The sequence below is a fragment of the Lissotriton helveticus genome, chromosome 5_1 (genome assembly GCF_964261635.1).
Source record: "Lissotriton helveticus chromosome 5_1, aLisHel1.1, whole genome shotgun sequence".
NCBI lineage: Eukaryota > Metazoa > Chordata > Amphibia > Caudata > Salamandridae > Lissotriton > Lissotriton helveticus.
The window spans coordinates 452,174,548-452,246,636 of NC_136065.1; positions in this window are offsets into that span (position 1 = coordinate 452,174,548).

The following is a 72,089-nucleotide window of genomic DNA, read 5'->3' on the forward strand; positions in this document are numbered from 1 at the left end:
AACCCACTGAGGCAGAGATCTTGCAAAGGTACAGGCTATACCCCCAAACCATCCTGGACTTGATTCGGGACCTGCACCCACTTTGGAGCACCCAACCCCAAGTGCGCACGCCATCCCACCCCATGTGCAGGTGCTCTGTAGCCTACTCCTGCTTGCATCTGGGAGTTACCAGGGGGTGATTGCTGCGGTAGGTGGGGTGTCCCAGAGCTGCCTGTCCTGTTTTTTCTGGAAGTTCCTACAGGCCATGATGCAGAGAATGCATCACTACACCTGCTTCCCTAACACACACGCGGAACTGCTAAAGACCAAGACTGATTTCTATCAACTGGCACACTTTCAACACGTCATCGGCTGCATTGATGGCACCCACATCCCAATCTGCCCACCTGCTGCCACAGAGTACATTTACAGAAACAGAAAGTCCACCCACTCAATAAATGTGCAGGTGATCTGTGACGCTGGCAACATAATTACTGACATTGTGGCCAAATTTCAAGGGAGCACCCACGACTCCTACATATTCCAGAACAGTGGGATCTACACACGCTTGTCTGCTGGAGAATTTGGGGAAGGATACCTGCTATGTAAATCACTGTGAAACACCCTGATGTATGATGTACATTCCCATGCAGGATTTCTGGGTTTGTGAATAGCCACTATTGTCACCGTGCATTGGTCCCTAGGGAGTTCTCCTGCTTCCAGGCTGGCTACATACATGTTTAATAGGTGTGGCGTAATAGTATTTGCTGTTCTTTTGTAGAGTTCAATGGGTATGCCATTAGGCCCCATCGCTTTTCCTGATTGTATGACACCTAACAGTAGTTCGTCTGCTGTGAGATCTGCCTCAAGTGTCAGGCCATTGTCCGGTGTTAGTGTGGGCGTTCGTATGTCTTTTAGGAATGCTTGTGCCTCCTCAACCGATGTCGAGGAGGTCGTTATGTAGACATTTCTGTAGTGCTTCGCTAGTGCATTCACTATTCTTTGTGGGTCATTTATGGTTTCTCCATCTTCCATTCAAAATTACGCCACCCAACGGCTAGCCCGCTTTTCTAACCAGGCCAACAGTTTCCCAGTTTTATCCCCTACCTCATAGATTTTGTGTTGCGTAGCTAAGAGCCTGGTTTTTGCGTCCTCCCATACGTACTCCCTATAGCCCTGTTTTTCAAGTTGAGTTCACGGGCAGTGGCTAAAGTAGGATTTAGAGCATGCAGCGTCTCCGCGTGGGTCACTGCCTATTCTAGAGCTTCTTTTGTTTCCTTTTTTCTCTTTTATGGCCCGAAATTAATGAGATGGCCTGGCCTCGAAGAACTGCATTGTAAGCCTCCCAAAGAATTACTGGAGAGGCAATCGAGTGTTCATTTTCTTGTAAATATTGTTGGGTTGTATTAGTTATGCCTTTCAAGATCTTGGGGTTTCGTAGAAGTCCCAGATATATTGGGAAGGTTCATCGCTGAGCTGCAGAGCGATGCATGTATTTCATCATAACCGGGGAGTGATCGGAGATATCTCTAGGTAGATGAACCGCTTCTATTATCTTTCCCAAACTATTCGCCAGCGTGAATATGTAGTCTATTCTAGAGAGGCTATTATGTACCCCTGAATGGAAGGTGTATTGTCGTTCGAAAGGGTAGCGAAACGCCAAGTATCCACAAGACCGAGAGCCTCAAGGAGCTCCGCAAATCATGAGGGAGTATTGCGTTGGGCTCTAGAGGGTTGGCGGTCGAGTGAATCATCAATGGTGGCATTGAAATCCCAGCCTCTTAGGAGTTCCCCTTCTGGGAGAGTGAGTTAGAGTGTGCTAAGAGCTGGGAGTGCCACCTAGTGAAGTGCTGTGGGGATGTATACTGAAACTATATTATATGCTCACTACTCCCATTGGCTTGAGATGGCCGCGAAGTGATGCACACTTTTAAAATGCAAAATGGGCAAAGTGAAACAATCGTATACTGTGCAGTGTCCACTTAGTGTCCTGTTTTCGTATTATCATCTTGAGCGAGGCGTTTGCTTAAGCGCCTCTCTGGCTATGCCGCGAGGGGACGTCCCCTCCTTGTAGAACTGCATTCACCTTGTCTATCTGGTTGCATGCTATTCACTAAACCTCGTACCAGCTCCAGAAGCTACTGTCTTTCACCTCTCACTCCCCTCTGCTGGTTTGTGATGCACTTCCCAGTGCTCTTGTCTCTTCAGATTCTTCTGATGCCCTGTTCTGCGAGCGTTGTCTGTAGTCTCTATTAGATAGTCTGGAGCCCGGGGCCCAAAACCCTTGCCGGAATAACATTGAGTATTTGAGTTTTCGATTCCGGAACTCTTTTTGACCTCCAGAAATCCGCAGTGCTGCTTTGTCACTGCCGCCGTGTAGTATGGAAACATTGTTATCGTGCTGTGCTGAAAACACATCGAATGAGCGACACGTGCTGTCTGCAGAATCACATTGTGATCTCGAAAGTTGAAGATGTGAGCTAATATGGGTCTGGGGGGGGCCTGGTTTGTGTCTCCCCCCTGGGACACGGTGAGCTCTCTCTACGGAAAAGAAGTCGGAGAGACCTTGTGGCTGTAGTTGGTTCTTGATAAGGTCTTCAACTAGTAGGTCAAGTGCTGTCCCTCCAGGTTGCTCCGGTACCCCAATAATTCTGATAATATTACGTCTCGAGTGTCCTTCTTGAAACAGCCAGAGCCCTATGCAGCAGGAGTAGCGCCAGCAACAGATGGGAGACTGAGACGGGCAGCGATCACGCGCAGCTATTTTTAAGTAAGTAAGGAGACACAGCCAGGCATTGAATGTGAATGACGTAGTTTAAAGGGCACTACGGCAAATGACAAATGGCACACCATGGTAGTCCAAATTGAGACAACCTAACTAGGTGTTCACGGGTTACTTCACCCTAACATGTTTTCTGGAGTGTGGGCAGCATTAATGTCTGTGCCCACGCACAACAGTGCGGGATTCCGGAGGATGGGTTTCAACACTGGCTGTTGAGCCAGGGCCTGCAGATTGGTGCCTGCTGCTCCTCCGTATTTTCCTGTATGGGTGTGCTACTGCTGCTCCTGCTGGTGGTGTCTTCAGTGTCCCCCACATCTAGCTCGCCAGCGTTGGCTGACTGGTTGGTCAGCAGCAGTTCCATAGCAGATGTCACCCTCCCCATCCCCCTGGAGATATCTGTGCAGCAGTGAACAAGCCCCTCTTGCATCACCACAGAGCGCCTACATGGCAGGAAAGTGGCATTTGCCAAACGGTTCACCGCCTTGGTGTGAGGCTGCATACAATGCCTCTGTCGGCGCCTTTGTGTGCGGTCCTTCTCAAGTTTATGGCAGAGGGCCATCATGGATTGGGACATGTCCCGCATTCCCTCTGCCATTTCCCTCATGCTCTCCGCCATGGAGCTGATGCCCTGGTTCATATTGCCCATTTGGTTGTTTAATTGGCGCAACTGTCTCTGCACTGATAGTGTACCTTTTGCCTGCAGGCGCTGCACTTTCACCATTGTGGCCTCCAGCCCGCAGATGACGCCGTCACCACGCCCAGTCTTGCACGTGTGTGCACACCTTCAGACCCGGACTGCAGCCCAGCATTGTTTGTCTCCAGTGGAGCAGTTTGGGTGTCACCCTCCCTTTCCTCCTCAAAGGACATTGCCATGAGTTGGAGAGGGGGTACATGATGCCCCATGGACCTTACCACTTCAGATGACTCTGAAGCTCGTGAGGGAGACTGTGCTGGTAGGTCCTGCTGTGGTGAATCATACAGCAGAGGCGATGATGGCTGTGCTGTTGTACCTGCCTCTGGTGTGGTAGCTGCCTGTGCTGTGGCTGCGGGTGGTGTATTAGTGCTTTGCCCTGCACTCCTGCTTGCATCCTCATTCCTTTCCTTCTGGGGTGCCCTTTTCTCCCTCTCCTGCGCTGTCCTGCGCGATGACTCTCCTGTGGGCAGATATAGACATTGGCTTAGTGGTGCTTGAACCCTGTATTTCAATATTAAATTACAATCCTGTGACACAATATCAATGTCCTCAACTGCTTCTGAATGTAGTGTGTGGCATGCCTTGCTGTTTTGTGTGGTGACTGTACTGATGTATGTTTGAATGACTACCTCTCCCATGATGCATTGCTGGTGTATTCCAAAACCTGTACTGGAGTGTGAAACACACAGCCACATTGGGGAAGGGGGACAGGGAAGGGGGGGAGGATTGCTGGACATGCTCCTTACCTTGTTTTGTTGCAGCGCGGGCTGAGCTGTCAGCATCCCCGATCCCAAAAACACTCTTGGGCTCCAGGGTGGACTTGACCAACTGCTCTAGGTCTTTAAGGGCAGGTACCCTGCTCCTTCCTCCCCCTGTGACACTGGCCTCCTTCTTCTGTGCTGCCAGCTTCTTCTTTGTTATGATCCTGAGATCATACCAGCGTTTTTTGAGGTCATCTACTTCTCGTGTGGTCACCCCTATGACTTGTACCTTCGCCTGGATTCCCAGCCAGGTGTTCCTTTTCACAGCCTCTGCTACCTGCAGAGACTGTTTTCCAAATAGCTGGGTGTGGTGTTTCACCACCTCCTCCACCAACACCTGCAGTTCACATGTGCTGAACTTTTTCTTTTGCGGTCTGCTACTTCCCTCTGTGAGTCCTGCAAATCCATCCTGCACTTCTGCTCTGCTCAGTACAGCCAGTAGCTCACTGCCTCACAGCTCTGCAAATTGTTCAGTTAGTCTGCACCTGCATGGGTGTGGCCACTGCCTGGTTGTGGGGTGGGGTGGATGCACGGGATTGGTTGGTTCCTCTGTTGCTTGGTTGTGGGGTGGAGTCGATGCACATGATTGGTTGAATCCTCAATTGCTTGTATTTTGTATCTCCGATTCAGTATTTACCGATTCGGTATTTACCGTTTCGGTAAATACCAAATCGGTAAATACCGAATCAGAGATTCCGAATTTTACCGATTCGTTAAATTTTAACGAATCATTTGCTACATCACATGTACCGATTCTATAATACCGAATCGGTAAAATTCTGTATTTTAGAATCGGCAAAATAGAATTACCTACATCTGGCCCTAAATATGTTAACCTTTTAATTTTCTCCATATGTACCTTTGCTCTTAAAAAGGTATAACATAATTTTACGATCTTTTCTTGTCTTTTAGGGTACTTGTGTGTTTCCTTTTCTGCAACCAGGAAGGCTTAAGAACTCTGCTCAAGAAATTCGGGTAAGAACTAGAGTTTTCTCTCTCTCTATATTTTTCTGAGAAACAACGTTAACCACGCAACAGACACAACGATGTACTTTACAACACGGTTGTTACACCAACTGCGTTGTTACCACACATGTCATTACAACGCAAGTCATTTCAACAACTTGCTCTAGGGGGAGTCCAACACCAGGGAACATGTTGGATTTTCAAATCCAAAACCTTACCTGCTGTTGCGCAAAATGGAGTAGGAATAGTAATTATTGCTATTCCTAAGTCCAGCGCGCACCCTAGAGCAAGTCGTTTAAAACGACTTGCGATGTAATGACACGCGCGGCAACAACACAGTCATTGTAACAACCGTGTTGTAAAGTACCGTGTTGTAATAGCACGCGTTGTAACGTGCTATATTCTATTTTTCCTTACACTTGTACTTGACTTTCTTAATTCGATAATAGTTCATGTTTTCTCTAGGCAATATCGCTCTTTTCAGCCAGCATGAATATCCTGCTCATGGTGGTGCTTCCAATGGGAGCAGAGAGGAGATCAAACAGAAAATCTTTAGCTCCACAAACTGCTCCTTTTCAAGACTCTAAGGAGAATTTGTCAGATTCCGAAAAGAGACACTACACAAACTGACACTTCCTCCTACGTTTCTACCACAACTGAACTAAATGACGATAATGCTAGTCGACTCTACCCTGACTAAACATTCGCTGCAGAAATAAATACGCTGTTGCTCGCTGGATTACCTCAGGTGAAGGGCGCTAACATTAATTGAGTGTTTTTCAATTTGTAACACTAGAACGCAGACTGGAGGGCCAAATCTGATACTATTTGTCTGCTTATTAAGTTGTCGTCCAACCCTGTAGGTTATTGTATTTAGGAATTGATCTCCAGGGAGACTAGCATTCTGTCGAGTTCTGCCACTTCCCCACCTGGTGTGCCTCAGAGGTGTTTGACCGCTGGTGTGAGCAAGGTTGTAAATGGGTGGGTTCCTTCTTCGATCCTTCAGGGATTATCCCCTTTGAACAGCTTCAACAGGATTATTCTCTACCCGGATCAGACGCGTTCCATTATTTGCAATTGAGGCACTGAGTGACCTCCCCGGGTTATAAGATGGCGGCCTTCTGCCTCCTTACCGTGTTTGAGAAATGGCTGGTCTGCAAATAGCGTGAAAAGCACCTTATCTCCAAGCTCTATACTCTGCTTTCCGAGGTGGGCACAATGTGTAAAACCAAAGGACAGTTAAACTGGGAATATTGAATGGGATGCTCTCTCGCTTCCAAGGAATGGGCTGACATGTTTTATAGAACACAGCACACAACATGGCCGGTACAGAGGCAGCTTACAAAATAGCCTCTTACTGGTACTTTACACCAGCCCTTATACACAGGTGGAACAAGGGGCACTCCGAGAAATGCTAGAGGGGTTGCGGGCAGATGGGTTCTCTTCTTCATCCTCTGTGGCACTTCTCCAAGCTGTCCAGATCTTGGGAGCAGAAATTTTGGGATTCAGCTTTGCTCGCTGTGGGATCGGCAGATGGCCCTAGCATTAAATGCTGCAGTCCAAGTGTTCTGCGGTTCCGAGAGCATCCAAGACCACATCTCCTGGCTTCACAAACTCTGGTTTCCATTGGCAATGGAACAACAGTCTTTCACAGTGGAGAATAGAACAGCTGCGTACCCTGATCTGTGGGCCCCCTTTATTCGCATTCTCTTGGCAGAATTTAGGGGGGTGACGTGCCCCGAATACTTCCAGATTTTATGCTGGATACCAATGCGAAAAGCTGAACTAGCAGAGTCTCTCCAAATAGGCCAAGACTCCTTCCATGGTCCTGAGGGGACTTAATCCTGCCTGTGAACCAACGAGTACACAATTCTGGGGCAGAGGAGAGGGTGGGAGGCAGAATTTTTGTCACTGGATTTTTTATTTTTTTTATTTTTTTCTTGTTGAAATTAGAGGTGGGCGGAAGTCGCGGAAGGGACTATCGTGGAGAGGCACGGAGATTGAACCAATCTCCGTGCCTCTCTGCAATATTTCCGTTACGCGAGCCCGCCCGCCCGCCGCTCGCTTCCCCCCGCCTCCTGCCAGCCTTATTAAATTATATTTAAAGGCTAAAATGAAACTTAAATAAAACGTAACTTATTGCGCCGCAAACTTTCCCATCGCGGCTTCATCTTGGAAACCGCGCATGCGCGGGAGCCTGCGCATGCGCATTCCTCACCAGGACTGCGCATGCGCAGGCTCCCACGCATGTGCAGTTTCCAAGATTAAGCCGCGATGGGGAAGTTTGCAGTGCAATAAAGTAAGTTTCATTTAAGTTTCATTTTAGCCTTTAAATATAATTGAATAAGGCGGGCGGGAAGCGGGAGGCGGGCGGAAGGCGGGCGGGCGGCCAACTTCTGTTCCACCCCTGAATGTGCGGAAATTTGCCCCGTTTTTCCCACTTCTTTGTGGAAGGCGGAAGGTGCAAATTTCCGCACATTCCGTGGGCGGAACAGAAATGTCCGCCCACCCTTAGTTGAAATGGTCCCTGCATCACTGACAGGCTTTGGGTTGTGGGCACACAACTGTGTAATGCTAGCTCTCATGACATAAGCTGCCGGCCACTGGTTGCAGGCAAATGTTGTGTTATTCACACTGTAGAACTCTATCAATAAACAGAATTATTCCATAAAATGTATTGGCCATGATTGGCATAATTGATTTACTAATAAGTCCCTAGAACAGTGCACTACATGTGGCCAGGGGCCTGTAAAACAAATTGCTGCTAGTGGGCCTGACGCACTTCTTGTGCCACTCACATGGGTAGCCATTCAAAACTGTCACAGGGCTGCCACTGCAGAGCCTGTGTGTGCAGTTTTTAACCGCCACGTCGACCTGGCAAGTTCACCTACTTGCCAGGCCCAAACCATCCCTTTTATTACACATAAGTCACCCCTAAGGTAGGCCCAATGTAGCCCCGTGGGCAGGGCGCAGTGTATTTAAAAGGTATGACATGTTTTTAAGTTTTACATGCCCTGGTACTGGAAAACTGCTAAATTAGTTCTTCGCTACAGCAAGGCCTATCTCTCCAATAGGTTAGCATTGGAGTTGCCTTGTAACACTTTATAAGTGTAGCTTCCACTTGGGAGCAGATAGAAAATTGGAGTTTGGTGTCTCTGGACTCACAGTTTAAAAACACATCTTTTAGTGAATTTGTTTTTTAAATTGTAAGTCTGAAAATGCCACTTTTAGAAAGTTGTGTAACAAAGCAACAATGTCTCATCCGGTAATCATTTAGTTAGACAAATTCATGAAGAAAACATGTCAATTACATATACATTGGTCTGTATTCAAGTAAAAGTAGTTGTATCAGCACTACATTACATTGAATGCAAGTGTAACCCAAATGTTTGTGTGCACATACGTGCATATGGAGAAGGTGAACGGCGCAGGTAACACATGGCAAAAGTGAAGTAACAGTGAAAATGGCGCAAGAAACAATTTAAGGAATGGTTGCGAAACAATCAATAGATAATTCATATAAAAGTTTCAACTGTTTTGAGAAACCAAGATAACATTTCAACTTGTAAAATTTCAGGTTCGGGTTACTGAAATTCGGTCAGTGCTGTATAGAAGTGTAAAGGGAGAAAAGGGAAGGAATGAAAATTGGGAACAGTATATACGTGGGGGGGAAAGGAGGCTTAAGTGGGAGAATTAATGCTACCTGTAGTAGTGGTAGGGGGGAATCCGAGTGAATCAGTCAAGGAATATTGAGCATGGGCATCCGTGATAGGTCTGTGGAGGAAAGGATGAAATTACTCCAGTGAACAAAAACTTGAACAGCCAAAGTCCAGAGGACGTCAGGGAGTACAAACAGCAATGATTGTATGGGGACACAAGGCATTTGTGTTCACAGTAGCGCATGCGATAGCCAGTAGAAACTTCCGGGTGTTCCAGGTAGCAATACCAGCACAGATATGTTAATTCTCAGAAGCGCGAAAGAGGAATGAGGCTGGTCCGTGGATGAAATGGACAGGAGGGGAAGGGGGTTAGGTAGGTTTGACCGTCAATGACCAATGGGGAATCGAAGGAAGGGGGTGGGTTAATACCTGCTGACGAGCGCGTCATTAGTATGTACGGAAATTCAAGAGTAAATGAGGATCTTATCAGTAATAAAGCCAAGTATCGGATTTCCAGCCTGGGTCTGGAACCGGAGGGCGAATGACTCAAGCCTGCGCCATGTTCACGGTCACAACGTGGACACAAGAAGCAACGTGCTCAAGAAGTAGTCACTTGCGGGGATCAAGGATAGAAAAAAGAAAAAAGACTAGACCAAGGACAGTGAATAGTTACGGCACTAGTCGGTGCTCCTGGGGAAGAATATGAGAAAGGGGAGACAGGAAAAGTGTAGTGGTAAAGGCAATATATAAGACAACTTTTGATATGTATATACTATTGATGTAAAACGTTTCGAGTGTTATGTAAAAACATGGAAAATTAATTTTGCTCAGAGTAAAAAAATTATAAACTTTTTTAGCAAAGAAGACTTGGTCTACAATATATTATATACAAGTGAGAGAATTGCTTTGGAAATACAGAAGACAAAATTGTATTGTGAGCAAGGGAATGGAAACAAGATTAACAAATATAGATGTTACATTGTTGACAACATGTTAATGTGGCCAAATAATAGATAACCATGGGTGTCTAATCATAATGTTCCGTAGATGTGAGAAAGTGGCTCTATTTATACTGGACCAGAATAAGGTACAGTGTGTATAGAGTCCCCCAGAGGCATAACAGAGGTTAAAGCCAGGTGTGACATTATTCTCTAAAGTGGTAGCTTGGTCGAGCAGTAAGGCAGTACCAGAGGTCAGTGTAAAGCATTTGTTGTACAGACTCAGTCAGCAAAAGGTTTCACACACCCAAAGACTGAACTCCAGGCCAATTGATTTTATATAAAAAGACATCGTTGTTTTATTTCTAGAACCAACAGGTATCAAAAATATACTGTTCTCAATATGAGAGGTCTCAGGTGAGTACTTTGCAGAAAGGCAATAAACTTTGTAAAGACAATAGGTACAGGGGTTGCAGTAGGCAACACAGTTCTACACACAATATAGCATTGAGCTCAGTGGATTTCCTTGTATAAACACAGTTGATTACTTTGTAGATTACTTCCGTAATTCCAAGACTGGCTCCTAGGTTCAGTCCTGGGTCTAAGCTGAAAACTGTTTAGCAAAAACGTTTTAGGTATTGTAGTGATTTTTCAGGAATAAAAAGCTATTTTAAAAGTTCACAGTTAGAAACTTTTCAACAGAAATCTGGGAATGTTATCCAATGGGAGAAAATTCAGGTTGCAGGTAAAGTACGATCTTGTTACTTTTGTAATCCAGTACTGGTCTCCTTCGGCCAGCACTGGGGTCTCAACTCAAAACAGGAAAGTAATTATGTTTCAGTATTTCGTATGATTTTTAAAGCATATTTCTAGTATTCAAAAGTAGACAGAAGAAATGTCATAGAAAAGCAAACAATGGATTCTTATGGAGAAAATACAAGGTACTAGTAAACCCGCTAGGGATTACTTTCGCAGTTCAGTACTGGGCTATAGGGAACAGTACTGGCTCCTCTCCTGATCACAGGTGAGTATTTCGGAATTCGGATGATTTTATATGAATATTTTACGTTTTCAAAAGTAGACAGAAGATTTTTCGAGTCAAACCAGTCAATGTTATTCAATGGCAGGTAAGTGAGTTACCGGTTTCCTGGTGAGTACTCGACTGGTGAAGTTGTGGTTCTGGGCAAAGACTCGGGGGTCCCCCAGGGTCAGGTAGGTACAGTTGGTTCACCCTCAGCGGCGCAGGGGCGGCCGGGGACAGAGGTAGTTAGGCCCAATGCTATCCAATGGGGGACAGGGGGCCTCCGGTTGGTGGTAGCAGACCACGTGGCTGTGGGAGCTGGGCTCCTGGTCACTTGCTTAGGACAAAGGGGGAAGCAGGATAGGACAGAGGTGGCACAGCCAGCGGTACTCGGGCGGCTGGGTGCAGGGTGCTTTTGAGCCGTCGGGCGCTCAATGTTATCCAATAGAAAAGGAAAAAAGGGAACAAATGTTGCAGGCTCGGGGGAGAGACTCTCCAGGGGCGACCAGCATGTCGAGAGGTAAGTTGGGATCTTGGAGCACAGGTAGGTACCCCAAAGGGAGGCACAGGGTGCTGTATGGCGCCGGGTGCAGGGGTGCCTTTGGGTGTCGGAAAAGCTTACCCTCAGCTGGTCGCGGTTGGGGGGGGCCCTGGTTCTGAGTCTGCAGGCGTCGTCTCGTTCATCAAGGAGGGTCTTTGGGCACTGGACTTCGGGTCCCAGTAGGCTGGTCCGGAGCTTCATGGCTGGCACCAGGGGGGGTTGTTGCAGCAGAGCCTCTGCTGATGGGAGTCCCAGTCTTTAAGTGGGTCAAGGCAGGCAGGTCCTCTGGAAGTCCCAAGGTTGCTGTCCGCAGGCGTTGCCGGGCTTGAGGCAGGAGCAGGTTCCAGGATCGACGGTCCGGTAGGGCTGGGGCTAAGTCAGTTGTTGTCGTCCTGTAGTTAGCAGCTGCACGGCGAGTCTTCCTCTTCTTGATCTTCTTTCTTCTTTTAGTATCGGGACCTGAGGAAGGAAGATTCAGGGAGCCCCTAAATACTGATTTTAGGGGTGTACAGGTATGGCAAGGGCAGGGACCAATAGGTTCCTGTCCCGGGGTGGGTACACCCCCTAGCCTGCTCCTCTCCTGTGGGAGGGGGCAGGAGTCTAGCTGTGATTGGGCAGGGCTCCCCATCTTCAAGATGGCCGGAGCCCGGTGTCGTGCTTCACCTCGTCTCCCCCACCTGAGGGGTGGGGTTGGCATAGGCTGGCACCCCCCCCTTCCTGAAGTAGTTTTTCCCACCAGTCTTCCCGCCAGAGTGGGGGTCAGAACTGGTGGGGGCAGTTGCTGGGTACAGCAAATGGTCTGGAGAAGCTCACAGAGGTGACATGCCTTTGAAGCTTCCCCCTGCCCATCCTGGGGGAGGAGAACTAGCACCTCGCCCAGGATGCGCATTGTTGCAGGCCCAGGAGAGAGGGGGGCTCTCCACCCAGTGGTTCAGCAACATGTCTGCTGTGTGGCAGCCTCTGCAGCCACTCAGCCCAGACGTGGATTGTAGGTTAGGTTTTCAGGGGGCATCTCTAAGATGCCCTCTGGTGCATTTTACATTAAATCCCACACTGGCATCAGTGCGGGTTTAATGTGCTGAGAAGTTTGGTACCAAACTTGTCAGTCTTCAGTGTAGCCATTATGGTGCCATGGAGTTCGTAATGACAACCTCCCAGCACCATATAGTCTTAATGGCATCACTGCACTTACAGTGCCCAGGAATGGCCATGGGTACTGTAGGGGCACAGGGCTCATGCACCTGTGCCCACACCTCTGGCATAGGGCACCCAACTAGAGGGGTGACTGAAGTATGCCAGGGCAGTGGGTTCTGTGGGCATCGCACACAGGGATGTGTGCCATGTCGACTCTTGGTTTAGTTCTGTACTTAGGCACTCAGCCTGCAAAGGCAGTGTCTGGGTGTCAGGGTACAGGGCCCCTGAGGGTGGAACAATAAGTGCTGCAGTCCTCAGGGGTCTTCTCTGGTCACCATGCCCTGGGTACCTAGGGTACCATTTACTAGGGGCTGATAGGTGGCCAGAGATGCCAATTAGGTTTTAGTTTCAACACAGTTTTAGGGAAGGAACACAGGCCCTGGGTACCTGGTTGGCAGGAACCCAGGGCACACTCAGTCAAAGCACATTAGCAGTTCAGAAAAAAGTGGGGGCATATCAAGGCAAGAAAGATGGCACATTTTCACAGTAGATATCAATTTGAACAGACAATACAATCATTGCAGTATTTACTCTATTCGTATATATATCGTAGAGCAGAGAAAAGGCAAGGAAGTATCAAATAATACTTTTCTGTACATATCAATTTAAGCAAAAATCACAGCCAACTTGGCATGAATAACTCCAGTCATGTATAAAGCTTAGTCCTAGCATATTGGGACTGAACAAAAATCAGATTCAAAAGTAGGGCAAACAATGCAGAAGCATGATATTATCTATGGTCTCATCAATGATAGACTGGGGGAATGTCTGAAGGGGCCCTGAGGAGATGGATGCTGAAGTTGTGGAAATGGCTTAATGGAAGTCAATGGAAGCATTCCATTCATCCAGTGTATTTAATCCATAATTGATAGAGTTGCAACGTGCGATCCACCTACATTTGCATTTGTTCAGAAGTAGTTGCAAAATACCACCACGCAACGGCAAGGTGGGTTGGTCAATGACCTGCCAAATCAAGTCAGTTTCAAGGTGTTTTATCTCCATGAAGTATGAGACTAGGAGGGCAGTCTCAAGTTTACATCTAATGCAACTTTTATGTTGTATGACCATTGCTTGATCATTTGGGTAGGTTGACAAATGTATATGAAGTTGCATGGGCAATGGATGGGTAAATGACATTCGTGGTGTGACATTTAGAGAAAAGTTTTAGTTGCTACATGCGATCTCTGTCCGTGAATTCTTTTGTTCTAATAGTCAGGGGCAGGCTATGCAATTTTGGCACCTATAGTGTCCAAGTGTAGGTGGTAGAACCCATATCGAGGTAATGCAAGTGATGTTTTAAAGGGCCCGATTCACAGAATGAACTTAAGACTAAATCCTAAACTTACTACTATTTGGTATTCACAGAATGCACTTACTACTTTCGGGATTCACAGAGTGAACTTACTACTTTCGGGATTCACAGAATAAACTTACTACTTTCGGTATTCACAGAATAGATTTAAGACTACTAACTCTAAGTCCGAAATCGGGGAGTAAATTCCGGCCCGGAGGCGGAGCTTCCGGCTTGGGGGCGGAGCTTACGGGCCGGAGGCGGAGCTTCCGGATCGGAGGTGGGGATTTTTGCCATGCTGAAATCTCCAACTCTGGGCCGCAAGCTCCGACTCTGGGCCGGAAGCTCCGCCTCCGGGCTGTAAGCTCCGCCCCCAAGCCGGAAGCTCCGCCTCCGGGCCGGAATTTACTCCCCGATTTCGGACTTAGAGTTAGTAGTCTTAAATCTATTCTGTGAATACCGAAAGTAGTAAGTTTATTCTGTGAATCCCGAAAGTAGTAAGTTCACTCTGTGAATCCCGAAAGTAGTAAGGGCATTCTGTGAATACCAAATAGTAGTAAGTTTAGGATTTAGTCTTAAGTTCATTCTGTGAATCGGGCCCTTAGTTTCTATCAGGCCAAGTGATGGCACATACCAGTTGGTCAGATATGTTGGTGCCCCTCCTATAGGAGAACAAGGGGTGTTGTTGGAATATGGTATGTGTTTGAAGGACATTCCAGTTCCTTTTTATGATTTCATTGATTTTATTGATTGAGGGGCTGTAGGAGGAGAGAAAAGGGATGTGTGTGTTGACCCATTTTCTGCTAGGTGATAAGAGAACATCTCTATGGCAATACCAAGCACGTTTACAGACCCGGGAAATCAGGCGTTTTGGATAGCCTCAGGTAGAGAGTATTTCAGATAATATTACCGCCTCTCAAAAAGAATCCTTTTTCCATTTGCAGTTTCTTCGTATACAAAGAAACTGACTGTATGGGAGACCATTCAAAGGTCCACGTGGATGGTAACTTGAATATAGTAAAAGTGTGTTGCGTTTAGTGGGCTTGCGGAACAGTGATGTACCAATTGTACCTTCCTCAGCATGAAGGGTGAGGTCCAAGAATAGAAGATCATTAGACCTAGATTCTGATGTAAATTTGAGATGGGACTGGCAGTTATTGAGCCACACGATAAAGAATGGTAGATTGTCGGCCGTGTCATGCCAAAGTAACCGAACATCATCAATATATCCCTGCCAAAAAACTATTTGATTGAGGAAAGGGTTCGCTGGAGTCAGGATATGTGTTGTTTCCAAATTATGTACATAGAGGATTCGCCGCTACTACTATCATAGTTAGTGGTAGCGGGGAATCCTCGCCCCCCCCCCCCCCCCACGTACGTAACTTTCTCAATTTTCATTCCTTCCGTTTTCTCCCTTTACTCTTATGTACAACACTGACCAAATTTCAGTAACCCGGTCCTGATAATTACCTGAAATTTTACAGGTTGAGACACAGTCGACCATTCAGCACATCTCTGGGTGTTATCTTGGTTTCTCAAAACAGTTGAAACTTTTTTATGAATTATTTATTGACTGTTTCGCAACCATTCCTTAAATTGTTTCTTGCGCATTTTTTCGCTGTTACTTCACTTTTGTCAAGTATCACCTGCGCCGTTCACATTCTACACAAGCACGTATGTGCACACAAGCATTTGGGTTACCCTTACATACAAGGTAATGTATTGCTGATATAATTACTTGTACTTAAATACAGACCAATTTATATGTTTCCTCTTAATTATTGTGGTCTCCCTTACTTTCCTTTGTATGTAATTGACATGTTTTCTTCATGAATTCATCTAACTAAATGATTCATTTTTGAGAAATTGTTCCTTTTAATACACATATTTACCCAGGTCTCAACTGGGTCAAAGGGTTTTCTCCTGTTTTTTGTTTTCGCTTTTAGAAAGTTGTCATTTTCTTACTTTAACCATTTTGTGCCTGTCCCTAGAATACACGACGGAGTCAGGGTGACACCTGGGCTTTGTGAATTCATTCTAGACAATCACATACAAAAGGAGCTGAGGTGTGCCGTGCATATTCTGATAGCCCATCACCAGGCCAATGGGTCTTCCTGAGCAAGAAAGTTGGGAGGAGCCGAATCTTGCACCTGAATATGGCTGTGCCTGTCCCCATACACAGGGCTGCATAATCTGTAATGTGTCTGGAGCTAGGGCCAGGAAGGGCAAGGTCTTGCACACTACAAAGGCCTTTCTTTGAAGCCTCCCTACTTCAAAGGCTAAAATGGGTATAAGTACTGAACCTCTGACACCATATACTCAGAACACTTCTGGACTGTGAACATTCTGCCAGGAAGAAGAGCTGTTGTGCTGCCAGAAGGGACTGCCACTTTGTTGTGTTGGCCTGATGCCTGCTGCTTCTTTCCTGGAATTCAGAGGACTGGACTTCATTCTTTGCATCCTGCTTTCTAAGGTTCTCCAAGGGCTTGACTGAGCTTGCCTCTTGTTGCTGAAGTCTCAGAGACATTAGACTTCCCCTGCATCTTTCTACTAGCACCTGGGCTCCGATGTTGTAAATCCTGCCCTGCCTAGTGGTGCAAAATCCAGTCCTAAGCCTCTGGAGGTGAATTTGGTGCTGTTATTAAGAAACTGATGTATTAACTCCAAAGTATCAGTTTGGACCTGGCACATCTCTGCGAAATTGATGCATCGCTGCTGCCTGCACTGAAGCCGTGTACACCGCTTGCCGAGTGTGTGACACAACAACTTCAACTTTCAACGCAGCCCTGACTTTGCCACAGTGCATCCAAAGAACCTCCACAGTGTGAGTCTCGAGCACCACTTTACCAAAGTCTGTGACGCACAGCTCCAACTCTGACACAGCCCCAGCCCTGCATGGATTTTGACCGACGCATCGCCATCAGCCCAGTGGTTCAACTTCGATGCCGTAGAATCAACGCATAGCACTGTGGGCGTCAACACATCCTCGACACTGTGTCCTTTAGGAACTGAGGCCTCACACCCGCAACCAACGCATCCCCTCCACTGCGCAATGCATCATCCTGGAGCTGCAAAGCTACAATACCCCTTCATCACTTAAGGAGCCGATGCATCACTTGCATGTGCGACTCCTCACCTCCTCTGTGCCACGCATCGTATTTGATTTCTGATGCATCCATGGTACCGTACGAGGATGCATCAGATTCCTGCATCCAGCCCGCGCCCCATCGTGGTCGGGCTGAACTTTTAGGTTTGCCCTGGTGAAGCGCAACCAAATATCCCCAGGTGGAGATATAGACTTCTAAGCACTGCATTTTGATTTAATCTTTGAACATACATATCTTAACTTGTGTATGTTGGATATTTGTTATTTTAATCTTGTTTTACTCAGATAACTATTGACAATTGTTCTAAACTGGTGTGGAGTAGTTTTGGGGTGTTTTCACTCAGTTACTGTGTGTGTGTGTGTATGTGTGTGTGCACACAAATAATTTACACATTGCCTCTATAATTTAGCCTGACAGCTCTGTGCCAAGCTACCAGAGGGTGAGCACAGGTAAATTTTAAGTGCATACTATACGTACCCAAAATAGGAGTTACTACTTGGACAGGGTGAATTCCTCTGCCAACTAGAGACTCCGGGCCTTATTTATGATGCCTTTGCCACAGTTTTGCGCTGCTGTTGCTTCACTTTTTGTGATGCATCGGTGGAGCAAAACATGCCCCCACATTGGGCCATATATACAAAGTGACATATCTAAGCAGATGCGTCACTTTGTAAACCCCTGGCCTACATTATACCTGCATCAGGTATAATGTATGCAGGGTGGGCGTTCCCCCCTTCAAAGCCTCATAGAAGTGATGAAGTGAAATCTATGAGATTTCACTGCGCCACTTCTACGACGCAAATGCGTCAAAACCTTACACCTGCCTCATGGCAGGTGTAAGGGTGAAGCAGTGCTACATCCATAGCCCTTTCCCCTGCATTGCTGGAGTTGCGTCATGCTTCGGACACAACTCGAGCAATGTGTCATTTTTGTGTCGATAGATATGTCAGTAAAACTGACATATCTGTCATTCCTTGCGACATGATGTGAGTTGGACTTGGCCCTTTTTGCAGGGTCACCCCTGAACTTTTTGCCTTCCTCCTGTATTTTGTCTGACCTGTTTTTGTTGGTTTTATGACCCTGGGCACTTTACCACTGCTGATCAGTGCTAAAGTGCATATGCGCTCCCTATGGTAAATTGAGGTATGGATTAGTGACTCCATGATTGGCCTGTTTGGTTTACTTGTCAGACCCTAGTACAGTGCACTGAGTGTGCCCAGGGCTTGTAAACCAAATACTGTTAGTGGGCTTACAGCACTGGTTGTGCCACCCAAAGAGGCAGCCTGTAAAAATGTGTCTCAGGTCTGCCATTGCAGAGCCTGTGTGCAGTCTGGTACTGTCATGTTGACTGGGCAAGTGCACCCACTTGCCAGTCCCTAAACCTTCCCTTTTCTGCATAATAGTCACCCTTATAGTAGGCCCAAGGGCAGGGTGCATTGTAGGTATAAGGTAGGACCTGCTCTGATGTGTTTGACATGTCCTAATAGTGAATTACAGCCATTTTCGTTTTTCACTATTGCAAGGCTCTCTGTTCCCCATAGGCCAGAATGGGCAGTTTGATTATAACATCTTATAATCAATCAATCAATCAATCAATCAGTCAATTTGTAAAGCGCGCTACTCACCCGTGAGGGTCTCAAGGCGCTGTCCTGACTGACTTAGGGAACTAGGTAGAAATTTTAGTTTAGTATGCCTGAACTCAGAATGATAATATACATATTTTAGTAAAGTTGGTTTTAACATTCTGTGTTTGAAAATACCACTTTTAGAAAGTAGGTATTTTCTTGCCCGACTATCCAAGCCTGCCTCTGCTATGTTGTGTATTTCTTGTCTGGAGTTTGAGTGACAGGGGCTGATGGATTCCAGGAGACAGGGTGAGTCAGCACAGGGCTGAATAGAGAGATGTGCATGTAGATGGGTGGGAGCATTTGAACCTGGGACCTGAATAGGGCTGTGCCTTCCCTCTACAATGCTGGCTCCACCTCCTGTGGTGCGTCTGATGGCTCTGGCCTACACTGTGAAAAAAAAGAAGAAGGAGTCTTGTCAACAAGGTGCTCCAGGACTGACCAGAACCGGTTTGGACTGCCAAAGGCCTCTCTGCCATCAGAGACCAAAGAGAAACTGAGGATAAACGGGGGGACCCTGAACCCAGAACTTTAGATCACTTTTGGGAAACAAGAAGAAACCTTTGCTGAGGAGAGGAACCAGAGAGACTGAGGAGAGACTATCCCTAAGCGTGAGGGATTGGGTTTGCAGTGGTTGCCTGACTGCCAAAGAGAGGAGAAAGGACTTTGGTGCTTCTTTATTCAACGTGTGAAGGATCTCCAAGGGCTTGAGACAGAGCTTGCCTCCTGCCGAAGTCTCAGGGAAAACAGACTTCAACCCCCAGCTCCCCAAGAGTTCTTTGGAAGTGCCTACAGATGTGTTGGGCTTTCCGAGGGAATGCGTGTCGCAAGGAGGTGGAAGCGTGACTCACGAAGAAGAAGTGTGTCGCCGCCGCAGCCCGCTGTCGTCGCATCGCCGGAGAAGAGGATCGACGTCGCATCAGATGCCGCTGCATCAACGGAGAAGCGTGTCACCACCACTGCAGCTGTCCCATCGCATTGCCGAAGCACCTCGCATCGCCAGAGAAGCGGATCGACGTCGCATCAGACGCCGTCACAGGGCCTGTCGCAGCTCAGAAGAATCGTTGAATCGCCGCACAGCCGTCGGGCGAGCATGCATCGTGTTGCATCCAGAAGAAGACGCCATCTTTGTTTCATTGCACCAGATCTTAATCGCATCACGGCGCTGCTGGTCACATCGCCATGGAAGCACAGTAAGAAACTGACGTATCACCTCTCCACGCTGAGAAGACCAGACGCATCCCCTGCGCATCAGTAGGGACCCGACGCATCACCGTTCTTGCAACACTTTCATTGTATAGCGTTACGCATCCAAAGGTACATTGAACTCAAAGTGTCGAATTTACCATCTAAAGAGAACTAAGCTAATTCTATCATTTTTAAGTACAGTATTATGGATTTTTGTCGTTTGTGGTCTTGTTTTAAGTCTATATAAAAATACTTATTTTTATACAACAACTTGTGTGGTGTCCATCTTTAGTGTTGTCACTGGGTTACTGTATGTGTTCACAAATGCTTTACACACTGCCTCTGAGATAAGCCTGTCTGCTCGTGCCAAGCTTCCAAGGGGGTGAGCAGGGTTTATTTTAGGAGTGTACCCCCTTACCCTGACTAGACGCAAGGGTCCCTATTTGGTAAAAGGTACCTAGCTCTGCCAACTAGAGACCAAATCTAACAATGTGTCATACAGTAAATATGACGCATCCATCATGTCGCTAGGAGGGCTCAATGAAAAGTGACGCATCGCTGTTTTCACGAAGCGATGCATCACTTTTCATAAATGAGGCCCCCCAATTCTAACACTGATGAACTATGACAACATCAATCACACCCTGATGGAACTCCATTGGCTCCACTTGCCAGTTTGTACTATCTTCAAAACCAGCTGCAACAACCACAAAGCCATCATGTCTGGCACCCTCATCACCTCTGTTGGCTCTAAAGTAGCGAGGACACTATCAGATTGGAGACATGAAATTGCAAAAAATTAAACGCAAGATAACAGACCTTCTCCATTATGCACCCAGGAACTAGAACAACAACCCAGTATCAATTAAGACCGCCACAACCCTGATGCAACTTCACAAATAGAATGAGAAACACCTCCTTAATTAAACCACATTACAACAAAGCAACAGTTCACCTTTTCTCCTTAACCTTTTTTCCCTCCAATCGCATATTGACTGCAATTTCCCTTTAAGCCTGCACAATGCTCCTTTGCCTTTTGTCTATGTTCTTACTATGCAAATATCAGGTCCATACATATATAGACATGGTGGCCCCACAGACAGATGCCACAAGATAGTGGATATTGTCCTCACTCAGAAACACCTCGTCAAATAAATTAATATTGCTGCTACACATGCACAAGGCAGCTCTCAAACAATGAAGAGCTGCGCCCTGGCATATGAGGTTTCGTTCCGTGTATGTCTCCATTCAGACTACAAAGGAGACATGTTTAGACTGACGAGGGGACATGAATGTACACATCTACGTCCCACAGATCTGTCAACATTACAATAGCGCACCACTGTCTGCCTATTTCCTGTTCTTCTTTATTGGTATTGGTTTTCCTCCCTCTGTCCTGTCACATACTGATTTATTAGTGCTGGTTGCATGAAAGTAAAATGTTGCTTCCACCTAGACCCAAGTGGCTTTTTCCAAATGCTGTGTTATACTGGAATACACATTTGCACCAAGCTCTGCATCGTATCGAATAGTCAAGAACCACATACAACAGTCTGGAGTCTTCCTCACCACAGAGCTTGTCAAATGTTGATTTGAAAGGTCTGAGCAGTGCATTCTTTTTTTTGATAATCACCTTTATTTTTTATTAATAACAGGGAAAACCGGCAGTAATCAGATGTCGCATGTTACAGCAATTGTAGGACGTCATCATGTTACCCATACATGAAAAGGCACCTGGAATACATAGTTGCAAAAAGGAAAACAACATAAAACCTTGCACATACCCCACAGTCCCTCAAAGGAGGCATTATCATTTCAGTAATCCTAGCCATTTCCCCCAGATTTTTCAACACTTCGCCGGGCACCCTTTAGCCTCGTACATAGGTCTCTCCTGTGCTGCGCACCAGTCCATCCCTCTACGCCATTTCGTTATGGTAGATGAAGCAGGATTTAGCCCGCTGGCAGCAAGGTCCCTCTTGGCCACCATCATGGCTGTGTTTAGAAATAGTTTATCATATACAGTTGGACCAAACGGAGTCTATCATAAGTGGTGACCATTTTGGGTGCCATCCGTGCGTCTCTCCAGTTGTCTTCCTCCAGAGGCCCGATCCATTCCTCCCATTGGTCCCTAAGACGGTGTAACCTGTTGGGAGTGTAAATGGGAGATCCCTCCTTTCCCCAAGTTGCCTGTCATGGTTTGCCCCTCGGGGACTATATTCTGGTAGCGTGGTGCCGTTTTTCATATGTGGCTATGGAGGGCGTGGCACTGCTGCAGGTATCTATAAAACTGAGAGGAATGTAAGGAATATCGGGTTTGTAGGTCTTGAAAAGTGTGCATGTGGTCACCTCCCCATTTGTGACCAAGTTGCGAGATGCCAATAAGATCCCAGGCCCTGAATCCCTTTAAGCTGCTGACCTCCTGGAGCCAAGAGCCCTGCCAGAGTGGCATGTATTGGGTTAGTTTATTCGACCATTGGGTATGGTGTAGGGAGGCACGCCAGGCCATGAGAACCCCCTGTGTCACCATAGGCAAAGATCTAGGGATAGGTCCCCTGTACATCTTCTCTTGGACCTTGTGTAGGCCTAAGATACTCTGTTCCACCCTGTATGCCAGACCCGACCAGCCTCCATTGAATCAGTTGTGTACCGTGAGTAAGCGGGTTGCCAAATAGTACAGGTATAGGTTAGTAATGCCCATTCCTCTGTCGAAGGATGTGATCCGGCATTGGGACAGGGCCAAACGGGGTCTCCGACCGCTCCAAAGGAATTTAGTGGTCAGGCTATCAAGTTCCTTAAACCAGGTTCGTGGGATATGAAATGGTGTATTTTGAATTATGTATGACAATCTGGGGAGTTTCATCATTCTGAAGAGAGCGACTCTTCCCAGAGGGTTCAGTGGTAGTGCCTGCCATCTGTGGAGGTCAGCTCGGCTCTCTTCATCAGTGGGGCCACATTAAGCGACCACTCAAGGTCAGGCAGCAGGGCCACCCAGGGCCACCCAGATTCCAAGGTAATTAAAGGATTGCATCCTAATAGATATTGTGGATTGCCAATCGAAGCAGTGCATGCACACCTGAATTTGGTATTTTACCACCCAATAGGATTGGGTGGTAAAATACCGACTCTTAAGGGCCTGTGGCACTCTTAGGTGTGTCAGCTACATATGGATTTACCGAATCGGTAAATATACCGATTCGGTAAATTTACAGAATCCGTAAAATATAGGCCCCCTACATCAGAAAACCCTAATACCGGTCGGTAACGGCCGAATTCGGCCGTTTCCGACCGGTATTAGGGCTCCTACATCTGGCCCTTGGCTCCTTATCTCTTCTGTAAGCTATTTGTGTAAGTAAGCCCATTCACCCTGCTTTCTTTTTTGCTGTAGATGTCCTTTACTGCCAAAATAGGACATCAGCATGGGGTTGGTGGCACAAAGAGCTCTTCTTATTCACTGTCTTGTCAGGCACCAACACACTAAGTTTATACTATTGATTACACGCTATCACCATCATCCAAGCACTCACACTCCTCATCACTGAACATGGTCTTTCTGCCACCCAACCCACTCAATCACCCATGACTCTGCTGACACCACTCCGTTTACAGCACAATTTACATAAGGCCTAGTAAAGCCGGCTAGCTGCTGCGTGGCAGGTGTTATAGGAAATTAGGAAAAGGGATGATTTTTATGGATACATTTACATTCGATAACTATTTATTTGGGTTTTAAAACTTTAAATAAAAATCCACAGGTGGTCAAGGCCCTTCCTACTCAAAGGGAAGCTTTGCACCACCATGTAAGACAGTGTTGAAGGTGGAAGTAAACGCCCACCACCCTCATCCTCTTCTTGTTTCCCCTCAAATTGAAATGAAAACTTTTATTGAGGATCGGTTGATCTGCCATGATATATTATGTTTGACTTCCAGTTGGGAAATGTCATCCTGTCAATTGTTTCAACAAATGTTCTTATGACCAAGGACTACTATATTATGGACTACAAGTAAGGCGCTCTATGCACTGAGAGGGATTGCTTAATTTCCATAGTATTTATAGAGCTCCCTGGAGATGGAAACAGTCCTCATTCAACAGCTACTGATGTTATCTCTGTTAAAATAGAAAAGCAAAGTTTAGTCTGAATCGGTGATTGTGTTTTCTTCTTTTCCATCTTGGCAATTGTCTATTTCGTATGGTATATGTTTGGAAGGATACCATTGATCTCGTGACTCTGATATGCAGCATATGCACTATCAGGAATTAATGAACATTTGAAAGCGCTGATTGAATTTGATTATGTTTAATATATTTGGGATGAATAAATTGCATGAGCATGTTGAAGGAACATTTTTGAGAATTACTCTTGAATTAATTAAATGATCTCGAGTGTAAGGTGCATATGTCACACACTTTTAAAGTTGGTTGTACTAATGACCACTTAGGGACAGTCTCTGTCACACATTACATGTGACAAATAGAGATGCCAAATAACCATCTGAAATGATAGAAACTTACGCTCTCCACACTCTGACAGGTTACGCTACCAACATATTTAGTTTGAAAGGTTGTGTTACATGTGGGATTTCCAATGTGGCAAGCTTAGTCTGCCTGATGTGTGAGTCATGACAGATTGTGTTTCCTCTGTGGGATTCCCAGTTGGGGAATTTCATTGTGTTAGCTCTTCACGCATGACCACAAATATTTCCAGTGAAGGGAGGACATTCTTACCTCTTTTAGAGACCTGGAATTTATCTGATGCCAACATTGGATTTCCAGTGAGGGAGGTACTTCCTGACGTTTTGAGAAAATGTGGTATTAGTTGGGGTAAATGGTAGCGCACCACAATGACACTATTCATGGTAGGTCTAGTAAAGGTTTCAGTAATTTAAACCTGATCTCAACCCCAGGTGGCTATGGCACAAAGTGGACAGGCTTAACTTAAAAAAAATGTGCTAAGCATTTAGAAGTATCAAAATAGTTAAAAAGTCAAAAACCACAGCACAATAAAAATGTCACACCAATTTATAAAAATATAGAATATTTTAATGGACAAAATGACAGCAAATGGACAAAAATCTGTTACAGAGAACTTGAGATATATAAATTTGTAAACTTTTAAATAAAAAGAACGCAAAAAAGCTCAAAGTGTGAGCTCCTGGCAATTGCTCCCTGGAGCCTGGGACCAAGGTAAGTTTTAAGGCTGACCGCAATGGAGTGTTGATTGGATGCAAGGACCAGGTTAGTCCCAGTCAAACAGTTACCTTTCTAAGAAGGTAGAATCCTCAGGGGGCCAGGTAGCAGCTGGATCTAAAGATGAGTTGTTGACAATAGGGTGCTGAAGGATGAGGTTTCAGTGAAGCCATCAACAAAGGAAGCTGTCAATGATAATTGTATAATGCCCAGCGTTGAGTCTGGGGAAGATGTCTACATCCAGACTTAAGCGTTGGTTTTATTCTTGGAGGTAACGATAATCTGCTGCAACTGACCCTGGAACCATTGCTGCATAGACTCTGGGCCCTAGCTGCACCACGGGGAGTACTGCGTAACCTAGTACCACATATAGTGTCGGCCTACCCAGATGACATTATATTATACGTCAAGGACATGAAGGGCAGCCTCACCCCTATACCCGACATCTTTGAATCTTTTCGGGTAATTTCGGGACTAGCTATAAATGAATCCAAATCCTATGGCTACTCTTTTAGTGGCGATATGAGAGATGCCCAGATACAGTTCCCCCCATATAGGTTCCAGATGGCACCCTCGACATTTAAATATTTAGGGATACAAATATACCGTGACACGCGAGACCTCCTGGAGGGTAATCTGGGTAGGGCGCTTACAACCCTTAAAACACAAATACAATTTTGGACTACTCTGCCACTGTCGATAGCGGGGAGGATAGCGCTCTCCAAAATGGTGGTATTTCCCCGATTCGTATACTTCTTTACGAACCTCCCACTCCTAATACCGATGAGCACCTTTAAATTTATGAAATCAATGCTGACGGAGCTGATATGGGGGTATGGGAGACGATGAGTAAGTCTCGCCAAATTACAACTACCAAACTCACAAGGAGGTATGGGGGTCCCAGACCTAGCGGCATATGGCTACGCCTGCCAGCTACAATGGCTGGCCTACTGGCTAGCAGGATGTAACCTCCATGAGATAAATATGACCATGACCGACAGAGACCGCAGAACCATACATCGCCTATTACTACCGAATGCCATGCTGCCCGATTCACGCCACACCTACTACGTCTTGCAATTAGATGCTGGAAAAGAGCTGTCAAATACACAAGCACGAAGACCCCTTATGCACCCACAATACCTTTACTTGGCCTGGACACTTACGGAGCACGTGCTCCAACCGGGGCATGACTCCGGTGTTGCGCACATAGGCGATTTCTTTGCAGAGGGCAGACTCATGACGCACATGGACTTCACACGTGCACACCGGGCTCCTGAAGCCTTGTTCTTACTGCATGCACGAGTGATGCACTACACAAACACGACCTGGGCGCGGGACGGAATAGAGCCACCTACTAACCTGCTTCTCACCATGCAATATTTAATGGGGAATGGAAGCCATCTGACGAAATGGTTGACGTATGACATACGCGCATTTAGGGCGATCTCCTTACAACCCACTCGGGAAAGATGGGACCAGGACATGGGATGAGTGTTCAGAGATAAGGAATGGGATAAGATACTAAAATTCCCCAAAATGGTGTCGCGGAACCCTAAATTTAAATGTATACAACTAATGATATTGCATAGAGCGTACCTTACGCCCCACCGACTGCACATTATGTTCTCCGACGCGGCGGACACGTGCCCGCGGTGCATGGCCACGAATGCTGGATTACTGCACATGTTGTGGGAATGCCCCAGATTGGGTCATTACAGGGGAACAATCCACAAGGCCCTGAATGCGATCGCCCCCGCGAGACATTACACCTCCCCGGAATACTGTATATTAGGCCTAGGCCCTAATGAAAAGAAGAAAAGTACCCCCACTTGATTTGTGGATTTAGCCCTCCTATTGGCTAAAAGAACAATAACATCACAGTGGAAATCTGCCGGACCCCCTGACCCTGGTGAATGGCACGGGGAAGTGACACGATGGGGAAAAGCAGAAGGGGCCGAACTGCAGAGGGAAGAGCGTAGAGGCCTCCGTAAGACGCACATCTCAATGGACTGGAAGGCAATACTTATAGAATTCGAAGCATATGATGTCACTGCGTAGTTATAGGCACTCGTTGTTGGTACAGTGGCTATAATGATAAACAAACACAGAAAAACATGTCCACTCTCCGCCACCTCCCTCCCCTCCGGCCTGACACAGTCGCACACTGAAGGGTGCAGTAGTTGATGAAGTTGGAAGAAGAATATACGGAAAGCATAGGTGTTGGAAGTAGAGGAAGTAGAGGATGTTACTGTAACAATTGTCAGTGGCCCAGCGAAATACGAAATATGTAGTCACATTGAACCGAGTGTGGGGAAAGTTGTGGGAGGGGGGTTTAGGTATTACATGGGATTAGCTGTATGTAAAAGGAAAACTGCATTCTTACTCTTACTCATATCCTTTGTATACGGTATATTGTAAAGAATACACTATATATGACTTAAATGCTGTAATGCTGTGACAATTAATGCAGAACAATAAAAATATAAAAAAAAAAAAAAAAAGGATATTCTGCTGCAGCAGCGACAGAGCATCCTTACCTCCAAGAATGCATCTGTCCACTGAATTTAAATGCAGGCGTGCAGTAGGGCCAATCATGGCTGAAACTACTCCGTCTCTGCCGCGACTAATGCCCTCCGATGACCCTCCTGAGGCTAACCTCTCCAATCTGCCCACCCAATTTAGATGAGCAGATTGACAGGAACGTTTTCACTGCCCATAACCGACAAGAAAACCCTGGTGGTAAGGGGCAGTGAAAACTGATAATGCTCCCCTCGCCATAGGAGGTGAGCATTGTATTTTTCATTTTCAAAAAGTAAATCCTGGTTTGGGATTTTCATTGTGAAAATAAAAAAAGGAACCTGTTTGACACAGGGCTCCTTCCTGCTAAAGGATCCCTGCCCCAAATATGTGTTACAGAACTGTCTTTACCAGTGAATTGTATTTGGAATAAAGTCCAAGAAGTACCTTTTTATCTGATTCTGAGATGAAGATAACATTATTTTATTTTAACATTAACTTCCAGGGATTTAATAGGGAACCACAATCCTTGCAACACTGAAATTAACTTTTTATGCCTTTTCACTGTAAACACATGTTTTACTTTTAACTTTGACATGTCTTACTCTTGAATACTATGCACCCTGTCCTATGGGCATTTAAGTCTAACTAAGGTGTGTTTAGGCATGGCAAAAGGGGTTATTTTGACAGGTTGAATTTGCAGTTTAAACCTGCACAGCAAAGTTAATGGTGGCAGGCCAGCAGTCATGTTTTGCATTGTGAATTTGCTTATTTTTTTAAATCAATTTTTATTGAATTTTAACACAGATAACAAAAAGGTACAGGAATTTGTGACAGCAAGTCCAATTGCACCCCAATACATTGATTCCTGGTGCTCCTCACCGAATTACATAGTATATAACAAGAAGCAGAGAATAGGATGAAGTGGTAGCAGGGGTGACCGTGTGTGGGTCATGATGTTTGTTGACTAATAATACTGAAGGACCAGTGTTGGGGTAAGGGTATCATGGGATTGAACTCAGAGAGGGTGTAGCAGAACTGGAAGAAGTAGGCGAACAGAGGTGGGAGTTTGCATCAAGAATATAGTGGTGGTACACTATGTGCTGCAGTCCACCAGTGACATTCAACTTACAGGACCTGGATACACTTGGTACTATGTACTAGGGACTTATAGATAAGTTAAATATGCCAATTAGGAGCATAGCCAAATTCAACATGTTTAGGGGTCAGTGCACATGCAGTGAGACCTGGTTGGAAGGCTCCCAGTGTATTGAGTCAAACAACAGCCAGCATCAGTCCAAAAATGGGAGTTATTCTGTTAAAAATTAGGTGATTCCTACAACAGTAATGAGAGATAGTGTAATCTATATGTAATTTACCCTGGGAAGCACATCTTGTTAGATGTTTTAACCCTAACAGATTGAGCTTCCTACACAGAATCACCATCGGGGGGAGTATGTCCATTCAAATGGTCAAGCCTTGACAGACTGTGCTACCTGTCGGCAGCACCTCATTCGTAAAAAACATAAGTGCCAGGGCACTAGTCAAGAGGGCACTTCCACTTCCACTGCCCATTACAACTGTCAGCGCAGCCAGTTACAATAACAACAAATAACTCTCACACCTAGGGTGACCGACGTTCCGTAAATTTCACGGATTGTCCTTTAACTGGAAGTCATGTCCGTTGTCCATGATAATCCCTCTTACGGATGCCTTTTGTCCGGGGGTGGGGTTACCAGACCTGCACTGCTCACCTTTGAGGAGCCTCAGTCTTCTGAGAACTCCTTGCTGGGGCCCTCCTCATACTCCTATGTGTTCAAGAGCAGCCCCTCCCCAGCCTCTCACAGACTGTGATAGACTCATTGTCCCTCTGTATGCTGGCTGATTGTCGCGTACATAATGACAATGTGCGAGTCTGGGCAGTTAAAGCATGTGGTGGGCCTGAAGGCAAGGAAGAAATAAAATGTAACAAACTAGATGGAAGTAACATTGTCCAGTTACTTTTAAAAAAACAAGCATATGCAATTGGTCCACCATTTGTACAAGTTAGACCTTTTGGCATTGAAAAGAATGTTTTTTTACTGTTTTTTAATTTGAAATGTAAATGTAAATTGATACTTGTATAGCGCACTGCTCACCCGCAAGGGTCTCAAGGCGCTTGTACGAATACCGCTGTGGAACCCATCTTGACTTTCCCTGTGAGGTGTCCACTACTGGGCACCCCCAAGGTGGAGGCCAGGCATCCTTAGCGTTGTGGGGGCCGTTGTGGAGATTAAGCAAGCTATTGCCCAGAGTTGCAGAGTGGGACTCATGATTGGAATAGGCACCGAGGCGAGAATTATCAAGTCCGTGGAATTTTGAGCCCAAGACCCGCCGAGGCGGGGAATTGAACCCTGGTCCCGGGCTAGACCTCTGCATCAGGGTCTGCCGCTCCCACCATTGAGCCACACTTCTCTAAATGGAGTATTTATATTGTCATTTGTATGACATCGCAAGCTGGAGAACCAGAACATGGGAAATAGGTTATGAGGGAAGGGTAACAAGAGTAATATGCTGTCTGAAAAAAAAAGTAACAACATCCTGGAAAAAGCAATCCCTTAAAGAGAATGCAAGATCAAGTAAAGCATGTGAAATGTAAGCAGAGTAATATAGTTACCTGAACACGGTTATATTTATTATTTAGAAATTAATTAGTGGTTTTGCCTGAAAAGTTAAGAACATGACTACAGGACCTGAGAAGAGACTACAAGGGCCAGAATGCACCGCTAAAAGCCAACAAAAGCTAAACATGCCAATTACGAGAAGCGAGTGTGAGAAGAGCAGCAAGTGAGATGAAACGTGCGCAATGCATTTTATAAGGTTAAGACTTTTGCAGCAGAGCAAGAGGTCTTGGGCCATATGAACAAATGTTCACAAATCGGGCGAAACTCTCTGCCTACACTACTTTACGTTGAAACTTTATATGAAGCAAACAGAGTACACTAGCGAGGCATCAATTCCTGCCATACCCTGAGGGTGCTTCCAGACCTTTCATCTCAATGTTGACTCTGTAAACCGGCTCACCAGATACAAAAAAAGGTGTGTTTCTAAAACTTAAATTAATGGCACTCAGTTTGCCGCCCTCAAAAGGATGAAAGCGCGAATTAGCCTTACTCGTGACCTGCAGCTCATGGTAGCTGTGAGCAATGATCGTTTAACGCCTGTAGATCTCTTGCATGTGATAGGGACTGGAGTTAAGATCTGTTCCCACCTCTCCTGTGGACAGTTTCACTGGCTTTTCATTTGACGGCTGGGACTGGGTGTAGGAGATGGCAATGGTGGAGTTCCCATGTGTGATCTGTGTAAACTCATGTAAATCAGGCAACTACATGTAGGATGTATGTGCAAGGGCGAGCCTGGCACCCATGAGCAGTTTATGTAAGAAATAATAAAACTGAACACCATGTGTGGTCTAATTTGGAAGGGAGTTTCCAGAGTACATGCCGTTTTTATTCACCAGAAAATATAAATTGATTTATTTTACCTTTAGGCAAAGTATGGGCATGTTATTTCACTCCGTTCATGGGTACTGTGCCAGATTTGAATATTTCCTACATGTATTGTTAGGGTCGTTTATAAAATCCAACTATTTTTTCCGAACATATTTAGAAACTTTTGCTGCAGAAATAATAGTTGGCCCAGTTAAAAAAATATCTTGGTGATGTGGGTTACACCTTCTGTCCCAAGCCCATTCATGGAGGGCCAATCTTGCTCATAAACTCTGTGCAATATGGGGCTGGTTCCAGCTCTGTCTTTGGCTGTTTTTCACATTTTGATGAGGTGGCCTGATGCACAAACCCTGTAGTTGGACTACAGTATCTATTCCTCATCTGTTGCTTATTAGAGGCCAGAGTACGGAACAGTTTAAGGATTTATAGCATTCCAGGAAAAATAGGATTTTTTTTGGCGTGCTTCCTCCACCCAAAAAATAAGGCTGTTTACAGACCTTTATTGTTAGTAGTGTAATTCAGTGGCAGTGCTTAAAGGATAGTGTCTTAACTAGCTTTATGAAGTGCCGTCCCTGCCTCTTGGCTCCATGTTTCCATTTCTGATCTTTTCCATTGCTATCTGATGTGTTAGTCTAAATAGGTCAATGTAAACAACAATTATTAGTAAAAACAACCCCAACCAACATGTTATATTTTAAATCCTGAGGTTTTTATATTTCTCCAGATCATGCACTCTTAAGATATACTACCTACCAATATGGATGTCATCTAACTCTTAAACCTTGTAGCACTCATTGTCTTAAGTAACATTTCCTATACATTGACTTACACATTTATATGAGTCATTGTCTCTATAAAATATGTGTGTGATTTAACTAGGGGTGGGCGGAAGTCGCGTAATGGACTTTCGCGGAGAGGCACGGAAATTGAACCAATTTCCGTGCCTCTCTGCAAATTTCTGTTACGTGACACCCGCCCGCCTCCCGCCCACCTCCTCCCGCCCACAATATTAAACAGATTAAAGCCTAAAATAAGATTTAAAACACTTACCTAGCCAGGAATGTGCATGCGCAGGCTCCCGCGCATGCGCAGTTTCAAGAAGAAGGCATGATAGACCAGGAAGAGATGACCCCGCAATAAGGTAAGTGTTTAAAATCTTATTTTACACTTTAATCTGTTTAATATTGCGGGCGGGAGGCGGGCGGGTGGGCAGCGAGAGGCCATCTTCCGTTCCTCCCAGAGTGTGTGGACATTTGCCCCATTTTTCCTACTTCTTTGCGGAAGGCGGAAGGGGCAAATATCTGCACATTCCGTGGGCAGAACCGAAATGTCCGCCCACCCCTAGATTTAACGCACTCTGACACCCTGCCCTACATACTTGGTATGACTAGCACTATAAAAGAAGTGGCATGGTAAAGGTTAGAAAGTTATGTCTTCTTCCAAGTCTTTCATTTGCCTGATGTTGCAAAAAAGGTATGTTTGGGTAGAAATACATTTTCATGAATAAAGTCAACCCTAATCATGGAGGTATGTCATGAATCCTGAGTTTGTGCTACTTCAGACTAAACATGAGAAGGGCCATAAAGCACATGTGAGAGAGGGACTACGAAGAGTTAAGAGGAACTGCTGGTGATAGTCAGGGAATCTTTAAAGAGCCCCAACAAAGATTGGCATATCCTGGTCCACAGTAAGGTCATCATTTACCATGCTTTAGAAGATAATACAGTTGAATATCAAATGACAAATGTGTTGTAAAATGCACCATGTATTCACAAATTTTCTTGAGAGTGTGAAAACAAAGGCTGTAGGCTGTCATTTTTGTAACACACAACAACTTTCAAATACCTGTTAATCAAATCAAACAGCATTTGTAAAGTGCAGCACTGTCACCCTTAGGAGTATCTGAGGACTGTGTCTCAGTCGAACAGTCGTGTCTTGAGTCTCTTTCTGAAGTGTGCCAGTGAGGGGGCTGTGAGGATCTGGAGGGGAAGGATGTTCCCGGTCTTGGCAGTGATGTAGGAGGAGGAGCCGCTACTACTGTGGCTGCGATGGATGCAGGGGGGTGTGTGAGAGCAAGTGAAGAGGAGCGCAGGTGTCTAGCAGGTTGGTGGAAGTTCAGTCGATGGTTGAGGTAGGCAGGTCCTTGGTCATAAAGGGCTTTGTAGTTGTGTTTGAGGATCTTAAACAGGCATCTTTTCTGGATGTGGAGCCAGTGGAGGTCTCGCAGGTGGGGGGGGGTTGATGCAAGTTTGCTTAGGGAGGTCCAGGATGAGTCTGACTGCAGTGTTCCGTATGGTCTGGAGTCTTGTGAAGAGCTGGGTGGAGATGCGGGCGTAGAGGGCGCTGCAATAGTAGGTGCGGCTGGTGACCAGGGCCTGAGTGACGGTCTCTCTTGTGTTGGTTGTGATCCATCTAAAGATTCTGCAGAGCATATGAAGTGTGTGGAAGCAGGAGGAGGTGGCTGCGTTGACTTGTCATTTCAAGGTCAGTTGGCTGTCGAGGATGATTTAGAGGTTGTGTGCATGGTAGGTCATTCAGTGTGGGCATGGGTCTGAGTTTTGCAGGCCAACAGCTGTTATTCCATGCGTAGGTGTTCTTCCTCAAGATCAGTACTTCAGTTGTGTTGGAGTTGAATTGGAGGCAGTCATCTCTCATCCATTTGGCTACATGGGTCTTCGCGTTGCAGAAGTTGGTTTAGGCATTGGGGAAGTCCTTGGTGATTGAGAGGATCAGGTGATTATCATCTGCATAGGAGATTATGTTGAGCCTGTGGCATCTGACGGCGTCTGCGGGGAGGGTTCATGTAGGTGTTGAACAGGGTGGGGCTGAGGGATGATCCTTGTGGCATGCTGTATATGATTTCTTTGGGTGCGGAGTTGAAGGGAGGCAGTCGATTGCTCCTTGTGCATCCTGTAAGGAAGGAGGCAATCCACTTGAAGACGTCTTGCTGTATGCCTATGTTGTAGAGACTGTTGATGAGGGTGTTGTGGAGGACTTTGTCGGGCGCCAAACAGATGTCGAGGAGAATCTGGGCCACAGTATCTCCACAGTCAAGAATTGCTTTGATGTTGTCTGTGGCAGCAATCAGCACAGTCTCGGTGCTGTGGTTGGCACGGATTTTTGATTGAGAGGTGTCCAATAGATGGTTTAATTCCAGGAATTTGGTGAGCTGCAGTCTGCGTGTTTCCATCTGTCTGGGAAGGTCTCTGTGGAGATCGAGGTGTTGAAGATGCTGGTGAGTTGCGTGCCGATTGGGTTTGTAGCAAGGTTGTGTAGGTGGTGGGGGAAGCGGTTGGTGGTAGCCCCGGAGTAGTTGGAAGACATGATGGCTGAGGTGATGATGTGGCTGCTGTTCACCGGTTGGTTGAGGTCATCGGGGTTGAGGGTGGCGGGTTAAATATTGAAATTGTTGCAGATGTTGGTGACCTTGCTGTGGAAGTAGATTGTGAGGGTGCCGCAGAGTTCTTGGGAGGAGTGGATGGTGTTCTCTATGACTGTCGGGTTGGAGAATTCTTTGACTATTTTGAAGAGTTCCTTTGTATTGTTGGCTTCGGAGTCAATGAACTGTGCAAATGTCTCAAAACATATCAGCAGTTAGTAAACCACAAATGGACCACTTGTTTGTAATTCAGACGTGTGCTGGAAACAAAGTTTTTATATGATGGAAATAATCAAGGCAATTGGTGATGTGCAAATGATACATAATTTCAGAAACTACATATTTGCACATCATTATATGTGCGCTATATAGTTTTAGCAGTAAAACTGAATGTTGTCATTGTGTTTCCATTTCAAAACAAAATGTTCCGCATGTAAAAGACAGTTTTTCCTTCGGACATAAAATGATGCCTCAACAACGTATACAGTTTCTAGTCTCTAGCACACTTCTGTGAATCAGTGAGAATCTGCAGTATACAGCTCACACAAATGAAACAGCCCAGTCAGTATTCTGATTGGGCTGATTTATCATATACAGGTAAAATAAGGAAGGCTGATATATGGCTAGCCAGGGCATTATATACTAATGTCAACTCCTATCTAACCATTCTGGCCCACAATATAACATAACACTCAGCAGTCTGCAGCCATTTATAGCTCATGTAGGCTGGTTATTAACTCTACCTGCTTAATGCTCTTACCCTCACAGAAGACTGGTCCTCTATGGGTCTTATCCATCACTCAGTACTGTACCAACCCCATAACCAGTCATCACCAGCTGAACAGACATGGAGTCCCTGAAGCGATCTGACACATAAAGCTGGCCACTCAGAGGACTGCACTCTAGTCCAGCACTGCAAGTCTCAATTAGCTACATTCTATGCACGCTGTTTTACATCTCACAGTAGCACTCAGATATGAGATGCTAGTAACAAAGTTCATCCGAGCAGATCTTCCTAACCACTTCTCTCGCCAAACATGCCTGCTCAGGACCAACATCAGACTGGACAACCCAGTGCAGTAACCATATAAATTGATCATGATCATATGAAATACTACAAAAAGACCTGCCCAGTTTCTCAGAGCTGTGCAAAATACTGTGAAGGGCACAATTGTCTCAACCTAATATATACTTTTTTTGACTTGCACTTATGCTGGTTATCTATTTACTTAAACAATATTGCACAACTTCCTCTGATGTCTCCGTAAAACTTACCTTTTGTCCCAAAGTTTTGTCCTGAATTTTGACCTTCTGTCCTGAATTTTTGTCCTGAATTTTGACCCCTTTGTCCTGCATTTTTATACTCATGGTCCTGAATGTGCACCCATGCCAGTTGGTCACCCTTACCACTCCTATAAGTGAAAGTGTGACAATTCCGACAATTCTAGGCCCCAAAGAAAATAGAATGGCTTTGGCAACAGGTATTAGTCAACGGTGAGATCAAATTAGCATTACGTTCAAAATATAACTAGGTAGTACAAGGGAAAGTGAGAGTCTCCACAAAAAGTAGGTGCAAAAGGGAATTATGTGAGCCTTCTCCTCTGCCCTGCCCTAACCAGCTAGACATGCACTAATATAAAAGACGAAAGAACATGCTAATAACTTTGTTGCAGCTCTTGTCACTCTGGTCCAATGAGAAGACATCTTCTGATTGTGATCAGCTTCATTCTTCCTTTTCCATGGCAAACACATTGAGTTCACAGTCCACTATCAAATATGCAACAGATGTTACTAAATATTTGTATAACTGGGTTATATTTGTCTGAACGTGGTTCCCAGGGAAGTCTATTGCAGTGTATTTTCTATTGTTTATTCAATGTTTCACTCAGTAACAATGGACTACACTAGAGCCAGAAACATTTATTTTGACATTTCTAGTTAAGTGCTGCCTTTCGTATATCTTATAACTAAGCATCTTTTTAAAAATATGTGACTCTCTATTCAGAATTAAGTGAAGACGAGATAGATAGGAAGTTCAAACTTAGTACATCTAGAATATGGAGCTTAAGAAAGGAAAACAGTTTATGAACTCGGAAGACTCTACAATTATGACAAAATCTAAGTGAGTCACATTAAGGTCAAGCTATCAAATACATATGTGCATGATTGAGCAATTTCTAAAGGCTTCAATCTTTTAAAGCGAATTCTAATTGAGGCCTACCTGTGAAAATTAATGCATGGTGCATTTTGCACATTTTACTGCGTTCCATTTTAAAGTGCTTTTTCATGTTAACAACTAAGGAAAATTATCTTTTTTGGTACTACATTTCTATATACATTTTCTAACTGTATCACCCCCAACATCCTCAACCAGTTCTATTAGGACTCTTCTATTCATTTTTTAGCCTGTGAGTTTTCTCAAAGTATGTGTATATTGATCGAAAGTAAATGTTACACCATACACTGTGAGAGAGCAGTGAAATTATTTTGATTATATTATGCATTAAAAGCCATGGACCGGATTTACTAAGATTTCATGCAATGCAGAGCATCAAGGGAAGTTGTTGTGCTGAGTTGTGTGGAAGGGAAAGAGCCAAATTCTCCATATTTAAAAAGATAGGGTGCAGGTCAGATCTCTCCTTGCGCTGGCACACTTTCGGTTGCCTAAGACCAAAGAAGACTCCTTTGTGCCATGGCACAAGGGTGACTGCCTCAAAGTCAGGATAGTTTTTGGGCACAAAAGGATGCCTTTATGAACAAAAACTATCCTTTTAGGCTGTTCACTCTTTGTATGTGTGCTGCAGAATGCAAGATACATGCAAAGAGGAACCAACAAGGAGAAATAAGATGTTTCTCCTCGTTACTTGAGCCTTGGTGAGCACACTATTTTTGCGCAAACCCATGTTTACAATTATTTGTAAATATGAGTTTATGTCAAAATACATGGGTTGTTGCACAGGACAAGTCAAGTCAAGTCAAAATTTGTATAGCGCGCTACTCAACCAGAGGGTCTCAAGGCGCTTAAGGGAGAGGAGTTCGCTACTGATCAAACAGCCAGGTTTTGAGTTGCTTTCTGAAGGAGAGGTGGTTCTGTGTAAGACGGAGGTGGGTGGGGAGGGAGTTCCAGGTCTTGGCCGCCAAGTAGGAGAAGGATCTTCCTCCCATGGTGGCTCTTCGGATGCGAGGAATCGCGGCGAGGACTTGGTTGGACGATCGTAATTGGCGAGTGGGGGTGTAAAAGGTCAGGCGAGTGTTGAGGTATCTGGGTCCTAGTTCGTGGAGTGCCTTGTGTGCGTGGGTGAGGAGACGGAACATGATTCTCTTGTTGACGGGGAGCCAGTGCAGGTCTCTCAGGTGACCGGATATGTGGTTGTGGCGAGGTAAGTCTAGGATGAGTCGAGCGGAGGCGTTCTGAATGCGTTGAAGTCTTTTCTGCAATTTGGCTGTGGTTCCGGCGTAGAGGGTGTTTCCGTAGTCCAGTCGGCTGGTGACAAGTGCTTGGGTGACCGTCTTCCTTGTTTCGGTGGGGATCCATCGGAAGATCTTTCGGAGCATGCGTAGGATGTTAAAACATGAGGATGAGACGGGGTTGACTTGTCTGGTCATCGAGAGGGAGGAGTCTAGGATAAATCCCAAGTTGCGAGCATGGTCCGTTGGTTTGGGAGCGCTGCCTAGTGCCGGGGGCCACCATGAGTCGTCCCAGGCATAGGGGGATGATCCTAGGATGAGGACTTCCGTCTTGTCTGAGTTCAGTTTAAGGCGGCTGTTCTTCATCCACTCGGCTACGTCTTTCATCCCTTCGTGTAGGTTGGTTTTGGCGGTGGTTGGGTCTTTGGTGAGGGAGAGGATCAGCTGGGTGTCGTCTGCGTAGGATATGATGTTGAGGTTGTGTTGGCGTGCGATGGATGCGAGGGGGCTCATGTAGACGTTGAAGAGGGTGGGGCTGAGCGATGATCCTTGTGGAACACCGCATATGACTTTGGTGGCCTCTGATCTGAAAGGGGGAGGTGGACTCTCTGGGTTCTTCCGTCGAGGAACGAGATGATCCAATCCAATGCCTTATCTTGTATCCCGACGTCCCTGAGGCGTTGTACAATGGTGCGGTGGCAGACCGTGTCGAAGGCTGCGGAGAGGTCCAGGAGGATGAGGGCCGCTGTTTCCCCGTTGTCGAGCAGAGTCCGGATGTAGTCTGTGGCTGCGATGAGGGCGGTCTCGGTGCTGTGGTTGGCTCGGAATCCGGACTGTGAGGGGTCGAGGGAATCATTAGACTCAAGGAAGGCGGCGAGCTGATTGTTGACGGTCTTCTCTATGACTTTGGCAGGGAACGGGAGGAGCGAGATGGGGCGGTAGTTCTTAAGTTCGGTGGGGTCTGCTGTAGGTTTCTTCAGGAGGGCGCTGAGTTCGGCATGTTTCCAGCTATCCGGGAAGGTAGCGGTGTTGAAGGCGCAGTTGATGATGTCCCGGAGATGGGATGCGATGACGTAGTCGGCCTTGTTGAAGATGTGATGGGGGCATGGGTCGGTTGGTGATCCGGAGTGGATGGAGCTCATCAAGCGGATGGTGTCTTCAGTGCTGATCGGGGTCCAGGCGTGAAGAGTGGTGGTGAGGGGTTTCGGTTCAGTGGTGAGGAGAGTAGACTGGTCGCCGAAGCTGTTATGAATGTCTGCGATCTTGCTGTGGAAGAACGAGGCTAGAGAGTCGCAGAGGTCTTGAGAGGGAGTGATGTCGTTGTTGCCGGCGCTGGGATTGGTGAGCTCTTTGACAATGCTGAAGAGTTCCTTGCTGTTGTGGGTGTTGTTGTCTAGTCGATCCTTGAATGCTGATTTCTTGGTGGTGCGGATTAGCTGGTGGTGTTTGGGGGTGGCGTACTTGAGGGCGGTCATGTTGTCTGTGGTTGGGTTTCTTCGCCAGGCTTTCTCGAGGGTGCAGCAGTTCTTTTTGGAGTTCTTGAGGTCATCGGTGAACCAGGAGGCTTTTTTGCTTCCTGGCTTGTTGGGTTGGTTTTTCAAGGGTGCTAGTTCATTAGCGCAGTGGGTGATCCACTGTGCGAGATTGATGGCTGCTTTATTTGGGTCCGTTGATATGGCGGGAGGGTTTTGGTTCAGAGATGTGGTGAGCTGGTCGGTGGTGATTTTGTTCCAGTTTTTGTGGGGAATTTGTTGCGGGTGGTGGTGGGTCGTGGTCTTTCTGAAGCTAAAGTGGACGCAGCTGTGGTCTGTCCAGTGGAGTCCCGTGGTGTGATTGAAGGAGATGTGCTTGCTGGAGGAGAAGATTGGGTCGAGCGTGTGTCCGGCGTAGTGGGTGGGGGTGTTCACCAGTTGTTTGAGTCCAAGATTGGCGAGGTTATCCAGCAGGGTGGTGGTGTTGTTGTCGGTGTTGTTTTCCAGGTGGAAGTTGAGGTCCCCTAGGAGAATGTAGTCATCGAAGGGGAGGGCGTGTGGGCTGACAAAGTCAGCGATGTCTTTGCTGAATTGTGTGCGGGGTCCTGGGGGTCTGTAAATGAGGGTGCCTCTGAGTGTGGTCTTGGGGTCGGTGTGTATCTGGAAGTGGAGGTGTTCGGTGGCTATGGGGGTGTCGTCGGAGTTGGTTGAGATGCAGATGGTGTTCTTGTGGACGATGGCGATACCTCCTCCTGTTTGGTTGATGCGGTCCCTTCGGATGATCTTGTATCCGTCCGGGATGGCTATGGCGATGTCGGGTGCTGATGAGGCGTTCATCCAGGTTTCCGTGAGAAAGGCGACGTCCGGCGATGTGTTGTCGAGTAGGTTCCATAGTTCAATGGCGTGTCTGTGGACAGAGTGGGTGTTGAGCAGGATGCACTTCAGGTGGTTGTTGTTGGAGCTCTGTTTGGCGTTTGTGGTTGTAATGTGGGTCCTGATGCAGCAGAACATGCAGGATTGGCAGGTGAAGGGTCCATGGGTGCTTCCTGGGGCGGCTCGGTGGCAGTCGTGGAGGCGGCCGGTGTTGAGTGCGGTAAGGGTTGCGGCGTCATAAGTTCGGCAGGCGGGATGGCCTTTGCGGGGTCTAGGGGGTCTGGCGCTGGGTGCGGTCCAGGCGCAGACGGGCGTAGACGGGCTTACCTGTGGCGCGCCTTTGGCGCACTTAGGGCGCGCCGCTGCGCGTATGCGACTCTGTCATAAGTGGAGAGTGGAGGGGGGCGGAGCGAGGGAGGAGCAGCTGGGAGGCAGGAGCGGGGTGGCGAGGTCCGGGGATGCTCGAGGGAACAGGGGTGGGCCGCGGGGAGCAGCGGCAGGGAGCGGGGAGGGTTAAGAGCACAAAAACAATGCAGGCGAGATCGGGGCCACAAGTAAGGCAATACAGTAAGGCAATACGATACCAGGCTCTAATGGGGCACAATCAGGAATACAGTAAGGCAATACGATACCAGGCTCTATTGGGGCACAATCAGGAATACAGTAAGGCAATACGATACCAAGCTGGCGATTGCAGGCGAGATCGGCACAAGGAAAGGCCAAGGAGGCACAAGGAAGGCCAAGGAGCGGGTGCAGCGACCGTTTCTGACTAGGTCAGGACGGTCACAGCTCTTCGCGTCGCAGGACTTCTTTTTTGTTTATCAGTGGGAGGGAGGAGCAGCTGGGAGGCGGGAGCGGGGTGGCGAGGTCCGGGGATGCTCGAGGGAACGGGGGAGGGGCCGCGGGGGAGCAGCGGCAGGAGCGGGGAGGGTTAAGAGCACAAAAACAATGCAGGCGAGATCGGGGCCACAAGTAAGGCAATACAGAAAGGCAATACAATACCAGGCTCTAATGGGGCACAATCAGGAATACAGTAAGGCAATACGATACCAGGCTCTATTGGGGCACAATCAGGAATACAGTAAGGCAATACGATACCAGGCTGGCGATTGCAGGCGAGATCGGCACAAGGAAAGGCCAAGGAGGCACAAGAAAGGCCAAGGAGCGGGGGGAGCGACCGTTTCTGACTAGGCTCAGGAATGCCCATGCTCCACAAATGAAATGCTTGCCTGATGCAAGGTAACACAAGGCAGTGCCATGGGCTGCCTTGTACTACTTTTTGTACAAGACCGCGCCTAGCCTCAGACATCTTGATTTGCTCGGCTTCATAAATCCCAAAATAGATTTTGTGTCATGCTGTGCCAAAAAAGCAATGCAACCCGAATGTAGACTTATTGTAAATCCAACCCAAATTACTTAAACCATGTGCCTATAGCATGACTATGGCTAATTCACATTTTGCAAGATAGAAAAAAATGGGGTTTCTTGTTATTGTTTATCACCCTTGCGGTTGATAGTTCACTTTACAAATTCATATAACATGTCTGCTAAAAGGGAGATAAGAGAGTAATGGAGTGCATCCCAGGCCTCAAATTCACGCAGTCCCAAACTCAAGGTTCCCTAGCCTGATTATGTTTTCTGTATTTGTCTCGCTCCTTCAACCGATAGATTCCTAATCCTTGAAAATTCTGCTTGGCTGTGTTATTCAGCAATGGGTTCTCAACAGGACAGAACACGATCACAAATGTTCTGTTTTCAGCAATCTTCTTCCAAAAAGCAATCAGACAAGTGGTCCTTACTTTTGTAATGCTGATATCCCTTTTGATTTAAATAAAAAATGTATAATTTACTTACATATAGGGGCTTTCAGCCATCTGCCTTCATCTATTGACCTGTTGTGGTGTCATTTATTTTATTTATTTATTTTATTTATATAATGCGATTTTATATAGTACGAACTTTACCCGAAGGTGTCAGAGAGCTTTACATAAGAACCAGTTGCAAAACATAAGGACTTAGGATTACATGCATTACATAAAAGATACAAACAGAAAAAATTGCAAATGTACAAGATGTAAAGTCACACAAGGAAGAGATATATACAGAAAGAAAAATTGCAAATGTACAAGTATTAAAGTCACTCAAGGAAGAGATACAAATGGATATACTCTAAGAGTCACGTAGGAATGGTAGAGAGTTCAAAGGTCTACTGCATATACTAGTAATTAGAGTTATCTCTATAGACATATATATGTACACACATAGTAGATTTTCTCAGGTCAAGTCCCAAAAAAAAAAAAAACAGGAGAGCAGAGTTCCATTAAGTGGTGTTGGAGTGGTGACGCAGTCACAGCACCAAGGGAGGGTGGGAGGGATACAAGGGTATGGAGATAAGGCAAAACAGAAAAGGGAAGAAACTTTTGAGGATCGTTAAGGGGGAAACGTAGGAAAAGGGTACAGAACGAGGGAATGGACAAGATGGCAGGTAAGGGTCCAGAGAAAAGCGGCCGAGAACATCAGCAAAATGGCAGCCAGGACAAAAGAAAAAGTAAAGACGTCCATGAGAGTCCGTGGCGGGACAGACCGCTCCGATGAAGAGTGTTCTCTGGAGGCCTGGGGTGGGTATGTTCCGGAAGGGGCTGCGGTGTGGCAAGCAATATAGGTCGGGACTGGAGGGTAGACATGTCCAGGGTTAAATCGCAGGACCGCCATCACTCACTGCAGGCTCCGGTTTCCACAGGCTCTGGTATCCAGCCATGGATTACACTGGAGCGGTTCCTCGCAGGCTACTCGCCGCAATCACCACTCCTCCCGGTTGGAGGGGGGAGAGCCTCCAGCTCAGACTCCACAGCAGCGAGGCATCTCTGCCGCACCAGCGGCCATATTGGTAAAGGCTCCGTGGGCGCTCCCTCCAGAAACTCGGAGGGTGCAAGCGGGCCATCCGGATCGTTCCTGGGGTCCGCAATGCGTGGATAAATGGGCGGAATCCTTGGGTAAGATGGGGAGAGCCGCCAGCTCAAACTTTACAGTAGTGAGGCAACTCCGCCGAGCCAGTGGCCATGATGGTAGAGGCTCAGTGGGCGCTTCCTCGAGAAACTCTGCAGGTGTGTTGCAGGCTACCCGGATAGGTCCATGAAGAGAGGAAGGCACCGGAGTGCAGGCACAAGATCCACCGTTGGTTAGCCAGGTCGTTGCTCTATTCTCTTTGCGGACAGGGCCACTTTACACCACTCTTCCTCGGTAAGTGGTGATGCTTCTTTCTTTGCTGTGGGGGTTCCAGGAGCGCTGTGCATTTAGGGCAGCTAGCAGCCTCGAACTAGCATGCAGCCCTCTCCTCATTCACATTTTGCTTCCACCCACTACACCACACTGCATGGTGAAGTGGGTCAGCTTACTTAAGTCACTGGTTAACTTCACTTTGAGGGATTGCCTTTTGCTCTTTCATAACGAGCACATCCATATACAAGTAGTGGCAGTGTTTTCGTTTTTGTTTTATAATTACTTTAGTGTTACCTCTGTGTTTAGAGTTTGATGTAATAGCAGGATGCTTCTGATGTGACAACAGGGTATATTCCATCTTTACTAAATACCATCTCCTGACAATGGTGTTGTAAATTCCTTTTTGAATGCTTTGCTTTTCTGACTGCTATTTCGGAGCATACCAGCTTGTGTCCATTTGCAACTGTTCTCTATGAAGTTATCCTATTTTTACTCTCCATTCTCTGTTTCCATTTTTCAATCCTACTTTCTTTCCTTCCTTCTTTATCTCATTCTTTTATTCTTGCCTTCTTTCATTCCCTCTTTCCTTTTTTGCCTTCTTTCTTCACTTCTTTTTTCCTTCTTTCTTACCTGCTTTCTTTTATTCTTGCCCGTCTTCTTTCTTGTCTGCCTTCTTTCTTTCTAGCCTGCCTTCTTTCCTCCGTTATTGCCCCATTCTTTCTTGTTTTTGCTTTCCTTTCATTCTTTCTAGCTTTTTTGTTTTTTTAATTGTTTCTTGATTTTTTTGTTTCGTTCCTTTTTCCCTTTTTTTCTTTCTTTTTTCTTTCCTCCCTTCTTTTCTTTCTCCTTACTATCCTTCTTACTCAAAGGCATGAGGCTTGCATCAACAAATTGACTGAGATTTTTAGGTCTGTGTTTGCAAAGACCTTTTGATTTTACTAAAATTGTGTATACAACAGAGTTACTGATAGGGGTTTTAGCTGCACTTCATAAAATAGTATGTGTTTGGTGTCATTCACATTTTCTTTAGCCCTCTCCAGCGTACATTAAGGAGAAATGCATTAGCCATCTTCAGCCATTAGCTGACTTTACTACATGTTACGACATGCAGCCCTTTCACAAAGAACACATCCACACACAAATCAGTTCCCTTTAGTGCCAGGGAGTACTATGGCAATGTGGGGTGTTTTGAGACACCAAACATTTTTGCTTGTGGCAATTTTTTTTTAGACTGATGAGGGTCCTGCATATCCCAAAAAATAAGGGTTTGCATAAACCATGGCAGAACACAACAATAAATGCCAGAAGGCTGGGGTCCAATGCCAGAAATATTGGCTTTGCCAGTGCTTGTGTTAATGCATACTATAAAATAATTCCTCTAAGAAGAAGTAGTATTTGTACATGGAAGTTAACATACATAAAAGTGTATTTCCTGCCTTACCAAAGATGTCCACCAGAAAACAAATCACTGTATCCTCATATGCAGCCGGGAAGCCTCAATAAGATTCTGCTTGAACCATGGTCCTCTAGTGTTTGTAATACATGGCTCTACTTTAGGCTATTTAGTGTTTCTCCCTTTGCTGATGGAAGCCTGTGAACTCTCAGCCACCTGACCTTCTTCCCTTTGCAGTTGCCTATTATTGGGTCCTGAGAACACACTTCACATGCATTGATATCAGTGGAAGAGTGGATGAGTGGAAGACGGATGAAATACAAGAATGATGGCTTGACGAGGGGGAGGAATGAGGGACAAGGTGAATGAATGTGGCAGTGAGCAACTGGGAGAATTGAAGGATATGCACAAGCAGTCTGCAGTATCCACAATCATAGCAATTATTAAAGAAGGTGGGGCTATCTGGCAGAACAATGTAACCCCTGCAAATTTCACATTTCCCCTGAAGTGTCCCATATCTGAGCAGGGTCCTGCACATCACAGCAGTAGCAGTAGGGTGCACGGTACTATTTGTATGTTGAGGCTAATAGACCATATCTATAGTTTTACATTGAAAGCTACAGACCGTGGCTTAAAGACTGGGCTGAGAAGTGACACTAGCAGTCCAGACTTGGAGATGGGCTCATCAGCTAGCTGATGGTGCCCATTTTCTGTGCCAGCATTAGGTCCAATGGCAACCTTGCCATGACATTCACCATGACTGTTTCCCCAGCTAATTACAGATTAACAGTTTTATTGGGCTTGTAGACCACCATTGCACTATATTTTGTATTCTTATCGTAAGTAATCGAGGGCAGAGCAGGTGAATTGACTACTTCCCAGAATCATTTGAACAGCATCAAGCATCCCTTGAGTCGCTAACGTGCAAATCTAATTTCATTGGTTGGTAGTATGCCGAGTCGGCTACTGTTATGCATATTCTGTAGCTGGAACACAGAAGGACTCCTGTAAAAATAGTCTGTCTTGAACATAAAGAATTATAGATGGGTAACAGTGAATTATCAGGATGTTTTTCACCGAAGGGTTCTGAGTGACATCAAGAGACAATAAGAGCAACGTTACTAAAATCAATCAATCAATCAATCAATCATAGCATTTGTATAGCGCGCTACTCACCCGGAAGGGTCTCAAGGCGCTTGGGGGAGGGGGTCCGCTACTGCTCGAACAGCCAGGTCTTGAGTTGTTTCCTGAAGGCGAGATGGTCCTGTGTCAGCCGGAGGTGGATGGGGAGGGAGTTCCAGGTCTTGGCTGCTAGGTAGGAGAAGGATCTTCCTCCGGCGGTGGCTCTTCGGATGCGTAGTACGGCGGCGAGGGCGAGGCTTGTAGAGCGTAGCTGGCGGGTGGGTGTGTAGAAGGTCAGGCGGTCGTTGAGGTACTTGGGGCCCAGGTCGTGGAGAGACTTGTGTGCGTGGGTAAGGAGCCTGAACGTGATCCTTTTGCTGACGGGGAGCCAGTGCAGGTCCCTCAGGTGGCCGGAGATGTGGCTGCGTCGGGGGATGTCCCCCAAAGATGAAAAACATCCCTGTAACCCACCTTTTAACCATCTATGATTTTATGTAATGTATGCCCTCCAAAGTCATCTTCCCCTGCTTTTAACTGCTATGAAGAGGCAGAGGAGTAGTGGGGAGCCAAGAATAACACAGCCTCTTCTTCGTGTCCTACATAAAAAAAAACTTACCTGCTATCCTTAACCATCCCTGACCCTCTTTCCTGCCTTCCTTATCTCCTGCAGCCTTGCTTTCTGCTTTCAGTCAAAGCAGACAAGCAGTGCTGTGCTAACAGGCTATCAGGCAGCACTATCAGCCCTTCCTGGAGGGCATTTATGACATCACAACAATGGGATGCCAGTTTTGTTATCAACTGTTGCTATGTCATAGCAGTGAGTTATTGAATTCAGAGACTGGTATAAAGATAAAGGCTCTCTATGAGCGCTATACATAATAGGCTTGAAAAATATGGCTTTTAAAAGTTTGTGAAGTATTTTTCCAGCATAAACAGTTGATAGACATTACACTGAAACATGCTAATGGTATTCCATGGATTTGCTTTTGAGATAAAACTAATGATGGTTGAAGTGCAAACAAACTGACAGATATAAACACTAAGTATGTCATCAGAATTATTTCTAGCCCAGAGAAAGCACTTGAAGTATAAAACATCTTGTTTTTTAAAAAAGAAAATATGTACAGTGACCCCAATTCATATAAGATGTTTGCTTAAAAATCACAAGTGGCCACCATCAGGAAAAAATTCAGCTGTTGACGAAAGCTGTATTTATGGGATATACAAACACACACAGCATTTCAAACCATCCAGTTGGCCGAGCAAGAAACAAATATGTATGTTTTTTTTCCAGATGTTTATTTGCTATGGAAAGTAACCAGGAAACAACCCATTATGGTGGTAAGAGAGGTAGTGTCACACCATATGTTTCAACATACCTGGTATTTGTTAAGCACAAACTAATCACCCCCAAGGGTCCCAAGGCTTGGGGGCTGTCGGGGAGATTAAGTGAGCTATTGCCCAGAGGCACATGATGCTGAGCTGATCTGCCTCCGGTGCTGGGGATCAAACCGTGAGCCCCAAGCACGTCTCTCACCAATATGCACAAGATCCTTCCCACATTCAACTTCTGTGACTTTCTTTCTTTTTGACCGGATTACCTAACATCACAATTCGCAAAAATGGTCAATACTCTACCCACAAATGCATATTTTGCGTTCAATTCTAAAATGTTTGGCCTTTACAAAGAATACCACAACTACCCCTGGGAACAAGCTTCTAGCACAGATTCCCGGGAACATACACATAAGTACACATTTTTGCATACAGAAATGCACATTTCTACGTTTCTCTATGCAGAAAGTCATGCTGAAATACTTTTGAAATTTCTTTGTCTTTTATGAAAGTAAAATATTGTCTGTATTTAAAAAAATTATATATTCATCTCCACCCCCAACACTCCCCCACCCGCCTCCACGAACAATGGTTTTGGAGTGTAACTTTTCTCACACTTAAAAAATAAATTTTCCTGCCTTTGACTGGAGTAAAGGCATTTTCAAGCTGGGAATCCACCGGAAAAAGGTGTGTCTATATACTCCCGTTCTGAGTCTGTGTATTTGAATCACCTTTTGCTCCACGCAGAAAGATACTCAGATTTCATTTAAATAATTTTCATTAGTTTCATTAAATAGACCTTGGTGTAATTTTAACAGGCATGTAATTCAGATCATAAATGATGTGCACTACATATACAGGGCCTAATTTATGTGGCCCCTTGTGTCGTCGGAACCTCACTTTTTGTGACGTTCTGTGGCACAGGAGCCTGCTCCATATTTTTTCGAACCAGCACTAAGCCACTTTTTTTGGCTTAATTCTGCCTTGTAAATATGGTTCTTTTTAACACAGTTTTCTGCGTCAAAGGGGTGTGCAATGGGTGTTGCAGGGGGCGTTCCCAGCAACATCCATGGCTTTTTGACACTGCTCCAGATTTACGAGAACTCGTAATTTTGAGGCAGCGCCAAAAACCTATGCCTCCCCATGGGAGGCATAAAGTAGTCACAACAAGGAGAAATATCTTTATTTCTCCTTGAGATATTTCTTCTTGTTTTTCCTTTTTATATGTGTGTTGCATTCTGCAGCTCCCATAGAAAGAGGAAAAAGACTCTTCTGATTGTTTATGTGCAAGATAGGTCCCTTCCTGCATAAAAATAAGCATATCTGCAACACAGACACCCTTGCACCATGGTGTAAAGGTGCCTCCGTTGGCGCACTGCAGCCCATTGTGCCCGGCTCAGTGGAAAAGGACAGGAAAGCGCCGTACCTGATAGATACAGCTCATTCCTGCCCTTTTCTTTTACTGAAGGGCAATGCAGCAGGGAGGCCAGCAGCGCTGCCCTACGGTAAGACCTTGTAAATGAGGCCCAGAGTAATTTTCACACTCAGACTTGCTTCTATCAGCATCTTTGTTCACATGGAAATCTCCACCCAACTGGACAAAATTGCAAGTATCAGGTTACCTTTCTATGTGAGGCATTCTTTCTACAAGTGTCAAATACGTTTGCTTATCACACTCCAAATATTGTGTACACTTGAGAATAACTATCTGCAACTAACCGATCTACTGGTGTTAATTAATTATCCAGAATCACAGAATCAGCATCAGGGAACATTTCTCTCCGTCGATCATATATTTACTCCTATGGACAATCTTCGAGTTTTTTATGCTACCAGTTGAAGTAATTCTGTGATCAAGGTCAAGACGAGGGCCCTTCCGATTAGGGCTGCCCAGGAGCAAGCTGATAGATACCTATAAAGGGATGTATGACACCACAACGCATGCTTTCACAACGCATGCCTTTACATCGCGGTTTTCACAATGCATACCATTACAACGCATAGTGCTTTGGGGCGCTGGATAGTGAATTGTTTAATTTACTATTCCAACTCCAGTCCCCGTGGATAGTAGGGAAGGTGTTGGATAGTAAATTAAACCTATTCCCTATCCTAGAGCGCCCCCCAGCGCAATGCGTTGTAATGGTTTGCATTGTAAAAGTTGCGTCGTAATGGCACTGCGTAGTAAAAGTTGCGTTGTAAAGGATGTCTCCCCTATAAAGTACATTCAGTTTCTCAAGTCTTTTCCCAAATGTATAGTTATTCCTGTGAAGAGCAGAGGTACCATTTTTACGGGTGGATATGAAATGGGCTGCCTCCGCATTTCTCATGGAAGTGCAGTAGCCAGATGTAATTGTCACCGAACCACACCTGATTGAAGAGTAAAACCTTCTCATCCACCTTTCCATACATTTGTTGATCCATGTGTTGAGCCTGGAAATGTATTTGAAGGCAGCAATCTGCTGGCTTTATACTTGCTATAAATCCTTGAAAACTTCTACCGTGACCTCCACTGGCACATTGTTCTAACTTTTATGTGCTCTGACCGTCCTGTATGTGGTCATTTAATCGCTATCCTTGTCCTTATTTGACAGAGTAAAACAACTCTCTCTTGTGAGCTGTGTATGCCCATTGTGTTAGTGTGTAGGTTTCCTTCTACTCCTCCCACCATGCTTTCTCAAGTTATGACCAGCTCTCAGTTCTAGAAAGGTCTTCCAGTAACCTATGCCAATGCCACTGATCTCGGTCTCATTAAAAGTGACCTAACTAAGTTATAGATGGTACAAAATGCGGGGGCCAGGCTTGTTCAGAAAACACACACTACTACTTTTCTAAAAAAACTATGGGGCAGATTTATGAAGGCCTTGCGCCGCCGGTGCGTCACTTTTAACATGGAAAAAAGTGACGCACCGGCGGCCAAGGCCTTCATAAATCTGCCCCTACATTTGCTGCCAATAAAGAAGTAGATTGGATTTAAAACCTGCTGCCTGGCTTTCATGACCATTCATAGGTTAGCTCCTCAATTCATATACGTAGAAATAATCCTTCCGGGCGCTTCTATTTTCTTCAGTAAATTTGCTAGGAGTTCCAAGGTTTTGCAAACTCAGATGTGGATGTGCAGGTTCTCTGTGCTAGACATCGTGGAATAGAACTCTCTACTCTATAGACCTGATTGCTAAAAACAAGGGGCCCGATTAACAAAAGTAATCTGAGACAAAATCCTAACTTTACGATTTATGGTATTCACAAAAGGCATTTAGGAGTAGTAAAGTTAGGATTCCTAACTTTACTACTCCGAAAGTGAGACAAAATCCTAACTTTACGACTTTCTGTATTCACAAAAGGCATTTAGTAGTAAGAAAGTTAGGAATCCTAGGATTTTGTCTCAGTTTAGGAGCAAGTTAGGAATTCTAACTTTATTACTCCTAAATGCCTTTTGTGAATACTGAAAGTCGTAAAGTTAGGATTTTGTCTCAGTTTGGGAGTAGTAAAGTTAGGAATCCTAACTTCACTACTACTAAATGCCTTTTGTGAATACCGAAAGTCGTAAAGTGAGAATTTTGTCTGAAATTACTTTTGTGAATTGGGCCCTATCTTTCCCATGTTCTACTCTGCCTGTCCAACTTGTATTCCAGTTTCTTTCACTCAAATGCTCTTTTAATGCCATGACATGGCTGTACCTTTGCTCTATAACTGTAATTAACATTAACAACACTAGGTATTCAATCCTTATTTGAGGTTCTGTGATGCATTCTAGGACTTCAGAAGAAATCCTGTTGTTCCTTAAACCAGAGTAGAAGGTGTTGCAAGCACAGCCCTTTGCCCTGAAAACTCTCTTCAAACATCACAAGAAGTATTAAACTTGCAGTTAAAATATGTTTTGTCAATTAGAAGGAGCAAGGGCGGTTTCTCCATAGAATCTGTAGAGAGCCACCCGGGCTTCTCTATACATTGTTGCTACTCCCTACACGCATCCCCACACCCCCGGGGCTGGCTCGCGCCGGGGTATAAAATAAAGAAGCGGAAGACTGCTCGGGCAACGGGGCCGGTCTGGAATTCCGTGTGCCCGCTCGCCTCCTGTCCCTGAGGCGACGGCGCGCTGTCGGCGCCTGGCGAGAGAAGCCGCGGAGCCCACCCGCTCTGATCCGGCGCCTGGCTGCACTGTCTCCCTGCTCGCGCTCTGACTTGAGGCCCGCCTACGCGTCTCCTTCCAGGGAGCGCTTTCGGCTGGCGGGACTCGCCGAGTACGACGTTGAGGGTGAGTGGTCATGCTGCTGCCCCCCCTGCCTGCGCAGACACCCTGCGGCCTGCACGGCCTTGCGTGCACCTCTCGTGGTGCACGCCCCCCCCTACGTGCGAGCAACGCATGCCTGCGGCCTCGAGGGGGAGGGGTGAAACAGAGCAGCGAGCACGTTGGCCCCGCAAAAGGAAAGGACAGAAGCCCCCCGTCACGCCCCAGCAAGCGCGAGAAGCGGCGCATCTCGGCAGAAGCAGGATAGAAAAAAAAAAAGAGAAAATAATAAGAGGATAGGCCCAGTCACCTTGCCACTCAACAAGCACTGGCAAGTGCAAGAGGCCTAGACTGTGGCGTCAAGCAATAGCAGAACCCCTAGACATTGTGGCGGCGTTTCAAAGGCGAGTGACAGGGCCACACCATCAACAACTACCTCACCCTCCCTGCCGTCCACTACTGAAGCCCACACGCACGCCGCGGCGCGGTGCAGAAGAGTGGCCGGAGCTGCCTCGCTCTGTCCACTAGCCAGAGGTGGATCGTGTGAGTGCACGGCAGCGCCAAGAAAGCGCGCCCACGTCCACGAGGGAAGAAGGAAGCAGTGTGTAACCCGCCCATCGCTCCAGTGAACCTTGAAGAGACTCTAGGAAGGGCTGAACCATGTCGAACCCTGCGACGGGGTCAGGCCAGTCAGGCGATGGCCAGAACCAGGGCACAGCGATCTCACCACAGCCGCCTGGCCCTGCAGGAGCAGCCCAAAATCAAGTTGTGATGCTAGCCCCCCAATCATCCAGCCATGCGCACACAGGCGTAGCGCCCCTTCCCCCATTCAGTGAATCGGCTGACCCCGCGACAGCGGCGCCGAGATGGAAGGTGTGGCTCGGGAGGCTCAACCTCTACTTCAAAGGCACCCGTGAGACCGACGGGACGGTCAAGAGGTCCCTCCTCATCCTGTATGGGGGCCTAGAAAGCTACGACCTCTTCGAGACGCTCCCCAACACTGGGCCGGATGACGACTACGATGCAGCGGTTACCGCGCTTAACACCCATTTCGTCCCCCAACTCAAAAATGACTTTGAGAAGTTCAAGTTTAATAGGGCATGGCAAACGGAGTCCGAATCTGTCGACATGTACTATGCAAGGCTGCGCCGGCTGGCCAGCACCTGCCCCTTTCTCAACCCAAGAGAAGAGATCAGAGATCAGATCATCGTGGGGTGTCGCTCAAGATTGCTAAGAGAACTCATTCTCCGGCAGCCTGGAATATCGCTCGATGAAATCCTGATTCTAGCCCGCTCGCACAAACTGTCTGACGCACGGGCTGAGGAAATGGAGATCACCCTAAGCTCACCGATGGCCCTACCCGCAGTGACCAAAACTACACCGATCAAGGAAGAAAGGGTTGATGCGATACAAAGGAGGCCCCAGTCCGGTCGCCAGCGGCATGTGCCCAACCGGAGTGCACAGTGTGCTTATTGCGGTGAAGATCATCCGGCGACGGCGACATGCGGCGCAAAAGGGAAAACATGCCTGAAATGTGGCCAGCTGAACCACTTTGCAGCAGTGTGCCAGGGCGGGAGATACAGACCAAATGCACCCAGGTCCCGTGCAGCGTATGGACCCAGACAATTGACGCAGCGAGTCCGACAATTGTCACTAGAACAAGAGTCGCCGCCCCCCGACAACCAAGCCCAGGAAAGACGACCGCGGTATGAGGATGACGACGATGAAGAGGTGTACGTCATCTCATACGTCAGTCGAGTATCCATGAAAAGGAGACCGCCGCCCATGTGCACTGTCTCCATTGAAGGCACCGAACTGAGAGCCCTCATAGACACAGGGGCGTCCGTTAATGTTATGGACTCGGAACAATATGAACAAAGGTCGCCTAAGCCTGCCATTGCACCTTCAAGCGCACGTATCTACACTTATGGAGGCACGGACCCGCTGCCACTGCGTGGAGTGATCAGCACCACCATTGTGAATTGAGAGTACTCGATGGAAGCTCGTTTCTACATCACAGAAGGAAAGAAGGGCACTCTTCTAAGCTACCACACCGCAGAGGACTTAGGACTCGTATTCTTTGCGAATCAAGTGCATCAGTCACATGCAAACAATCTGCTGCAAGAATTCCCAGCGTTATTCAAAGGCCTGGGGAAACTAAAAGGAAAGAAGTTTCGCCTACACATAGACACCTCAGTGCGCCCTGTAGCTCTCCGGCACCGGCGGGTACTGTTTAACCTCCGACCACAAGTAGAGGCAGAGCTGAAAAGGCTAGAAGATCTCGGGGTAATAGAAAAGGTGTCAGGTCCGACCCCCTGGGTGTCCCCACTGGTCGTGGCACCCAAACCGAAACAACCAGGGGCAATCAGGCTATGTGTTGATATGAGACTCCCCAACGCAGCAGTGAAGAGAGAACGACATATTACCCCAACCATGGACGACATCGTCGCTGACCTGAACGGTGCGAAGTGGTTTTCGAAGTTGGATCTCAACTCGGGGTACCATCAACTCGAACTAGAACCAGAGAGCCACTACATAACCACTTTCTCGACCCACGTAGGGCCACAAAGGTACCGGCGGCTACGTTTTGGCGTGTCCTCAGCGGAAGAGGTGTTCCAGAACGCCATACGCGAGGTGTTGTCAGGACTGAGCGGGGTGATCAACCTCAGTGATGACATCCTCATCTACTCTAACACTCTCGAGGAACATCATGCCCATTTGAGAGCAACGCTGCAAAGGCTAGTGGAGTATGAATTGACCCTGCATCGGTCAAAATGTTCATTCTACGAAGAATCCATTGACTTTTTCGGTTATACGTTCACCCAGGACAGGCTGAAAGTTGACCCCAAGAAAGCGGAAGCAATCCGGACCGCGAGCACTCCGCGGACTCCCACTGAAGTACGGAGCTTCCTAGGCAGGGCCACTTATTGTGGCCGTTTCATCCCCAACCTGCCTGCTCTGGCGAAACCCCTGAGGGCACTCACTCGACAAGACCACAAGTGGGAGTGGACCGGAGCAGCCAATAAGGCATTCCAAGACATTAAAGCAAGCCTTCTAGACCAAACAGTGATGGCATATTTCCAGCCGCGCCGGAAAACAGAACTGATCGTGGATGCCAGCCCGGTGGGCCTTGGAGCGGTGCTCCTACAGGAATATGGCATGGAAGAATGGAAGCCAGTCGCCTACGCGAGTAAGGCCCTGACCGACACCGAAACCCGGTATGCCCAGATTGAACGCGAGGCACTAGCGATAAAGTGGGCGTGCCAACATTTTCACCTATATTTGTGTGGTCAAGAGCTCAGCGTGGTGACAGACCACAAACCTGTGCTGCCTCTGTTTACAGGATCATCCAGATTAGCGCCCCCACGGATAGAACGCTGGGCCATCCAGTTACAAGGGTACAACTTTAGGATCCTGTTCAGGCCGGGGGCGCACAACCCCGCCGACTACCTGTCCCGGCATCCGGATGTGACAAAGCCGGCCCACCCCCTCGACGATGGACCGGGAGTGGAAGAGTTCGTTCACATGATCTCGCAAGCCGCGTGTCCTGACACGATGACGCTGAAGGAGATAGGTGAGGCCACCGCCAATGACGAAACACTTTCTCGCGTCAGGCATGCTATAGAGGGGAATCGCTGGGCGCATTTTCTCGATGGGGCCCAGGGCTTGCGGCCGGAAGTCAGGCATTCGCGGCAGCAACTATGGCAAGTCAGGAGCGAGCTGAGCGTGGGGGACGAAGGGGTCATCCTCAGAGGGCATTTGATCGTAGTGCCAGAGAGTCTTCAGCATCAGATGTTGGCGATAGCACATACCGGTCATCAGGGAATGGCAAAAACCAAGGCACGTCTGAGAAGCAAGGTCTGGTTCCCAGCCATGGACAGCATGGTGGACGAGAGGGTACGCTCCTGTCACGCCTGCACCATCACGGGCGGAGACCCGGCGCCAGCACCGGTGATAACGGAAGAGGCCCCCCAGACACCGTGGACGCACCTTAGCATCGATTTTGGAAGGTTCCCGGATGGCCGACACACGCTCGATCTAGTGGATTCCTTCTTCAAGTTTCCGGTGGTGGAAGTGATACCCTCAATTGCTTTTCCCCAAGTCAAAAAGGCCCTGAACCGCATTTTCGCCACAATGGGGCTCCCAGAGGAGATTAAGTCGGACAATGGACCACCCTTTCAGGGAAGAGAATTTCAAAGCTACCTTGAGAACCTCCAGATCAGACACCGGAAAATCACTCCACTTTGGCCCCAAGCAAACGGAGAGGTAGAGAGACTAATGAGAACACTCAACAGAGCTCTAAGGATTGCCGTGGACAGCGGAGAGGACCCACAAGCAGCTCTGGATCAGTTCCTGGGTGCTTATCGGCAAATGCCACATAGCACCACCAAATGTGCCCCTGCGCACGTGCTATTCAAGAGGGCGCCTCGGGACAGCATCCCAACTGACCGCACATGGACCCCGGAGGCAAGAGATGGAGAGGCTATCCAAGCTCAAAGACGAACCACCAATCAGAAAGCGAGTGAAGCACGGCATGCCCAACAGCCGATGTTACAGGAAGGAGACACGGTGGTGGTCCGAGGTCGACACCCAGGCAGGAAATTTCGAACACCCTACGAGCCGGAGGTGTGGACAGTAGACAAGGTTCAGGGGACCATGGTCACCGTCCGGCGAGGCAGTCAAGTGGTGACCCGAAATGTGTCATGTTTCAAGAAAACGGGAGGGCCGGCCGGCCCCCATGCAAGAGTCATTAATCAGGAGCCTGAAGAGGATTACACTCAGGATTTCGGAGGGTCATTCTCAAGCTCACCCCCGCATGGACAAGTCGGGGGAGGATCACTCGGAGAAGCACGTCAAAACACCACACGTAACACCAGCCAGTCGTGCCCTGCTTCAAGTGTCGAGAGTGAGGAGACAACCCCGGCTGGGGTTGCGACATCCCCGGCTGTCTGAAGTCGGCGATACAACCTGCGACCCAATCCGGGTCCGAGCCAGAGACTGAGAGACTTTGCATGGACCTCACCCTGATGGCACACCGGCCAGAAGGGGCAGACTAAATTGAAGGAGGGATGTAGAGAGCCACCCGGGCTTCTCTATACATTGTTGCTATTCCCTACACGCATCCCCCACCCACAGGGCTGGCTCGCGCCGGGGTATAAAATAAAGAAGCGGAAGACCGCTCGGGGTCTTTCCGGCACCACAGCAATCAGTGTACCTGTGTGATTATTTGTCCACTGAAAGTCCATGTTCCAGGCCCTGCCCTGGGACACCACAGAAGCATAGGGGCGTGGACCCGCTACCTGCAAGACACTACCCACAAATACTTTATTTTTCTATCTTCAGGCATAATGGGCTCCAAGACATGGTTTACTGCAATGACCAGCTGGGGCTGCGTATCTGAACTGCACATGTCAGGTTGGCAATTGTTTTGCTTGTAGCCAGCCTGACATGTGTAGTTAAGGCTGCCCCAGTCATCCCTGTAAGGGAGCTGGGAAGCAGACACATAGCCGCACTCGGTCTTGGATAAAGCACTGTGTTCACCTGTCCCAGCCAATACCTGCACTGCTCTTATGCTGTTTACTATTATGAACAACATGAGAGCAGTGCTTTCATTGGCTGAGATGCGTGAATCCTAGGTTCTATATGCCCGGCATGCTCAGCGCTTCAGTGCAGCCTGGCAGCATGCGCAGTGCCGGTGGATTTTGAAGACTCAGCCTGCCAAGCAGAGAGGATTGGTGAGATAAGATTATTTTTGTTAATTATGCTCGTGTAAAGTGCACACTAGGCCGTTGTGTATGAGTGAATCATGTTTGTGTGCACTAGTACCGCTAGATCTCGTACACCTGCCAGTCTGCGTGGGAACTTCAAACATTGCGTGTGCCCCCTCGAAGACCAACGTGCTCTCCGAATTGCCATTAGATGCCAGACTGACTAATGCCTCACCATTTTCTAGTCACCAGCTGCCACTTACAAGGAGAAAATCAACTGCTAATGCTTCTTACTGTTCCTTAAGATCTACTGCTTTGAGAAAGGCAATGCTTCTCTGACGTCTTTTTCACACTGTCCTCAATGAAGGTGACCACAGTCAATGTGTGCCACCATGACCTTAAGAAGAAAGGGATGAGTTCAAGTCTAGATTGGTGGGTAGCCAGAGGGGTCTTCCTTCCCATGGCCATTTCATCTTTGGTCCCTGTGACTAAGAGATTTCCATGGCTTTACATTGTTGCCAGCTTCCACAGACAGTCTGGTTGTCCACAGTGCCAGCCGTTAAAGGTTACAGCTTCTGATTTGCTGCTGCCCTGACAGGCATATACCACTCTTATGAGCAGGCTGTGAAGAGTGTTCCCTATGCTGAAAAAACGTCACTGACATTAGATATTCCTACATAATGCATACTTCTGGCCATTGCATCCTCCCAGCATATTGTGCCTTCACTCAGATATCCGACCCTACAAGCATTGGGGCGAGAGCACTCTTCACCAATCATTGTGTCCACATTATTGCAATAAATGACAGGGGCTACATGCATGCTCAATGACACATAAAACTGTAGGCATATGCCCACGGAGCAATCTGCACTGTGGCACGAGCCAGACATGCAGATATTAGGCTGGGTTACCAAACTCAAACAGCCAGATGCTACCCTGTGCAGCAGCTTAATTTGTGCTCTGAGTTCTTGCTGCAGCCCCAGAGGAGGAGTCAGAGGCTCAAAGGAAAAAAGAAACATAACTGCATTGCTACAGAATAGCACTTTGCCAAGCAGTTTAGGCAAGCAGTGAATATATGCTTCTTCTCATAGATGTGCAAGCATGTTTGTAGAGTAATGTTAGAAGTTGCACGACAGAATATCTTATAAAGAAATATCTTTTGACGTAAATATTGTGTTATAAATATTGTTGACAACAACAAATAAATCTGGTGGTCTATAAAAAGGGAGCAAGAACTAAATTATCAAATCACGCAGGATTGCCAACACCCAAAGAATACACAAAAAGCATAAGGAAAAGACCTTTGCGAACTGGTCTAATTTCCATCAACTACCAAGAGAAGTCAGTGTCATCATTTGGATATCCTTCCTACCACTACTCCTCTAGATGACAGATGGAGGTCATAATAGTATTTGTCCTCGTTGCCCCTCTCCTACATGATTCTGACGCATTCCCAGCTTTACAAAGCTTTGTAATTCTGTGAACGTGTCAGGTTCCATGGATGTTGCCTGGGAACACCCACAGCAACATCCATGGAACGCCCCTTCCACACAGAGTAAGGTGTGAACGGGCCCATATTTACAAGGAATTCAAAACTCATGCAGGGTGACTTTATGTGGCCTTGTAAATATGGACAGGTTCACTGCACAGCCAGTCCGTCACAAAAGTGACGCACTGGCGGTGCAATGCTTTTTTAAATGAGGTCCACAGTGTTGTGGCATGACATTAAGTAAGTACAGATATAGAGTAAATCCTTCATATTTTACAGTTCATTTAGAAATGCTATGTTCCTGCAATTTGCCAAATGGAGGTGCGGGAGATATTACCCAATGAGTTCACATAATGAGTTCACAGGGCAATCAGCAACCCTGGAAACGACTGGTGATAGAAGCTTCAAGACCAATCTAAACATATAAAACATCATTTATGTACCAGACAGTCAACATGCCGGAGGTGTTTGATCTCAGTTTCAAGGAAATCATCTTTAAATGGCTATGTAAGGTCATAAAAGTACTTCCTGAGTCTATATATTTGTGCTCTTGAATTGTGTGTGCACTGAGCCATTCCTAAGTGCTGCTTTCCTTCCTATAACCTGATCATTGGACCCTTCCCTGCTCCACATGTAGGAACAGAGGGCATTCAGAAATGTGTTGCCATGACCCGTCAACGAAAAAAACTTAACTCCATGTTGAATGTGTGAACTATATAGAATAAAGCTTTCTACCGCGCAAAGAATCAGAAAGTATATTGTATCCAGTGGAACATAAGCAGCTTGACAAATGCTTTGAAAGTATAGAACGTATTTTAATGTTCCACTTTTTATCTCCTTCCTCATACACAAGTTAGTCTTCAATCCCTTTTCAGTTTCTACCATTCAAAAGTGTGCAAACCTTTCCCAGAGCATTCATAGTTTCTGTGGATGAGGAATGTTTTCAGGATCCATTTGTTTCTAGTTGGACAGACCAGATCCGAACACACCTCCTGGTCGAATTATGACTCATAAGGTGCTTTATGGTGACACACCTGTGTAGTATGAGTAGTATTCAAGGGATTTCTTCACCGAAGACTTGCTGATCAGGAATTTATGTTCTAATAGAAAACGACTGTTGATCTCAACCACAAGAACTGCTACTGGTTTGACCAGGCACTAAACTTCTGGATCAACCTGAAAGATCATTGGGAAATAACAAAGCAGCACCTTCGATTCAGGAAAGCCCTGCAGACACATTTTTATCATGGTTTTTTAACTCTTCTGTGTCTTTGTTGCATAAAGCGCTGTAATGCCTTTTATCAATTTGCTTAAAAAAATTGCTCCAAGTGCCCAAAGTTTTTCTTGGATGATTGCTGTCAGAGCTGTTGAATGCAGGGGTTACTGAAGAACTACACTGCCTAGTCTGGATTACACCTCTTACCTCTTTCTTAACCGCTCCAATTATAAGGTTTTGGAGCAGGGCAACGCCTCAAGGAAACCTGCGGCGCTGTCCTGCGTCAAAAGAAAAGGGTAGCAATGTGCTGTACATATGAGATATGGCGAATTTCTATCCTTTTCCCCAGTGCTGGTGCACAATGGGCTGCCACGCTCCAATGGAGGCACCTTGCGCCATGGTGCAAGAGTGCCTGCGTTGCGGGGCTGTTTGATTTTCTGCAAGAAGGGACACCCTGAGCACAAAATCAATCAACTGAGGCAATTTCCTCTTTCTATGTGTGCGGTAGAATGCAGCACACATAGAATGAGGAAAAAACGAGGACAAATGCGATCACTTCTCCTCGTTGCGCCTCCCTAACGCCACCCCTGGGGTCGCGTTAGAATCTAACGCATTCCCACTTTTACGATTCCTCATAAATCTGGGAATGCCTCAGATTCCATGGGTGTTGCGTGGGAACACTCTCAGCAACACCCATGGAATGCCCCTTTCACGCAGTGTTCTGCATGAAAGGGGCACATATTTACAAGGCCATGCAAAGCCACGTAAAGTGGCTTTGCGTGACCTTGTAAATATGCTGCTACACATTGCGCCACCAAAGCGTCAATAAAGTGATGCTCCGGAGGTGGAAAAGTGCCGCAAGGGGCCTCATAAATGAGGCCTTAGTTCCTCTCTTTTCATTTCACTTCGGCAGATTCTTTTTCACCCCTCTTTCCTTTCTTTGTCATTGTTTTCTCCATCAGTTGTTTCCTACTTTTTTCTCCGTCTTCTGTCTTCATTACCTTACTCTTGATAAAATTATGCTGATGCTGAAAAGTAAATCCTAGCCTCCAAAAATAAGTGTAAGTGTCAACCATGTGCAACCACCGGGTCAAATTATGCACCGTGAGGGGGCTCCAGCGCTAGACATGGCTGTATCTACGTTGAAGAACAGCAGCATCATCAGAGCTTCTTGGCCACATCTCCCCATTTTGAAATCGTTTTCTTCAATTATTTTGCATAGTATTTTTCATTGCGCCATTCTAACTGCACTCTTGTCGAGGGAGAAGCATTTATTTGTTCTCAAGGTTGGTTGTGTTTCTGGCTTCCATCCACGCTGTGCTCAACGTGCAATAAAACCAGAGAATCCTAGTGCAACAGGAACACAGCCACTCCAAGTTATCATTCTGTAGTATCATCATCTGGTCCATTAGGGCTTGCAATGTGATTAAAGTATGTCATAAATTAAACAAAATTGTTCAATCTGGGTGAAATATTGTTACTTCCATATTCATTCGGCTGTAAACCAGTTACTCTATTAATTAGATGTAGATCCTGACGAAGATGTATTCTGAAGTCAATAATTGAATCCCTCTTAACAAGATATTATATACATCTGGAAATAAAAGAACAGAACAAATTGTAAAACTGTTAATCAGCTGGGAGCAGACAGAGCAAGTTCTGGGGTTGTTTAGCAACACAGTGGTTCAATTGGCATATTAGGGCCCAGATTTACAAAGGTTTTGTGTTGGGTTTGCATTACTTTTTTAATGCAAACTCGATGCAAATTGTTATGTTGGCATTTGCCATAGAAAACAAAGCGCAATTTGCATTGAATTGTAGCCCCAAATAGGGCAAAGCTGTGGAATGTGCTGACTTGTGTAGGAGAGTAGGGTCTGCTTCCTATGGTTACCCACACTTTTTGCTGTGATTCTCCGGTTTTTCTGACTTTAGTGTGGCTGTGGACCTGCTAATCAGGACCACAGCTCTTCTGTTCTCTGTCTAAGTTGACGCCAGGTACTTTAGCTACATACCAGATTGGTTACTGGGTCACCCTTGTGAGCCCCTGTATAGTGTACCTTAGGTACCCGGGGCATAGGCACCCTGGGTCTACCAGGGGCTGCAGCATGTATTGTGCCACCCCTGGTTTGCCTTTCAAACTGACACCACAGGTCTGTTCTTACAGCCTGGGTAAGGTGGTGTAATCACCCCTTACTTAGATATAGTATACCTATATCTATATACATATATAGACACATATACACCTATAAGCCACTCCTAAGGCAGACCTCGACAATCCTGGAGGTAGAGTGCTTGGTTTTATGTGAGAGGGTGCCCTAGCATGAGCTGAGCCCCTCTGCAGCTTTCGAAACCATCTCCTTATAGGTGTTCTATAATATAGCCATACCATATACTCTTAAGTGCATTATAATCCTCGCGGTTAATGCTAATTTTGGTTTGGCTTTATCAAAACATTTAGTGTAAGGTGTCAAACACTTTGGAATACTACACCCCCCGCCAGTACTGGCGGCAGGGGTAGCACTCCACCCTTCTAGAGGGAGAAGACATGTAGTTACTGGTTTACCCGGTTAAACTTAAACAGAGCCTCAGTATCACAAAATGGATGCTGCTGCCACAGACACGAATCTGCCCTCCTGCTGCTGGACGAAACTCTGGCAGGGGAGGCCTGGACAATAGGTTTCCTGTCCAGGGAGGTGCTGGTACCTCCCCAGACAGGCTCTTAGTGTATTGGTGCAGGGAGGGCTGCATTCAGTGAATGCTTTCCAGACACTGCCTGGGGCACCCAAGGTGCTCCATGCATTTCCCAGTTCAAACTGGTTGCTAGGGCATTCAGCCCCAGCTCTGGCACGAAACTGGACAAAGGGGAAGGGGTGTAACCACCCCCACCCCAGGTCCACCCATAGGAGGGACCATAGAGTTAGTCCAACCCCTAAACTTACTATAAGTATGGAACACCAGTCCCTAGGACTTTAGATTACCCTGGACGAAACTCTGCAACATATATCCTGGACCTTCGACATTCCATTTCGACTGAAAGATGGAGGAAATTTCCCTTGTGGTCAAGGAGTGACCACCCTGTACAAACAGGCACCGCCAGCATCTTTGCTGGTCTGCATTTTCGAGACTCCCGCCGGATCCCGAAGAATCTGTGACACAGGACATAGACTTCCAGACATCTCTGACCCCAACCTTCGCTCACAGCAAAGCTGAGTCCCATGGCGGACACGAGAGACATGGGACCGGAACTCCTGGACATCTTGAGTTTTGCTACCTGCACCAACTTCCCGAGGAAGCCCAAAGTTGTGCATTGGAGTGCTTGAAGCCCCAGCCCGAGCACCTTTTGCATCGAAGCTCAGAGGCCCACACTCCACGAGTGTCCCGTGGGCCTGAATTGTGCATTTCAGCACAATGCGTCTTCACAGTTCCTAGTCCATTGGCTAGTGGACCCCCAAGAAGACCAACCTTTGTTTCAACTTGCTTTCCTGGTTGCTCCAGGCTTGCTCCAATTTCCCTGCAAAAGAGAAGTTCCACAGACCTTGCTGATCTGCACCAAAGCCAATCTCAACATTCTGTGTGGGTTGCGTTTGCCAAGGCTTGTTGGGTCCAATCCGGATACCGACACTGAAGTCAACTAGATCCTTTGTGGGACAGCTTGAATCCAGCTCTTGATTGTCATCAATGCCTCCTGGACCTCGTGGCTGAAGAGACAAACTTCACCTTTTCACCTGAAATCACCCGACATCTGGTGGCATCTTTCTATCGCCGCCCTGGTCACTGGCTAGAGGCCCAGACTCTGTCTCCTCTGCTTTCAGGTTCTTCACATCTCCGATCCACCCTTGGTTCCACCCGGACACTTTTCCTCTGGTCGCCTGCAGCACTTCTTCGCAGCTCTTCATTGGAATTGACGAGGAAACCCGACACGAAAAGACACCTATGCACCCGGCTTCCCTGGGTGAGGTAACACGAGTACTCTGGTGCTCCCATGGGTATTGGCTCTCCAAGTGTCCTAGTCTAAAAGGGTTCCATCGCAGTTCACCTCCTTGTACCCTTTTTCTTTAAAATTGTAACTTGTTCATTCCCCATAGAAAGTCAATGGTAACCCGCGGCTGTGTTTAGACACTGCACACGTCTCCCGTGGGCCTCCTACATCCTAACCTTTGGTTGTCCTGACTAGCCCCAGCGATTCCACAGTTCCCAGGCCTGCTTTCTATTCCTCACGTGGTTCTTATACCACTATTTTAGTATATGGTTTGTGAGGCCCCAGGGCAAAACATATACTGTGCAACTTATTGTATGCTAATTAAGTTCCTTGTATTGTACTTTTACCTCTGACCTCATAAAGAGTCCAGAGGGGTTGTGTTTAGAATAAATACATATATATTTGATATATACCTTGTGTGGTGTGCTTTCATTTGGTATTCAAGAGATTATAAATGGTAAAACAACTTGCTTAACTTGTCTCCAAGTCTTAGCCTGAAGGCTGCTCTCCACAGCTACCCCTAGGATAGCTTTCTATAAGCTTGACTTTATACCCTACCATCAATAAGGGTCGATTGGACTGGTGAAAGGTGCCCACTAGAACTAGTGGACATTATATACCAGGCCAACTTCTCACAACTTGCATTACTCTACGTCAAGGGGGGTTTCCATGGGTGGTTCATGGGCTTTCTTGTGCCACCACCCTTGAGCTTTGATGCATCAATCATCAATGATGCTTTTGAATATGTTATGAGTGATGCAATATGTGAGTAGTGCATGGTGGTGGTGCAAGTTGTAATTTGCTCTCTGACCCATAACCAGTGAATTCCAGTGTTTTTGAGGGTTTAAAACCACAGATTATGAATTACATTTTCAATCTTATCTTTAATTTTTCGAGTGTTTTGTCAATCATCATTAATTTTCAGTAGTGCGCCTAATTTTTCAACTTAAGGTGTGTTCTTATTTTTCTTTACTTTTCAGAAGTCTAATGGGGTTCCGTATAGGCTTTCTTCCTGTTCTGAATCCTGCAGGCGTACTACATGATTAGCAAAACATTTTTAAATGTTGTGTTTGGTATGAAAGAGTGAGTTTCATTTAAGTATGAGCCTAGAGCTTTTCTTAATGAGTAAATTAATGAGGATCCCTTCAGTCTATTTATAAAATCACTTCTTTTTTGAGTGTCGGAATCTGGCAGTACCTGAATATGGTAGCGAGGGACCTGTGACCTACAGAAAGACATCCAATTGGTTGAAATTACTATCTTGCTCCATTTTCAGGAAGTTCTCAATGTTTCAAACTCATTTGGGATTAGCGCTTGGGTGAGTCTACAGCTTGTGCAGGGCCCTGCTAATTCTTTTGCATTCCTGCAATTTTTTTAATGGATTTTTGTCTTTGTCAAAATTTGGCATTGGGGGAGGAGAGAGAACAGGAGATAGAAGAGGACCAAGAAGAAACCACAAGGACAATCAGCGAGCCTTTAGTTTGGCACATTTTCTCCATCCCTCTGGGGGAGAAAAAGATATACACCAAAACTGTCATATGCAAAATCTGTGACAAAATCTTCTCAAGGGGTACTACAAAAAATACTCCCATGGAACATCTGGCATGTAGCAATGCATGCAGACATGCCATCCCAGATGATGAGAACAGGGCAACCCTGGTGAGTACCTGCCAGGTTCCCATTGGTGGGGCGCCCGTGAGCGTGAGGTGCCATCTCGCTCTCACACACTTTTTTCTTTTTTTTTTTTTTTGGGATCAAAAACTTTTATTGCATCTTTCAATTACACTGCGGAATGCCTACAACCCGTTGGGCCGGCCGCTATTATTCAGACATGTTGTCAGATTTATGTTACATATATTTCAGAGAGATATCCAACAAAATTTGTAGCATGACAGCCGTTACATTCACAGGTCTTGGCATTTCGAGCAGTTAGCCAGAAAGTAGAGGTTGTTGATTTCCCAGTTTTATAACCAAACAAACAAACAAACAAAATAACCTTTAGGAACAAGATTGCGGTCAAGTTTAGTGCAATATTGAGCATGTGGAAGTATCTCACTGAGGTTTCCCATGACAGATCCTTCTAAGGTGGCATCCCATCCTGTAAGAGGTAATTCTATTTCCAATCCTGTGGGCCTGTAATGTATAAGTCTATGCCCTCCTGGCCCTAGTTCTCTGCGGGGTATTGGAGCAGTTGTCTCCCCTTCTGTGTCCGTGCCTCTCAATCTCACACACTGCTTATTCAACTATCCCCCCTCCCCCTCTTCATCCGAGTCTTCCAGGTCATCCTCTGGCAATGGGTCACATATCTCACCTCTGTACGTATTCCATTTGGACCAGATTTTATTCCATTTCCCCGGGCAGGCGCGGCTAGAGTAGACCGCCCTTTCCGTCACCATTGTCTTGTCCATGTTCAAACACCATTGTGACTTGGTCGGTGTTTCTGAAACCCCCCAGCGCTGCGCGACATCTCTCTTCGCTACCACCAATCCCACCGTGACCCAGATTCGTCCGTGTCGTGAGAGGTCTGTAGGCTCCCATATATTGAGGAGGCACCTCCTCGGGTCAGGTAGTAGCGTTAATTCTAGCGTTTGCGAGATTGTCCGTAATATCTGTTTCCAATATTCTTGAATTCGAGGGCAATCCCATATGGTGTGGAAGAATGAACCCTCCTCCCCGCACCCACGAAGGCAGTAAGGGTGTTCTATCCTGTGAATACGATGTAGCATTGTTCTAGTGTAGCATACCCTATGTACTATCTTCAATTGCACTAGTCGTAGTCTCGAGGAGATTCCGACCTCCCTAGGCGACGCCAGTGCCTCACTCCACTCATGTTCGTCCATCTCACCAGTGTCCCCCTCCCACTTCGCCTTTAATTTCAGTGTCGGGTCTGGTGAATTATTGAGTAGTTTGCGATAGACAAGGGACGTTGCACGTTCTATCATGAATTCAGTCGGTGTCTGCAGGCAGCACTGCCAGTATTGCGTGTCTTATCTGGATGTACCGGTAGAGCTCCCTTTCACTGAGGTCATATATTTCCTTCAACCTACTGAAGGGTATTACCCCGACTGTTTCCCAAAGATCTCCCACTGTGGAGATCCCTATCGTGTCCCAATGTGAAAACCCTTTGCTGTTTCTCATGTGACCGAGGACTCGGGAGTCCCACAGTGGGGTCAGCTTGGTGATCACCCCCTTCCATCCTAGTGCAGCTGTCGCTGCGTGCCAGACCGCGACTGTTAATTTAGTGGGTCCCACTAAGGAGCGAAGTTTGCGGTGATCGTATAGCGGAGCCAACATGCTATCAGAGCCCAGTTGTCCCCTGTCTGTCCGGAACGCCGGTTCACCCTGTGAAGCATGTAGCCAGTGGTTGATGGGTTTAAGGTGCACTGCCCAGTAGTATAATTTTAGGTTGGGTAGGGCGATACCCCCATCAAACCAGCCTCTATGTAATTTGGATTGGGCGATACGGGCAGGGTGGGTCCCCCACAGGAGGCTGGAAACCAATGCTGCCACCGTTTGAAAGAATTTGGGGGCTATCGGGTATGGCGTGTTCTCGAGGACATATAAAAACCTGGGCAGAGCCATCATTTTGTAAAGTTCGGCCCGTCCCAAGAGCGTCAGCGGAAGGTCTGACCAGAACTTAACGTCTCGTCTGAGTCTATCTACGTGGGGTTTCAAATTTTTTTCAATGAATTCTGTATGGTCCCTGGTGGCATGGATGCCTAAGTATTTGAACGATGAACTTGCCACCCGTAGAGGGCAGCTTGGGTCAAGGGCCGGAGGCTGCCCCTTCAGAACAAACAGTTCCGATTTATTCCAGTTCAACGTATATCCCGAGATTCTGCCATGGGCATCACAAAGTTGTAACAAGGCCGGAATTCCGTCGGTGGGATTAGATAAGTAGACCAGCATGTCGTCCGCGTAGAGGGACAGCCGGTCCTCCCACCCCTCCCTCCAGCAGATGCCCCTAAGTAGGGGCGAGGTTCTGATGAGCGTGGCGAGGGGTTCCAGCGAGATCGCAAATAGCAAGGGGGAGAGCGGACAACCCTGTCTTGTACCCCTTCCCAGGGAAAAATTCCGAGAGACATGGCCATTAGCTATCACTCTAGCCTCCGGGTCTGTATAGAGCAACCTGACCCATGCAATGAAGCGGGGCCCAAACCCTAGGCGCGACAGCGTCTCAAACAGGTACGCCCATTCCACCAGGTCAAACGCCATCCTGGCATCGAGTGCTAAAATTACTGCCTGGGACGTAATCGAGTCTGCCCTAGCCAGCACGCCATGTAGGCGTCGCAGGTTCAATGCCGTATTCCTGTGTGGCATAAACCCGGACTGGTCCGGGTGTATCAGAGAAGATAAGTGGGGCAAGAGTCGCGTCGCCAGGAGTTTGGCTAGTACCTTTACTTCCACGTTGAGCAGTGAGATAGGGTGATAAGAGGAACATTCTTCAGGTGGTTTGCCCGGTTTGGGGATGGTCACTATAGTCGCTATTCTTTGATCAGGCGGGAGTGTACCCTTCTCCTGACATTCCTTAAACATGTCTAGCAGATGTAAACTAAGGGCCTCAGGCATTGCTTGATACCACTCTACCGGTATCCCGTTAGGCCCCATGGCCTTACCCGGGTTCAAGGCCTGAATAGCTAAGTGTATTTCCTCAGCGGTGATATCCGCCTCCAGTTCTCCTGATGCTTCCGGGGACAGTGTTTGGACTTCGATCGGCGCTAGTGTGTCTCTGGCCATCTCCGAGGTGACCACCCGGACAGGGGTGTATACCTGTTCAAAGTGTTCTGCAAGGAGATCCACGATGCGCTCCGGGTTAGTGTGCAGCGTGCCATCTTTGTCCTTCAGACGCGGAACTCCCCTAGAATTCCCTTCCCGTTTATCGAGCCATGCCAGCAGTTTCCCGGCTTTATCACCCACCTCGTAGACCCTATTCTGGGTGTCGTGCAGATGACCCCTGACATACATACGGATATGGTCGCTATAGATCTGTTGGTGTAATGTCAGTGCGTGCAGGGTGGAGGGCGTGGGGGACTGTTCGTGCGTCTCCGCTAGGTCCTGCAAGGTCAGGTCTATACTGTCCAATTCTCGGGAGCGTTCACGCCTGTACCCTGTGATGGTGTTTATGGCTTCCCCCCTCAGAACTGTCTTATAAGCCTCCCACAGTATCTCGGAGGAGTGCACTGAGTGTACATTTTCAGTAAAATACTGCGATGTTACCTTTTTGAGCGCCTTGCGGACCTGGGGAACCTTGAGATAAGCGGCCTGTATGGGGAACAGGCGCCTACGTGATCTCGTCTGTGAGGAGAGTGTGAGTGTAAGTGGAGAGTGATCCGAGATCCCTCGAGGGTGAATCGTCATTGCCTCCGCGAGTTGGAGACCATCCCCCAGGGTTAAGAAAAGGTTAATTCTCGACAGACTCCCATGTACTGAGAAGTGGAAGGTGTATCGGTTAGTGCTAGGGTAGAGGTGTCTCCAAATATCAGTTAGGCCCATGGCAGTTAAGAATCGTTGGAGGCGGGGGATCCCCCCGCGGGAGCCTGTGTGGGGAATCTATCGAGTTGCGTATCAAGGATTGCGTTGAAATCCCCTCCAAGGATAATCTCACCCTCAGGGAGAGTCAGAATAAACTCACCCAATTTGGGGAGGTGTACTGAGTGCAATGCCGGGGGAATGTATACCGAAACCAGGGTGAGAAGCTTTCCCTCCCACTGTCCCTGCAGGGCTGCGAAGCACTGATGGAGCGAGATAGAAAACAAAATTTTGTTTAAACTCGCAAAGTCACATTTCCATAACATGAATAAAATTATTAATGATTTGTGATATGTCGTACTAATACAACTTAGATTAAACTTTACAAGTGGGGGGACTAACATGTGTGCTCATAAACGTGCATATTTGTTGCATCTTTTTGTTCGTGCAAAATAATAAAATAATTTATTGTTTTCGTTTTTGTCATTACTAACTGCTGCAAACTTAAAAGAAGCATGTGCTTGTTTTGCTTTTCCTTGTCTGTGTGATGTCATTTCTACTATTCTAGGTGCATATGGGTCTCATAGAAAAACGGAGACTGGTAAATATAAACGCTGCTTTATTTGTTTGCATTAGCTAGGTAACATTTTGATTAATCGGGTGGGTTAATTAATTAGTAAACCATGGGGTGGATACAGAATATACTTTATTTCTTACATTAATACTTTTCTTGTGTTTGTTTTATACTAGAAAACATAAGTTGCCTGCTTTTGGGCCTAGTTATTTGAGCCGCAGAAAAAGAGCTGATCTATAATTCTGCAGAAAGTCACGAGACGCCCATTCTGAATTAAAACGTTTATTGAAGCTGCATTCACAAAGCAAAAACTGATGAGCTGACATCATTCTGTCGGACATGGCCAAGGTCGAAAGTGAACTTTTTGTCAGTCCTTAACTTGGCATCCGCGGAAGTTGTACTGAAAGACTATGAAGCTGCGAGGATGACTTAATACAAAGTTGCAATCGCAGGAAGCTTCTGGCTTCACGTGGAAGAGACAATGGTCTTTGTAAGACATGATTTTGTGGAACTTTTTAAGAATCGGGTGACATGTCACTTGTCACTCTTAGCCAATGGGACGTCGAGGATTTCTGAAAACTTTCCTTTGCTAGTTTAGTTAGCGTAGAAAGGTATAAAAAGTCATGCCCTTAGGGTTGGGCTGGCTGCTGCTTTCTGACTTTCCGATGAGGGTGATGTGCTGCTGGACTTTGCGTGGAGCACGTAAGAATCCTCAAAGATCTTTACTTTAATTTCTGTCTATTTAGCTCAGTTAGGGAAATAGGTTTTAGAAATGCTAAACTTTATATAATTTCTTTAAAATTGATTCAATTGCTTAAATTGTATTTTTCTCATATTTCTTACCATCATGCTTGCTTTATTACAAATAAATTTCATTTATAAAACTTACAACATATATACCATAATTTAGAAAATAAAATCTTACTTTTGACAAACAAGCTGGTCTTGATTATTTAGAAGTATAGGTTACCATTAGCTAGATCACGTCACCTATGGTGGTCGTTTAAATGGTTGGGTTTTATTCTAATGACAATATTCTTTTTGCAAATGTATAAATATGTATATAGTGTGTAGATAATGTGTATATAGATTTATTCTGACCACCTGATTCAGTAGGCCCAAAATATATCAGGTTCATAAATGGGTCCATATTTAGTATAGAATTTTGTTTATAGGTTATGAAGTTGGGTAGCGTAGTTTATGATATATTTTCTATAGCCCGCTGGATCAATTCTCTGGTAGCAGAAATTGATGGTTGCTAAGAGGTAACCAAGGTAATATGTTGGTTGCTAAGGGTTACGTCATGGTATGGAAATAGGATCGATGTTTTAACACATGTTAAGTTCGTTTTTCGTGCCTATCTGTAAGCTATACCGGTATAGATTGTGTGGCGAGAAATTAGTCACGCAAGCCATCTGTTCAGTTTGTAGTGATATCGCCGAGTATCACAAGAGGTATCGCCGTGTACCATAGTGTTGTCGCCGAGCAGCACAGTTTTAGGGCTAGGTCTAATTCTTGTATAGTGAGGATTTTCTAAGAAATCAAAGCAGCATGAGAATAGGGACAAAGCGCCTTCCATAAAACTCACTGTGATGAGAGTATTAGTTATATCCGAGCTTGAGTGAAGGGTAAAATTAACGTCGGTACATGATTATCTATAAACAGGTTAGAGTCCTGTACGGGTACATGTTTCATATCTATAAACAGGTGAGAGCCCTGTACGGATAACGTCGTTATTTTGCTAACGGTGCATGAATTCTATAAACAGGTGAGAGTCCTGTACGGATTTCATGTGTGTTTGAATTTAGGGAATTTTCCGTGTAAAAGTGCGAGTTTGAATTGTATTTTATGTTCAAGTGGAACTCTTAGAACTTTCACTTCGCGGTGGGTTCAGAGCAAAGCGAGTTCATAATTATACGTGTTAGAAGGGTGGGGTAAGGTTACTCTACTGACAATTGAATATTATCCTTAGTGTGAATAGCGCCGTCTATTCCGAAGTGTGGATACTTGAATGTATGTAAACTATCCTAATTAGTGAAACGAACAGATGTTGTCTTTATAGTCATTGTTAAGAATTAATTTACACTGAAAAGTGTCCTTAAAATGGCGCTGTGAAAAGATTTTGTGAAGGAGGGGTAAGCGCCAGGAGTGAGAAGCGAGAAACCGCAGCTGCTGTGTACGTCACAGAGCCGCGCTGGGATTGGGTGACCTACGTCACAAGCAGTATTCTGATTGGCTCCTGAGTCTCTGACAGCCTGTGAGCTGATTGGTCCTTCGGAAAATCTC